The sequence below is a fragment of the Chiloscyllium punctatum genome, chromosome 7 (assembly GCF_047496795.1).
Source record: "Chiloscyllium punctatum isolate Juve2018m chromosome 7, sChiPun1.3, whole genome shotgun sequence".
Lineage (NCBI taxonomy): Eukaryota > Metazoa > Chordata > Chondrichthyes > Orectolobiformes > Hemiscylliidae > Chiloscyllium > Chiloscyllium punctatum.
In genome coordinates, this window is record NC_092745.1 from 23,829,719 (window position 1) to 23,901,807 (window position 72,089).

At 49.2% G+C, this 72,089-nt stretch overlaps 1 gene segment (V, D, J or C); it reads left to right on the forward strand.

Annotated features, from left to right (window-relative positions):
* The first annotated feature begins 28,831 nt into the window (after nucleotides 1-28,831).
* LOC140479420 (Ig kappa chain V region Mem5-like) lies at nucleotides 28,832-41,972 on the forward strand. The segment is given in 4 exon segments: nucleotides 28,832-28,898; nucleotides 29,085-29,383; nucleotides 29,879-29,912; nucleotides 41,132-41,972. Coding segments are annotated over 4 exon segments (711 nt in total).
* The last annotated feature ends 30,117 nt before the right edge of the window (nucleotides 41,973-72,089 follow it).

Below are 72,089 nucleotides of genomic sequence, written 5' to 3' on the forward strand. Positions count from 1 at the left end.
TCCAGGACTAGAAGGAATAGGTTTAAGTTGAGGGGGGAAAGAATTAGAAGGGACCTGAGAGGCAAACTTTTCACACAGAGGTTGGTGTGGATGTGTAATGAGCTGCCAGAGGAAGTGGGAGAGGGGAATACAGTTACTACACTTCAAGGAGGTTTTTACAGCAACATGGATGGGAACGATTCAGAGAGATTTGGGCCAAACACAGGCAAATAGGTTTAGTTCAGTTTTGGAAACTTGGATGAGTTGAGCTGAAGAGCCTGATGCCATGCTGTAAACCTCTATGACTCTATGATGATGTATACATGTGCCACCTTCCCACAAGACCAGTAAACATGGACCTCCTTCCCACTGGAACCTCCAATAGACACCAATAAACATAGACCTCCTTTCCACTGGAACCTCCAATAGACACCAATAAACATAGACCTCCTTCCCACTGGAATCTCCAATAGACAACAATACACATGGAACCTCTGCACGACTTCAGTCCCCGGGCCACAGAAACCCTAATTCCTGCTGGTACCACCTCCTAACTATTGATTCCATTGTCCTCTCCCAGCTTCCTGAAGTCACATTCCATAAACCGCAACTTGTCTGATATGGAGTGGTCCCTTCCTTGTCTGCCATCTGAAGTCGTTCAAGAATGGCCCCCGAACTCACTGCCAGCCAATTGCCTCCATGGCCTCCCTCCTCCCTCAATCTGTGTCATGCTGCAGACTCACACTCCCTCCCTCCCCCTTCCATCTTCTGTCTCTGGTCTCCTGCCCATTGCTACTTCCTCCATCCCACCATTGACAGCAGAACCTTCAGGCCCCTACAGCGAGCTCTCTGACCTCCTGCCCTTCATCCCTCCTCCTGTCAATTGTTGTGCTGTTGAATATATTGTTCAGTCCCACTGCTCTTGGTTTCCTGTTCCCTTGTCATTGATTTGCTGACTTATTCTAGTAAATCTAGTCTGGCCTGTTCCCTGAGTTGGTTCAAGAGTGTTTTGCTTGAGAAAACACTTTTCTCTAAACTGGGTTGTCTGTTTCTCCCAGTCTTTGTGTAAAGGTGAGACTAAGTGTGTGTAAGCTCTTATACAGCACAGACAGAGGTCACTGGGCCTATTGTGACTGTTAGTCAAATGAGTCCAATGAGTCCCATTTACCCAGCCCTTCCTGTATAACCCTGCAATTGTTTCCTTTTCAGCTATTTCTCCAAAGGCCCTTTTGAAAGTTGCTGTTGAATCCACTTCCACTCACCTTGCAGACAGTCATCATGAACTCGCTGGATAAAAATGTTCCTATCTTCTCTCTTGTCCTTCAGACCCTTTCTGAAAAGTGTGCCCTCTGGTTACTGACCCTCCTGCCTGGAGAAACAATTTGTCCTGTATTTACTGCATCCAAACTCTCTAATTGTGAACGCCTCATTGAGTGAGACCTATTTCCAGCACAGGGGGAGAACATTCAGCCTGTCAGGTAAATGGTGTCATTTCATGGAGCAATCCAGTCAGTCCCACCCCCTCCCCTACTCGACCCCCAGGGCCTTGCAGGTTTATTTCCATCAAGAGCCCATCCAATCTGTCATTGTAATCACTGAGTGTCTTCACCTGCCTCACCTGAATGGGCACGAATTTCCAAGTCATTGCCAATTGCTGGTAAAAACAAAGTTCTTCCTGACATCCCGTATCTCTTGCCCAACAAAATGTAAGGTAATCTCAATGTGAAAATGGGATTTTGTCTCCACTCGGACTGTGCGGTGGTCACTCTTACTGATACTGTCATGGACAGATACACCAGCAGCAGGCAGATTGGTGAGGGCGATAGTGAGGATGTTTTTCCCTCTTGTTGGTTCCCTCACCATCTGCCCCAGGTCCAATCTCGCAGCTGAATCTTCTGGAGCTTGAGTCGCTTGCTCAGTAGTGATGCTTCTGGGCAGCTCTTGATGGTGGGCTTTGAAGTCCCTTACTCAGGGTATATCCTTTATCCTTCCCACCCTCAGTGCTCCCTCCAAGTGTTGTTCAACATGGAGGAGGACTGACTGCTCAGTTGAGGTTGGAGGGGAGGGCGGTGCTATGTGGTAATCAGCAAGAGGTTTCCTTCCCCATATTTGACCTGCTGTCATGAGGCTTCATGGGTTCCATAGTTAATGGTGAGGTCTCCCAGGGCAACTCCCTTCTGACTGTACACACCACTGTGTTGCCTCCCCTGCTTGGTCTATCCTGACAGTTAGAAACTGAATGAGGGAACAATTCTGTGCAGGTTTCAAAGCTTGGAGACTGAGCTGCTGCTGGATTCTGTTTCTGATCTCCGAGTGCAGGCGTGTGTGTTTGTGAGAGAGTGACTGACACCTTTTCCATCACTGTGCTGTTTCTGCAAAAATTAAATCCCAATCCAGCCTCCTGTGCTGTCAGATTCCTGGGAGTGCAGACAGTTCACAGTTTTCTCCTGTCTCAGTAACAAACATCCAGCTGTTCCGAGCTCCTTCTTTCACTTCCTCTATTGGTGAAGTTTCAACCTTGCGATCTGACAGTCTTTGCAGTTATTTTAACACTGGGGCTTTCTGCTGTGGTCAGAATCTCTAATAATAAGTGTCCAATCAGTGACAATCACAGCAACTCAGAGCAGTCAGGACTGAGGAGCCTGGACTCACTGTGAAACACATTGCGAAGATCAAAACCATCCTCTTCATCTCCTGGTACAAACTCCATCTCTCTCCCTGGAGGTCTGCTGCACAACCAGACACCTTACAATCATGGCCACATCTCTGAGAATGATCTGAGCCCAATATCCTCCATATTAAACAGACCAGCCACTGAAAATCTCAGTCATGCCGGTGGGACTCTAAACATGACCATTCTAATGTTGTTCTTGCACAAATCACAGCAATCGCCCTCCATACCATTCAGTTCATCCCAAATTCTGATGCCTGTCTCCAAAGTTGCATCAAGTTCTGTTCCCCCAACCTCCGCACCCTATGTCTACATCGGCTCCTCTCCAGCAACACCTTGATTTTCAAGTTCTCACCCTTGTTCGCAAATCCCTCTCTGCCCTTCACCCTCCCGATGTCTGTAACCTCCTCCAAGCTGGCTCAGTCAGTGTGATCAGCCATTTTGGATGTATGGCTCTCAGTTTCTGCATCCAAGTCATTGAGAAATATCATAAAAAGCTGAAATAGTGAAACAGAGAGATCTTGGAGTTCAGGTACACGGTTCTCTGGAAGTTGAGTCACAGTTTGAAAGGGCAGTGAGGAAGGCTTTTGACACGCTGGCCTTCATCAGTCAGGGCATTGACTATAGAAGTTGGGAAGTTAGGTTACAATTGTACAGAACGTTGGTGAGGTCGCACTTGGAGTATTTGGTCACCTTGTTATAGGATGGACATTATTAAACTGGAACGAGTTCAGAGGAAATGTTCAAGAATGTTGCCTGAACTCGACAATCTGAGTTTTTGTGAGAGGTTGGACAAGCTAGGACATTTTTCTGAGAGTATAGTATACAGAGGGCTTTTTTTTAGAAGTGTAAAGATCTTGAGAGACATGGATTGGGTTAGTGCCCTCAGTCCCTTGCCCAGGGTTGGGGAATTGAGGATGAGAGAGCATCAGTTTTCGGTTAGAGGGGAAAGAATAAAATGGAACCTGAGGGGCAACTTGTTTTCACAGTGGGTGGCACACATATGGTGTTAGCGGTGAGTGGAAGTGATTTAGGCGGGTATATTAACTACTTTTAAAAAGGCATGTGGACAAATACATGGATAGGAAAGGCTCCGAAGGATATGGGCCAAGTGCAGGGAAATGGGGTTAGCATGGATGGACAGTTTGGTCAGCATGGACCAGTGTGGACCAAAAAGCCTGTCTCTGTGCTGCAGGACTCAATGACTCTTTGACTCTATAATTCCCTAGGTTTCCATGTTTATGGACATTCACTCAAACACAGAAACAAAGGAACTAGGAGCAGGAGTAGGCCATTCAGCCCTTCGAGTGGACTCTGCCATTCAATATGACCAAGGCTGATCATCCAACTTAGTCCCCTGTTTCCACTTTTTCCCCATAACCTTAATCCCTTTAGTCCTAAGTCCCTTTAGACCTATCTCCTTCTTGAAAACTTTTAATGTTTTGGTCTCAACCGCTTTCTGTGACAGAATATTGCACAAGCTTCCCACTCTCTGGCTAAAGAAATGTCTCCTCGTCTCAGTCTGAAATAACCTTTCCCTTTTGTTTAAACTGTAATTCCTGGTTCTGGATTCTCCAGTGATCAGGAACATACTTCCTGTGTTTTTCCGGTCTTGTCCTGTTAGAATTTTAAAGGTTCCAATGTGATTCCTCTCAACCTTCTAACCTCCAGTGAATATAATCCTAAATGACTCAGTTTCTCATCAGATCTAAGTGCTGCTATCCCAGGAATCAGTCTGGTAAACCTTCACTGCCCTCCCCCCACAGCCAGAACATCCTTCCTCAGATAAGGAGACCAAAACTGCACTTAATACAATCATAAAATCACACAGTACAAAAGAGGCCCTTCAGCCCATTAACTGTGTACCAGCCAAACTACACTAAACCTACACCAGTCCCACTTTCCAACATGAGGCCCATGGCTTGAATGTTATGACATTTCAACTGCTCACCCAAGTAGTTTTTAAAGTTTGTGAGGTTTCCCACATCAACTACTCTCCCAGGCTGTACGTTCCAGACCCCCACCACCCTCTGGGTAAAAAAAACACTTTCCTCAAAGCATCTTGAAACCTCCTATCTTTCATATTTGAATGTAAACCAATTTGTTATTGAGCCTCCCCACAAAAAGGGGAACAGCTGCTTTCTCTCCACCCTGTCCATTCCCCTCATAACCTTATACACCTCGATCAGGTCCCCCCTCCACCTTCTCTGCCCTGAAGAAAACAACTCGAGCTGATCCAATTTCTCTTCATCACTGAGAGGTTCCATCCCACACAACATCCTGGTGATTCCCCTCTGCACCCCATCCAGTGCAATCACATCCTCCCTACAGTGTGGTGACCTGAACTGCACACAGTACTCCAGCTGTGGCCTAAACAATGTTCTGCTTAACTGCAGCATATGCTCCTGCTTTTATAACCAATACCTGAAATGACAAAGCCATATGCCTCCATAACTGCTCTGTTAAGCTGTCTTGCCACATTCAGGGATCAGTGGACAAGTACCCCAATATCACTTCCTTTGAGCTTTCTCAGGTCCAAGAACAAGGGACAAAGAAAATTACAAGACAGGAACAGGCCATTCGGCCCTCCAAGCCTGCTGTGATCCATAGCTTCTATCCAGACCTGTCATCAATTTTCCAAGCATCGGTATCCCTCTGCTCCCTGCCCATTCATGCATCTATCTCGATACATCTTTAATGATGCTATCATGCCCGCCTCTACCACTTCCGCTACCAACCACTTTCTGCGTAGAGAACTTTCCACACATATCTCCCTTAAACCTTTCTCCTCTCACCTTGAACCTATGGTTCCTCGTAATTGAGGCCCTCATTCTGGGAAAAATCTTCTTGCTATCCACCCTGTTTATAGCACTCTAGAAGGTCCTCCCTCAATCTTCAACTTTGTATTAAAAATAATGCTAATCTATGCAACCTCTCTTCAGAGCTCACACCCTCCATATGAGACAATCCTGGTTAACCTCCTCTGCACCCTCTCCAAAGCATCCACATCCTTCTGGTAATGTCGTGACCAGAACTGTATGCAGCATTCCAAATGTGGCCAAGCCAAAGTCCGTTACAATTCTAACATGACCTGCCTACTCTTGTACCCCAACCGATGAAGGAAAGCATGCCATCTGTCTTCTTGACCACTCTATCAACCTGCATTACCACCTTCAGGGTACAATGGACCCGAACATCCAGATCTCTCTGTGCATTAATTTTCCCCAGAGCTTTCCATTCACCATATAGTTTACTCCAGAATTGTATCTACCAAAATCCATCAGATCACATTTGCTCAGATTGAACTCCATCTGTCCCTTTCTCTGCCCAGCTCTCCAATCTATCTATATTCTGCTCCGTTCTCTGATAGTCCCCTGCTACTCCACCAATCTTAGTGTCATCTGCAAACTTGTTAATCAGACCACCTATACCTTCTTCCAGATCATTTATATATACTTATCATAAATAAGAATGGTCTCAGCACGGATTCCTGTTCTTCATTTTGAGAAACTCCCTTCCACTACTACTCTCTGTCTCCTGTTGCCCAGCCTGTTCTCTATCCATCTAGTGAGTACACCCTGAACCCCACGCGACTTTAATTTTTCCATCAGGTTACATGGGGAACGTTATCAAACACCTTACTGAAGTCTCTCTGTATGACATCTTCAGCACTTCCCTAATCTATCAACTTTGTCACTTATTCAAAAAATCCTATGAAGTCGGTAAGACATGACATTCCCTGTACAAAATCATGCTTCCTATCACAGATACATCCATTTTCTTCCAAATCAGTATCTGCTCCAGCAGCTTCCCTTCCACTGACGTCAGGCTCACTGGATGATAATTAACTGGATTATCCTTGCTAGTCTTCTTATACAAGGAGACAACATTAGCTCTTCTCCAGTCCTCTGGGACCTCACCCATGTTCAAGATTGCTATTAAGATAGCTCTTAAGGCCCCAGCTATCTCCTCTCTTGCTTCCCACAGTACCCGGGGATAGATTCCATCCTGACCTGGGGATTTGTCCACCTTAATGCCTTTTAGAATACTCAACACTTTCTCCCTCCTTAAACCAACTTGACCAAGAGTGATCAAACATCTATCCGCAACTTCAACATCCATCTTTTCCCTCTCCTTGGTGAATACCAAAACAAACCACTCATTAAGAAGCTCTCCCATTTTCCCTGACTCCATCCATAACTTTCCTCTGTCCTTGAGTGGGCCAACCCTTTCTCTAGTCACCCTCTTGCCCCTTATATATGAATGAAAGGCTTTGGGACTTTCCATAACCCATTTTGCTAATGATGTTTTTTGACCCCTTTTAGCCCTTTTAATTCCTCATTTCAGATCGGTCCTAGTTTCCCAATATTCTTCCAAAGCTTTGCCTGTTGTCAGCCACCAAGACCTTCTGTATGCTTCCTTTTTCCTCTTAGCTAGTCTCACAATTTCACCTGTCATCTAGGGTTCCCTAATCTTGCCACTTCAATCCCTCATTTTCGCAGGGATATGTCTGTCCTGCATTCTAATCAACCTCTCTTTAAAAGCCTCCCACATATCAAATGTGGATTTACCCTCAAACAGCTGCTCCCAATCCACTTTCCCCAGCTTCTGCCGAATTTTGCTATAGCTGGCCTTCCCCCAGTTTAGCCCACTTCCTTTCGGACCACTGTCGTCTTTGTCCATTAGCATTCTAAAAACTTACAGAATTATGATCACTGTTCTCAAAGTAATCCCCAACTGAGATTTCAACCACCTGGCTGGGCTCATTCCCCAACACCAGGTCCAGAATGGCCCCTTCCTCAGTTGAACGACTTACATACTATGTAAAATCCTCCTGGGTGCTCCTTACAAATTCTGCTCCGTCTAAACCTGTAACTTTAATTGAATTCCCGTCAATGTTGGGAAAATTAAAATCTCCCATCACCACCACCCCGTTGCTCCTACATCTTCCATAATCTGTTCACACATTTGACCGCTATCTCGTGCTCGCCTTTGGGAGGCCTGTAGTACAGCCCCAGCATTGTTGCTGCACCCTTCCTGTTTCTGAGATCTGCCCAAATTGCCCCACTGCTCAAGTCCTCCATTGTGCCTTCATTCAATACAGATGTGATATCCTCTCTGACCAGTAACGCCACTCCTCTACCCCTTTTACCTCCCTCTCAAATCCATCTGATACATCTGTATCCTGGGATATTTAGTTGCTAATCTTGCCTTTCCCTCAGCCAAGTCTCAGGAATAGCAATAACATCATACTACCAGGTACAAATCCAAGCCCTGAATTCCTCTGCCTTACCTACTACACTTTTTGCATTAAAACAAATGCACCTCAGACCACCTGTCCCTTTGCGTTCATCATCTACCTATTCTTACCCTTAGTCACACTGATTTCATTACCGAGATCCTTACAAGCTTTGGTTACTACCTTCCTACTGTCCACTAACCTCCTCATTTGGTTCCCATCCCTCTGCTACATTATTTTGAACCGTCCCCAAGAACGTGAGCAAAAGTAGCCTGGAGGACATTGGTTCCAGTCCTGCCCAGGTGCAGACTGTCTGATTTGTAATAGTCCCACCTCCCCCGGAACCAGCCCCAATGTCCCAAAAATCTGAACCCCCCCCGCCCCCTCACTGCGCCATCTCTCAAGCCACTCATTCGTCCCGCCTATTCTTCCATGTCTATTCTGACTCGTACGCGACACTGGTTGCAATCCTGAAATTACTACCTCTGATGTCCTTATTTTTAATGTGGCTCCTGACTCCCTAAATTCTGCATGTTGGACCTCATCCCATTTATTACGTATATCGTTGTGGCCTACATGCACCATCACAGCTAGTTGTTCACCCTCCCCCTTCAGAGCTATTCAGGAGACTTTTTTTTTATCACAGAACCACCGATCTATTCCCCTTACAAAGTCCAAATAAACCACATACGCTGGCTCGCCCTTATCAAATCTACTCACTACATCCTCAAACAAGTCCAGTCGATTTGTTAAGCATGATTTTTCTTTTGACAATCCATGCTGACTCTGTCCGATTCTGTCACTGTTTTCTCACTGTTAAGCTATAAAATATTTTATAATGAATTTGAGCTTTTTCTCCACTACACATGTCCGGATAATTGGTCTAAAATTCCCTAAAGTTAATGCTCAATGTTTCCCTTCATGGGAAAGTAAGGGCTACACAGAAAACCACTGAGTGACCACTAGGACAGGATCCAGAACACAGGAGGATCGGAAAGCTGAACTGTAGCTATTTTAATGCAAGGAGCTTGATTAGTAGTGTGGTTGAACTGAGAGCATTGAACAGCACTTGCGAATATAGAGTTATCGAGATATAGAGATGTACAGCATGGAAACAAACCCTTTGGTCCAACCTGTCCATGCCGACCAGATGTCCCAATCCAATCTAGTTCCACCTGCCAGCACCCAGCCCACATCCCTCCAAACCCTTTTTATTCATGTGTGCATCCAAATGCCTTTTAAATGTTGCAATTGTAAAAGCCTCCACCACTTCCTCTGGCAGCTCATTCCATGTACGTACCACCCTTTGCGTGAAAAAGTTGCCCCTCACGTCTCTTTTATATCTTTCCCCTCTCACCCTAAACCTATGCCCTCTAGTTCTGGACTCCCCAACCCCAGGGAAAAGACTTTATCTATTTATCCTATCTATGGCCCTCATAATTTTTTAAACCTCTATAAGCCTCCACTGCTCCAGGGAAAACAGCCCCAGCCTTTTCAGCCTCTCCCTTCAGCTCAAATCCTCCAACCCTGGGAACATACTAGTAAATCTTTTTTGAACACTTTCATGTTTCACAACATCTTGCCGATAGGAAGGAGACCAGAATATTTCAATAGTGGCCTAACCAATGTCATATACAGCCGCAACATGACCTCCCAACTCCTGTACTCGATACTCTGACCAATAAAGGAAAGCATAGCAAACACCTTCTTCACTATCCTATCTACCTGTGACTCCACTTTCGAGGAGCTATGAACCTGCACTCCAAGGTCTCTTTGTTCAGCAACACTCTCTAGGGCCTTACAATTTAGTGTATAAGCCCTGCTAAGATTTGCTTTCTCAAAATGCAGCACCTCGCATTTATCTGAACAAAACTCCATCTACCACTTCTCAGCCCATTGGCCCATCTGATCAAGGTCCTGTTGTAATCTTAGGTAACCTTCTTTGCTTAAAATAAATCCCTGAAGAAGGACTTCTGCCTGAAATGTCGATTCTCCTGCTCCTTTGATGCTGCCTGACCTACTGCGCTTTTCCAGCAACACATTTTTAAGCTCTGATCTCCAGCATCTGCAGTCCTCACTTTCTCCTAACCTTTTTTGCTCTCCACTACACCTCCAGTTTTGGTATCATCTGCAAACTTACTAACCATACCTCTTATGCTATTTCATATGCTGTTGCATTGTCTTTTTGGAATATCATATTGTTGCAGTTGCTGAGACATGATTGAATAAAGATAGGACTGGCCGCTCAACATTCCAGGGGAGACAAGTCTCAGATGGGAAAGACAGGGTGCAAGAGAGGTGGGTATGTTGCATTATTGATAAAAGAAACCATGACTGCAGTATTGCTCCTGAAGGAGCATTTCTTGGAAGGGTCTTCAACTGATGCCGTCTGGGTAGAGCTAGAAAAAAGGACAATCACTTTGCTGGGATTATTCTACAGGCTCCCCATTAGTCAGATGGAGAGAGAGGAGCAGATATGTCGGCAAATCACAGAGAGGTGTGGGAGGAATGGGGCTATATTAGCAAGGAATTTCAACTTCTCTAACATAAACTTTATGTTTGACCTCATGTGAATGGAATGTTTAAAGTCCAACCAGGAGAACATTTGGTGCCAGTACGTAGATAGTCCCACTAGACATGGGCAGTGCTGGGCTCAGTCTGAGGTAATGTAAAACTGTTGAAGAGTCAATGGGTGAGCATTTTGGAGATAGTGAACATAACTCCGTACGTTTCCTAATTATTATAGAAAGGAATAAGGGTAGTGCAGAAGTTAAGTGTCTAAAGTGAGGCAAGGCCAATTTCAATTTCATTAGAAAGAATATGGAAAATGCAGACTGGGAGCAATTACTTGGAGGGCAGTCGATATTTGGAAAGTGGGGATCTTTTTAATGTAGTTCAGGGCCAGCTCAGAAAGAAAGGCAAGGACAGCAGCTCCTGCGATCCTGGATGTCAAAGGACATGATAGTTTGAGAAAGAAAAAGGAATGAGCATATGCCAAGTACAGAGCATCAAAAAGAGGGGAGGCCCTTAAGGAGGAGAGAAAATGTGGGGATGTGCTTAAAAAACAGGAGGACAAAGAGGAGCCAGAAAATATCTTTGGCAATCTGATCCGCTCACCCCAGAATACTTAGTAAAGTGGTACTAGAATGAATAGATGCACTTGTCGTCATTTTTCATAATTCTAGACTCAGGAGCAGTTCCTATGGACTGAAAAGTGGTAAACATAACCCGACTATTTAAGAAGGAAGACAGGGAGAACACAGTGGTTTTTGTAGACCGGTTAGCGTGACATCAGCAGTGGGAGAAATACTGGAGTCCATTATAAAAGATGGGCGCAAAGTTTGTTGTAACCTGTACATTATGAACCGTCACTCTTGACAAACCGGCAAAAGTTATATCTCTCAAAAGCTGCAAATTTTAATATATCATTCTGTCCAATTAGTATACATTCATAATTTATTAACTTCAGTGTAAATATACTTGTTTTTCAATTGAATGGCCACATGAAATACCAACAGTTGATTCATTTTCGAATCCAATTTCTACTCAAACACAGTGACCTGCCGCGATGCCCGGGTAATCAGGTGAGAGTGTGAGTGAGAAGGATATGGGGAGAAAGTGGGCTATTCTAGATACAAAGCATTGCTGACCACAATCATCATCCAGTGGCCTGCTGGGTGTAGCTTGTCAGGAGCTGAACAAGAAAGAATGAGCCATTAAGCTGAACAAGAAAGTTTGCAATTAAAGATGCCCAAGTTAAGGACATAAGTCACATACTGAGAGTAAAAGGATTTGCCTGGATTCTGGAAAGGTAGGAGCGGTCGCAGTGATGTGGTGACTGACAGATGGGAAAACAGTGGAAGGGTTTGTTGGATTCATCAAATATGAAGTGCCAATTTCTAATTAGAGTGACAATCATGATGCTAGCCTACTATTCCCATCCCAATTGTTGGTATTATTGGACAACACAGATCTCAGACTGCAACACAAACAGAAACTGCTGAAGAAATGCAGTTGGTCTGCAGCATCTGTAGAGCATAAGTACGCAATGCTGATGATTTAGATTGAATAATAAGACCTCAGTACACAAAGGAAATGAAGATAAAATAAAACATACTGACAGAAAACACAATTTCAATAGATTTCAAAACACGGCAAATAAAATCCTTTCTATTCGAATATTATTGCTTTATTGTACTTAAATAACAGGGAGAAGGGGTTAATTTCTCTAACGATTCTTTCGATTTAACTTAACTGAATTTTTCATTTCATTGTCTTGGAAGTTTGATTGCCTTTTACTTGATTAATACTTCACTGGCCATAGGTAAAGTGCCAGTCTGGAGGATGAGGTTCCGTTTTTCAAGAAGAACAGCAGGGAGAGGCCAGGCAATTCCAGACTAGTTAGTCCGCTGTCAGTGTGAGGGACATAATTAGAAAAAGTCCTGAAGTACAGGATTAAACAATACTTGGAGAGGTAGGGATGCCAGTATTGATTTGTTTGACAAAGGCCTCACATGGAAGGCTGGTCCAGATGGTCAGAGCCCATGGGATCCAAGGCAAGTTGACCAGTTGATGGTGAAGGGTTGTCTTAGTAATTGGAAGCCAGTGACCAGTGGTGTATGGCAGGAATTGGGGCTGCGCCCTTTCTGTTTGGAATGTAGTTTAATGAATTGACTGTGAGTGTATAATTAGAAAGTTTGCAGATGCTACGTAAATTTTTGGTGTTGTTGATAATGGTTTTATTTTATTTTATTGTTACATGGACTCAAGTACAAAAGTATTGGAGTACAGTGAATAGTATATGATGTCAGCTTGGAAGGAGCCACTTAGGTACAAGAACCAAAGTACAGAATCTTAAGAACAAGGTATAAAGAAAGAATAAATTTAAAAGTTACACGTTACAGAGTTCTTTACCTTTTTAGTTGTAAGAAGAAAATAAATAAATAAGTCTGGAAGTTCAATCATTACAGTCTTTCTTAAGTGCTTAGCTACAGTGGGATCATACTTTGAGTCATCACTTTGAGACCAGAGGCAGGCTGAGGCTGTGCTGGGCCGAAAGACCACCTTATTCAGCAAAAGACCACCCTGTGGGCCAAGAGACAACCACGCTGGGCCACTGAGAGAGCACCATGCTAGGTCGAGAGTCCATCACGCTGGAGTGACAATTGAACATACTGAGCCGAGGGCCCACCACATTTAACTGAGAGGCCAACATACCAGACCGAGAGTGCCCCTCACCGAGCTGGGAGGTCTCTCTGCCAGGTCAGCACTCTGCCACACCAAGTCAAGAGGCCGCAACAGTGGGGCTGCACTTGTCAGAGGCCTGGTGAGTGGGGCTGGGAGTCCGTGGCTGGGAGAGAAAAGAAGAGAGAACGACAAAAGAAAAACACAAAAGAAAATAAAAACCAGTAGAAGAAAAAGCAGAAAAGGAAACCGACGGAGCAGATGAATTTGGTCTGAAGTGTCCTACTCTGCTGCCATCTTGGATTACTGGGTCTCAGGTTAAAGTCTGATGTTGATCAGCTGGTAAATGGGCAGAACAATTGCAGATGGAATTTAATCCTGACAAGTGCAATGTGATCCAATTTGGGAGGTCGAATAAGGGAAGGATATACACAATGGAAGTTATGTGCCTTGAGTGTCCTTATGCATGAATCACAGAGGGTTGGTTTGCAGGTACAACAAGCAACTAGGAAGGCAAATGGAATTTTGTTATTCATTGCTGAAGGGATTGAGTTTAAAAAGCAGAGAGGTTATGCTGCAGCTGTACAGGATGCTGGTGAGGCCACACCTGGTGTACTTTGTGCAGTTTTGGTCTCCTTACTTGAGAAAGGATGTACTGGTACTTGAAGGGGTGCAGAGAAGGTTAATTCCAGGATTGAGGGGGTTGGCTTATGAGGAGAGACTGAGTAGACTGGCATATATTTATTGACACTTAGAAGACTGCGGGGGATCTTATAGAAACATATAAAATTATGAAGAGAATAGATAAGACAGAAGTAGAGAGAATATTTCCACTGGCAGGTGAAACTAGGACAAGAGGGCATCGCCTCAAGATTAAGGGGAGCAGATTTAGGATTGAATTGAGAAGGAACTTCTTCACCCAGAGGGTCGTAAATCTATGAAATTCCTTGCCCAGTGAAGTAGTTGACGCTACTTCAGTAAACACTTATAAACATTTAAAGGAATTAAGAGATAAGATGAGAGCACAGGTAAGTGGAGTTGAGTCCAGGAAGTGATCAGCCATGATCTTATTGCACAGTGGAGCAGGTTCGAACGGCCAGACAGCTTACTCCTGCTCCTAGTTCTTATGTTCTCATATTCCTTGGGAGTAGTGAGGAACAAAGGGACCTTGGTGTACAACTCCATCAATCCCGGAACGTATTAGCACAGCCAGACAGGGTCGTGAAGAAGGCACATGGGATGCTTTCCATCATTAGCCAGGGTGCAGAAGAAAGGTGTAAGGAAGTCTTGTTGTTATTTTACAGAGCATTGGTTAGGCCATATCTGGAACACTGTGTACAGTTCTGGTCATGACACTGTTGGAAGAACATTATTGGACTGGAGAGGGTGTAGAGGAGATTCCCCAGGATGTTGCTTGGGATGGAAAGTGATAGTTATGAGGAAAATTGCTGGATCGACTGGGTTTGTTTCCTGTGGAGCAGAGGAAGCATGGCGGGGGTGGGGGTGGGTGGCGTGGTGGAAGGGGGTGGTGAATCTGATTAAGGTATACAAAATTCTGAGAGACACAGACAAAGTCAATCGTGATCATCTTTTCCCAACGGCAGACATGTCTATGATAGGAGGGAATAAGCTTAATGTGATGAAAAAGTGGTTGAGAGGGGAGTTGAGCATTTGTTTTCCTCAGAGGGTGGTAGAAATATAGAATGTGCTGCCTGAGAAGGTGGTGGAGGCAGCTCCTCTCACAATATTTAAGACACATCCAGATGAGCATAAAATGCCAGGGCATGGAAGGCTATGGATCAAGTGCAGGTAAATGTGATTAGTGCAGTTTGGTGTTTAATGATCAGCATCGACATGATGGGCAGAAGGGTCTGCTTGTTTGCTGTATGACTCTATGATTATGAAGAGAAGGAAGTGGAGGCACTTTTGATGTCTTTTGAGAAGATATTTAAACAAGTGAGGTGAGGAAAAGCAATGGAGCTTGCCCATGCAAAATGTACTTGGGAAGTAGAAGAAGTTTCTATATCCCTGCCAGAGGAACATTCTCAGGATCACGAGGAAGTGAAAAGGTGACAGACAGATGTTTCAGAACTTACACAAACAGTCTCCACAAACTTCTTCTGAGTTTGAGAGAATTCAACAAAATAATGTTGACAGGTGGATAAGACCATTAAAGGCTGAGAATACTTACCATGCTGTCAGAGAAATTATTCTTTGAGAAGGATTTAGAACTTCCTTCCCTTCTAGAAACAGAATTCATGTAGAAGACTGAAGAGGAACAACGGTAAGACTAGCAGCTAAAATGGCTAATGATTTTAGACTTCATTAAAGCCAAAACCTTGCAGATGCTGGAATCCAAAGTAGACAAACAGGGCCTTTAAGTGCATAACAAGCCAAGCAGCATCAGGAGGTGGAGAAGTCACCTGATGGGAGACTGATCCAGAAACCTTATTCCCATCAGGCCCAGAAATGGGAGTAAAATAAAAATTGGGAGAGTGTGTGGAAGGCAGGTAGCCAGGGAAGAGAATGGACAGGAGGGACCAGACCGAGAACTCCGCCTCAGATTAAGAAAGAAATTGCTGACGGTGGAAGTGATGCTCAGAAACTGAATGTTTCTCTGGGAATAAGGTGGGCCATGTGCACATGGAATGTTGAAAGCTGTGAGGTAGACCCATGGGATTTATGGGAGTTAATAAAATTGAGTCAGAGGAGGGAACACAAACAGAGAGTCACATGGAGCAGGTTGTAGCTGTAACTATAACAAAAAGGATGGAGGTGAATTCTGTCATTAGTAAAGGAAGTTGGGAGGTCGATGAGAGGTGGACACGACTTTTATCAAAAGGAATGATGACTCCTTTTTCTTCAGCTTAACCCAGAACCAAACTAAGAGATACAGGGGCAACACAATCACAGTAACTGGAGAAAGAATTGATATTCCCTCCACAGAGCTCGATGGGAGCTAAGGTATTAATCAATGGGATTGATGGAGAATTTATTCCACTTCTACTATATAACGTACAACTGGAATGTGATTTGTTATCAGGAGAAGTAATTGATAGAGTGGGGAAAACATTCCCTGTTGAAGGAGTTGATTTCCTTCTGGAGAATGATTTGCCAGGACTAAAGGCAGTAGCTTCCCCAATAATTACAGAATGTCCAAAGGAGAGCCAAGAAACAGAACAATGACAGAAACAGGTTTCTGGTCTCTTTCTCCTTCGTGTGAGGTAACCAGGGCAATCGTTGAACAAAATTCAGCAATAAGGGTTAATGTGACACCATAGCAAGTGAAAGGATTGCTGAAACTTTCCAAAAGGGTGAAGATAATCCAGCTGGAGTGTTTGCTATGATGTCACTAATTACGGCAGATCCAAAAAGCAGATCCTGAGTGAAATAAATGAGCCCAGTCAGCTCATACTGAGGTCAAGGCTGGAGGGGTTTCAGAGTGTTATTACCTTCAGAATGGAGTGCTGATGAGGAAGTGGAGATGCCCCCCTCATGGACTCCCAGATGAAGGATGGTCAGGTAGACATTGGCTAGTGGTCCCACCCAGCTATCATAGGGAGATATTGTGAGGAGCACATCAGAGTTCCATGACAGGACCATGGGGATTTGGAAAACACAGGCATCCAGAATCAGGTGTTTTATTGAGCCAAAATTATATAAAGATGTGGCGCAGGTTTAAAAATGCATCATACTTGAACTCATCTTTACCAATCTGCCGACTGCAGATGCATCTGTCCATGACATTATCAGTAAGGGTGACCACTGCACAGTCCTTGTGAAGACCAACTCCCACCTTCACATTGAGAATAGCCTCCATCGTGTTGTGTGGCACTATCACCGTGCTAACTGGCACAGACTTACAACCGATCTCACAACCCATGACTGAGCATCCATGAAGCACTGTGGGCCATCAACAGCAGCAGAATTGTGCGTCAGCCCCGACTCGACCATTATCATCAAACCAGGGGATCAACACTGGTTCAATGGAGAATTCAGGAGGGCATACCAGGAGCAGCACCAGTCATTCACCAAGATGAGGTATTTACCTGGTGAAACCACCAAACAGAACTACTTGCATGGCAAGCAGCACAATCGGCAAGTGACAGACAGTATTAGACAACCTACAACCAATGGATCAGGTCTAAGCTCTGCAGTCCTGTCACATCCAGTCATGAGTGCTGGTGGACGATTAAACATCTCACTGGATGAGCAGGCTCCACAAATATCCCCATCCTCAATGATGGAAGAGTCCAACACATCAGGGCAAACGATAAGGCTGAAGCTTTTGCAGAAATCTTCAGCCACAAGTCCTGAGTGGATGATCCATCTTGGCCTCCTCCAGTGGTCCTCAGCATTAAAGACAACCATCTTCACTCAATTCGATTCACTTCACGTGTTATCAAGAAATGGGTGGAGGCACTGGGTACTGCCATGGCTATGGGCCCTGACAACATTCTGGTAATAATACTGAAGAGTTGTGCTCCAGAACTTTCCACTTCCCTAGCCAAGCTGTTCCAGAAAAGCTACAACACTAACATCTGCCCAACAATGTGGAAAATTGCCCAACTATGTCCTGTCCATAAAAAGCAGGACAAATCCAAGCCAGCCAGTTACCGCCCCATCAATCTCCTCTCGATCATCAGGAAAGTGATGGAATGTGTCATCAACAGTGCTATCAATCAGCACCTGCTCAGCAATAATCTGCTCAAGTGATGCCCAGTTTGGGTTCCACCAGGGTCACTCAGCTCCTGGCTTCATTACAGATTGGTTCAAACGTGGAAAAAGAGTTGAACTAGGGATGAGCAATAAATGCTGGCCTTGGGCAACTGGGGATAAGCAACAAATGCTGGCCAGCCAGTGATGCTCACTTTACACAAAATGAATAATTTTAAATAAACTTGTCAATTTATAGGTAAACCTCAACATGTGATTGAACCAGCCTTCTTAATTCCTCTCACAGTTTTTGAGGAACCATTCAGTTGTGTAAAACTTTGTCAAATAGTAAGTAAAATGGAGGAGGGGATGAGAAAAGGCGTGAGAGCCAAAGATAATTGGACAATTTCCAAAGTGAACTTCCTCCTATGAGGTGAATAAATTCAGATATATTAGAGAACTCAGACACTGTATTTTTGTATCTGGAAGAAGATCAACAGAGGGACAGAGTGAGATTGCTTAGAGAATACAAAGACGTTTGTGTGAGGAGTGGTTGGGGCTTGTATTCGGTCTGGACTCGATGGAGTTTGGAAGGATGAGGAGGAATCTCAGTGAAACATACAGTATACTGAGAGGCCAGGATAGAGTAGACATGGAGAAGATGTTTCCACTTGGCAGAGAGACTGAGACCTGAGGGCACAGCCTCAGAGTGAAGGGACCATCCTTTGTAACTGAGATGAGGAGGAGATTTTACATCCAGAGACTGGTTAATCTGTGGATTAATCATTGCCCCAGAATGCTGTGGAGGCCAAGTCATTGAGTGTATTTAATACAGAGATAGATGGATCCTTGATTGGTAAAGGGATCAAGAGTAATGGAGAGAAGGCAGGAGAATGGGGTTGACAAACTAATCAACTATGAACGAATGGCAGGGCAGACGTGATGGGCCGAATGTCCTAACTCTGCACTGATACATGGTCTTTAAAAAATACACTTCGGTGTCCCAGATTAATTGAACATGATGTGGATGTAGGTTATTCAGACCCAATAAAACAAAACCCATTTTAGTTAAAACCAGAGAAACAAGCCAAAGTAACAAATGAAGCTCAATATTTGTTGGAGAATCAATTGATTGAACTGTCAGAGTAATTGGAGTTCTCTTGTGGAGGTTTGAACAAAAGTCAGTATCATCTAAAACCCTGGATTTTTTCTTAAAATGGCTGCCTGGAACTATTGTTCTGCCTGGAATTCCAGTTCACACCTCAACTCTGAAAGGGACACTAACCAGAACACATTCTCTTGGCTGAAACTAACTTTTACAACCTCGGCCTACTAACACACACTACCAACAAGCAGCTTCAGAACCAAGAACCACAGAGGCCGAACAGAGAAGCTGAATCCAGACACCAAACCAAGAGCATCATTGAAACAAAGGACACCCGAGAGCGGGAACACCAACCAAACGCTATCTGAACAAGACCTTCCAGACACAGGCCTGTTCTGAGCCAAGAGAACCGACGGTGAGAACCTCAGCAACAGGACACATTTTAAACCTGTACTTTCCTCAGTGGTGAGCTGAAAATACTGAGACCCGAACGTTTCCTTCTGAGCTTGCAGGGAGGGGATGGTGTGTGGTGACAGTGCATTAGGACCCCAAGGGTAGGAAGCCTGATTAAAGTTTCTGTGATTAAAACTGTTTCGCTTCTCATGGGAGAAAGTGAGGACTGCATATGCTGGAGATCAGAGTTGGAAAGTGTGGCACTGGAAAAGCACAGCAGGTCCGACAAACAGGAGAAATGACTTTTTGGGCATAAGCCCTTCTTCGGGAATGTAGTGAGGGGGACAGTGGAGGACATACAGAATGTTTCGGAGAACGTCTCTGGGACACACACACTAAATAACCCCACTGCCCGGTGACCGGCCACTACAACTCCCACTCTCACTCTGCCAAAGACATGCAAAGACATGCTGGACCTCCTCCACTGCCAAATCGGAGCTATCCAATGATTGGAGGACGAATGACTTATCTTTTGCTTTGGACCCTTTAATCACATGGCATCAACATCGACCTCACCAGTCTCCTCATCTCACCTTCCTCCATCTCAACCCACATCCAACCCTCCAATCAGCCTTCACACCTATCCACTCCACTCTCCCCTCTATCACTATCACCTCTCACCTGTATCTGCCTATCGCCTTCCAAGCTACCTTCCCTCCACCCCGATCCCACTCTCCTATTTGTCTCTCAGCACCCATCCCACAGCCTCAACATTACTGATGAAGGGCTTATGCCCAAAACATCAATTCTCATTTTCCTCAAAAGCTGCCTGCCCTGCTGTGCTTTTCCAGCACCACACTTTTTAACTCGAACTTCTAATAGTGTTTAACCAGTGTTTAATTTTATCCTGTATTTAATTACCATCCTGTGTGTAAATTAGTAACACTTCTACAAGTGTTCACTTTGACAGTGTATTTCATTATTGTCTTCAGTATCATTGATCGTGTTAATTTCACTGTTTATTACATTTGCATTTGTTCTTGTATTATACTTATCTTTTGTATCGAATAAACACAGAGCTTCTTTTGCCCTGAACCTGTCTACTGCCTTCTTTATTTCACATTTTTAAATAAGTCCATTTGCAGAACTAGGGATCTGGGGATGATTCAAACCACCTAAAAATCAGCAAATTACTAATCACAAACGAGAAAGGGTCCCCTGATTGAATTGTAAGAGTAATTGGAGTTCTCTTGTTTGGTGACTCAGCCAGATGTTTCAATTCGATTCTGTGTACTTAATAGGAAAGTGAATGTAGTCACAAAGATGGATTTGTATCCTATTGCCAGGTCAGAAGATTGCATTGAAATGGTGGGTAGTGAGTCATTCCTCTCGAAAATTGATTTGATGAAAGAAAACTGACAAGTACCGCTGACAAGAGCCAAGGGAATTTCTGCCTTTGCTGCATTATGGATCTTTGTACACAATGGAAAACTCAACTACCTTTGAAACTTGTTGGGAAGACAGGGTATAGACTGAGAGCAGAACTGAAGAAAATTAGTTGTATTCGGGAAATGGTTTTGGAAAATTTATGGAATTAAAGTTTGATAAATCCGCAGGGACCAATAACCTACATTTCAGATTACTTCAGGAATTGCCCAAAAAGTTTGGAAACATTGGTGTTCAAGATTATATAGATTCTGGAACAGTTCCCAGTGACTTGCGAATGTAACATCACTGTTTAAAATGGGAGGGAGAGAGAAAACTGGGCATCTTAGACCAGTCAGCCTGACATTGGTTTTGGGGAAAATACTCAAGTCCGTTGTGAAAGATTTAATCACTGAGCACATGGAAAATGGTGACAGGATTAGACAGAGTCAACATGGTTTGGGGAAAGGTAAATCATGCTTGACAAATTGACTGGAATTGTTTGAGGATGCAATGAGCGGATTTGACAAGGGGCAGCCAATGGATGTGGTTTATCTGGAACATTCAGAAGGTTTTATTAAGTCCCACAGTAGAAATTAGCATATGAAAGTAAGATTCATCGGACTGGGGGCAGTTTACTGACATGGATAGAGAATTGGTTGGCAGGCAGGAAACAAAGAGTAAAAGAAAAACAGGCCTTTTTCTGAAAGGGTACCACAGGCCTGGATCCAGCTATTCACAATATTTGTTCATGGTTTAGATGAGGGAACTTAAGAGTAATATCTCCAAGTTTGCAGATGATACAAAGCTGGGTGGGAGGGGGAGCTGTGAAGAAGACGCAGAGATGCCTGTGTCCGTGTATACCAGTCACTGAAAGTCAGCGTGCAGGTGCAGCAGGCAGTGCAGAAGGTAAATGATATATTACCTTTATAGTGAGAGGATTTGAGTACAGGATCAGGGATGTCTTGCTGTAATTGTATGGGCCTTAGTAAGACCACACCTGAAATATTCAAACCAAATCTGGTTCAGTGACAGGAGACAGTGAGTGGAGGCAGAACGTCATTTGTGTGACTGGGCCCAGTGTGCAGTGGGATACCACAGGGATAAGTGTTTGGTCCCTTATTGTTCAGGATGTATTGAAACAAGAAAAAAAGAGAATGTGAGAGGTGAGGGGTGGGGGTGAGTGGATGATGACTGAGTTTGTAGATGACGCGAGGTTTGGCAGATGGTTGACAGTGAGGAAGAAGGTCTTAGGTTACAGGAGGATCTAACTGGATTGGTCAGATGGGCAGATCAGAGTCAGATGGAACTAACCCCTGATAAATGTGAGGTGATGAACTTTGGAAGATGTAACAGGTAAATAAAGTATTTATGAAGGTAGACAGAACACTTGCCTATATCATTTCAGGTACAGGTGAGAAGACCAGGTCAGATATGTTGGAGCTGTACAGAACTTTGGTTAGGCCACAGCTGGAGTACTGTGTGCAGTTCAGGTCACCACATGATCAGAGGGATGGGATTGTACTGGAGGGGGTGCAGAGGATAGACACCAGGATGTTGCTTGGGATGAAGTATTTCAGTGATGAAGAGAGGCTGGATAAGCTAGGGTTGTTTTCTTTGAAGCATATAAGGTTGAAGGGGACCTGATAGAGGTATGAGGGAAATGTACAGAATGAATAGAAAGCAGTTGTTCCCCTTACTCAGAGTTGGGACACATTCAATGTGAAAGACAGGAGCTTCAGAGGGGATTTGAAGAGGAGATTTTCACCCAGAGGGTGATGGGGGTCTGGTTTGCATTGTCTGGGCTGGTAGTTGTGGTGACCTTTAAAAATTACTTGGATGAACCCTTGAAATATCATAACGTTTAAAGCTATGACCCTTGTGTTGGAAAGTTATATGATTACAGGTTTAGTGTGGTTTGACTGGTACACCTACAATGGGCCAAAGGGCCTCTTCTGTACTGTGGGATTTTATGATTGTATTGTGTGCAGTTTTGGTCTCCTTATCTGAGGAAGGATGTTCTGGCTGTGGGGGCTGGGCAGTGAAGGTTTACCAGACTGATTCCTGGGATTACAGCACTTAGATCTGATGAGAAACTGGATCATTCAGGATTATATTCACTGGAGGTAAGAAGATTGAGGGGAGTCACACTGAAAACTCTAAAATCCTAACAGGACAAGTCAGGATGTTGCAGATAACGAGGGAGTCCAGAATCAAGGATTCAAGTTTCAGGACATGGGAAAGGACATTTAGGGCTGATATGGAGAGAAATGTTTTCATTCTACAGGAAGCCTGTCGGAGTTTCTGTCACTGAAAGCAGTTCAGCTCAAACCACTGAATGTTTTCCAGAAAGGGCACGATACAGTTCTTAGAATAAAAGGGATCAAAGGGTATGGGGAGGAAGCAGGAACAGGCAACTGAGTTGGATGATCAGCCATGACCATATTGAATGGCAGAACAGGCTCGAAGGGCTGAATGGCCTATTCCTGCTCCGACTTTCACTGTTTGAGAGACTGTTCAACAACGGGGAAACATATTGAATTAGAGAAAAACATTTGCGTTGAGTTAGGAATTAGTTTGGAGATAGGAGACAGAGTGAGGCGATAATGTGTCCTCCAATGAGCAAGAGGTGAATAATGGTGTGCCCAGGGATCTATCCTGGGACTTTCGCATTTCACAATATTTCTCAATGACTTGGATGAAGGAGTAGAGAGCCATATATCCAAGATTGCTGACCACACTGAGTGAGGCAGCTCGGAGGAGGTTACAGAGATGGGGAGGGTGGATGGACAAGGAGGGACTTCAGAACAAGGACGAGAATTTGAAAATCGAGGTGTTGTTGGACCGGAAGCCAGTGTCGGTCATTGAGGACAGTGGGGGATAGAGATGGGATTTGTTGAGAGCTCGGATACGACCAGCAGAGTTTGGGATAAGCTGAAATTTACAGAGGGCAGTGGCTGTGATGTAGCCCAGGACATTGTTATGATCACGTTTGGAGTCGCAAAGAAATGACCAAGATTTTCAGTGAGTGATCTCTGTGATCGGGAGGATTTGGGGCGCAGATCAGCCTCAAAGATGAGGCCAAGATTGTAAGGAATCTGGTACTAAATAAAAGCTGAAAAAGCTGCAGATGCTGCAAATAAGGAAGAAAAACAGAAATTGCTGGAAAAGGTCAGCAGGTCTGGCACCATCTGTGGAGAGAAAGCAGAGTTAACATTTTGGGAAAAGTGAATCTTCTCAGAACTGTTCTGAAGAAGGGTCATTTGAACCAAAATGTTAACTCTGATTTCTTACACCAGATGCGACCGGATCTGCTGAGGTATTCTGTTTTTGTAAAGAGTCTGGTTGAGCAGCAGACAGTGCTCGGGGAGAGGGATGGAGTTTGTACCGGGAGATGAAGAGGATGGCTTTAATCTTCCCAATGTGTTTCCCAGTGAACCTGGTTCCTCAGTCCTGACTGCTCTGAGCTGCTGTGATTGTCACTGATTGGACACTTATTATTAGAGATTCTGACCACAGCAGAAAGCCCCAGTATTAAAATAACTGCAAAGACTGTCAGATCGCAAGGTTGAAACTTCACCAAAAGAGGAAGTGAAAGAAGGAGCTCGGAGCAGCTGGACATTTGTTACTGAGATGGGGAAAAACTGTGAACTGTCTGCACTCTCTGGAATCTGACAGCACATAAGAACATTAAAACTAGGAGCGGGAGCAGGCTCTCTGGCCCCTTGGGCTGCTATGCCATTCAGTGAGATCGTGGCTGATCTTTTCATGGCCTCAGCTCCCCCTTACCCACCTTTTCACCAAAACCCTTGATTCATTTACTGTTCAAAAAATTACCTGCCTTAGCTTGAAAAACATTTACTGAGGAAACCTCAACCACTTCACTGGGCGGTGAATTCCATCGATTCACAACCCTCTGGGTGAAGAAGTTCCTTCTCTATTCAGTCCTAAATCTGCTCCCCCTCGCCCATGAGGAGGCCATTCAGCCCATCGTGTCTGTGAGTGATCCAATTAGTCCCACTGCCCCCCTCTCTCCCCATAACACAGCAAATCTTTCCTTTTCAGCTCGATGTCCAGCTGCCTCTTGTAGACCTGGGTCCACAGCAGAGACTGCCCCGAACCTGGGCTCCAAACTGACACCTCATTCATTCATTGGGAGGCAAACTGCCTGGGCTGGGAAATGGCGCTCAGGACCCTGAACATTCTCTCTCCCCTCCTGAGGGACATCTGATGCTGAGGTTTAGTTCTGTGGAGCTGTACAATATACTCCTACCATACACACTTCTCCATTCTGTCTGCAAAAGGCTCGAGCCTGCCAGCAGGATATTCAACTGCAGGAGCCGTCATCATTTTGACCAATTCTGACCACACCCACTCTCCGTAACCTTGCTACGAATTACTAATATCAACTCTGTCCATCTCCTCCTTGGTGTGAGACAGGGAACGGGCCACCCATTTCAGACAATTTGGAATTTATGGAGCATAGATGGAGTAAGCTGAGAGAGGACATCAGAATGATGGAGTTTGGAGGTGGGATGAACAGGAATAAGAGTTTCTGTGGTCAAGGGGCTGATGCAGAGCAGAGAAGGACAATGTTGTGGAGTTTGAAATAAGAGACCTATGTGATGGAGAGGATGTGGGATTTGAAGCTCCAATACTGAAGGGTCCGGTGGGAAAGAGGCCCAGGCTTATTGATGTCTATTGGACATTCCAGTGGGATGGAAGCACATGTTTCCTGATCTCTGTTAGAGGTTCCAATTGAGTCCCATGGAATTGGAATGTTGGCATTTCTTCAGCAATTGGAATCTTGGTATTTATTATAAAAGGACTGGATTACAGAAATAAAGAAATATTGTTACAATTCTATGAGGCATTGGTGAGACCACATTTGAAGCATTGTGTCCAGTTGTGGTCTCCTTCCTTGGTGAAGGATATGGTGACACTGGATGCAGTTCAGAGGATGTTCACCAGACTGATCCCTGGAATGAAAGGGCTGTCATATGAGGAATGGTTGAATAGCTTGGGCTTTTACTCACTGGAATTCAGTCGTATGAAGATGGAATCTGAGTGAAGTATATAAGATGCTAAAGGGGATTGATTGGGCAGGCATGGAACAGATGTTCCCTCTTGTGGGCCAGTCTTGAACAATAGATATAGAGTGAGAGGAGGTTTGTTTAAAACTGGGATGAGGAGAAACTGCAGGTGGCACAGTGGTGCAGTGGTGAGCACTGCTGCCTCACCGTGCCAGGGCCCCATGTTCGATCCCACCCTCGGGCAACTGTATGGAGTTTGTACATTCTCCCCCTGTCTGTGTGAGTATTATCTGTGTGCTCCGAATTCCTCCCACAGTCTAATGATGTACACATTCGAAGGATTGGTCATGCTAATTTAGCCATAGTGTCCAGGAAAGTGTAGGTTAGATTCATTAGTCATGGGAAATGTAGGGTAACAGGGAACGGGTTCTGGAATGGCTCTGGGTGGAATGCTCTTTGAAGGTTCAGTGTGGACTTGTTGGGCTGAATGGCCTGTTTCCATACTGTATGGAATCTGTTCCATTCCAACTACGTCTCTCAGAGGGTTGTGAATCTGTTGAAGTCAGTGCGCAACACCCACCCCCCAGCTCTCCCATCTCCCTCCCCACTCCCCCTCTTCCTCAAGGACAGTAGAGGCAGAATCAATCAACAGATTCAAGAAAGAAACAGATATCTTTCTGATGAAAAGCAGGCGAGAGGGCAATTGGGAGCAGTCTGGAAAGTGGAGAGGAGGTTAAGATCAGCCATGATCATGTTAAATAGCAAACGGGCTTGAAGTGCTGAATTACCTATTCCTGCTCCTCATTCCGAAGTTCAATCTTGCTAAGGCAATGTGATCCTCCTTGTTTTCTGGTCTGTATTGGAGGATCCAGTCACAAAGAGTCACATGTTGACTGGTCTGTATTGGAGGGTCCAATTTGAAGCTGGTCCATATTTACTGATATGTACTGGAGAGTTCAAAGAAATGGAGGCCTTTATCTCCTGGTTTCTATTGGAGGGCCCAGCAGGAATAAGGTCCATGATAACTGGTCTCTGCTGGAGTATTCAGTGGGAAATAGACCCGTTTTTACTGGTCTCCATTGGACGCTCCAGTGGCAAAGAGGCCTATGTTTAATGGTCTCTACTGGAGAGATCAGTGGGAATAAATTCAATGCTTACTGGTCTCCACTGGACAGTCAAGTGGGACATGAATACCGTAGTGAGTGTGGGGCCCATTTCCTTTCTGTAGTAAATGTGTAATGGTCCAATCCTCATCCCAGTAAAACTGGAGCTTGACCATGGAAGGGGAAGGTGAGGGGAAAGGATTGGAATATATTGTGAATGGACAGGATGGGTCAATGGGTCAGATCCTGTCCTTTCCCTCCAGTTCACACTGTTGGCCTGAGGATCACCTCTCTCTGCTGGGCTTTCATGGAATGAGGTTTGTGTACAAACGAGTCCCCAGTAAGAATAGGCCAACAGCACAGAATTGCCCTTCATTTGACAAGAATCTAACAATCTTCCTGAGAGAGGCCAAACCCTGGTCAATGTGGGAAATGGGGCTTTATTCTCGGAGTAGACATACTCCTGGTGTCAAGGGTTAACATCCATTAGTGGGGTAGATTTGGAGGAGATTTACCCTGTATTTATCTTTTACCATTTGGGAAATTGTTAGAAAGGCAGAGGGAGGGAGAGAGAGTGAGTGAGACGGAGAGAGAGAGAGAGATTGTTGGCGAGAGAGACAGAGAAGGACAGGGTGTGAAAGTGAGAGAGAGGGGAATAAAGAGTCTCAGGCAGTGTAAGATAAGTAAAAGGGGGAGAGAGAGTGGTAGAGAGAGGCAGAAATGGTGGGTTTGAAGAATAGAGACAGAGCAAGATAGAGTATGAGACAGTGAGACTCAGAGAGATGGGACAGAGAGAGAGAGAGACAGAGAGAGAGACAGAGTAGGTGTGAGTCAAAGAGTAAAGGCAATACAGTGAAAGAGAGAGACAGACATGCAGACAGGTCCCGGTCACCACATTATGAGAAGGATATGACTGTACTCGAGAGGGTGCAAAGATTTCCCAGGAGGGTGTGAGCTTTGAGGAAGGATTGGAAAGGCCAGGATTGTTTTTCTTGGAGCAGTGAAGGTTGAGAGGGAACCTGCTAAAGGGCAAAAAGATTATGAGGGGCAGGGATAGAGTGGACAGGAAGGCAACTTGTTCCATGAATAGAGGGATCAATATCCAGGGGCAGAGATTAGAGATTACACAGACATACAGAGATAGAAACAGAGAGCAGGAGTAGGGTTAGGGTTAGGGTTAGGGTTCCGCTTAGGGTTAGGGTTAGGGTTAAGGATTGGCCCTGTGAGTCTGCTCTGTTATTCAATATGACCATGGCTGATCCTCTTCCTCAATGCCAAGCTGGGATTGATATTGCTAGAGCATTGATGACCAGTACAGACTTATTAAATGCTGTTCATGTCATTGAATTTCTGATTGAGAGAGAGAGACAGAAGATATGTAGAGAGAGAGAGAGAGAGAGAGAGAGAGAGAGCAAGTGCACATTGTGAGATTGAGTGAGAGAGGGCGAGGCATTTAATTGCGGCCCAGGACTCACTGTTCCAATGTCCTGGAATAACGCCTGTTATAGAGATCAGTTAGAGAGCGACCGGAGGGAGGGAGACAGACAAAGAGAGAGTGAGGCAATTAGAGATTGAGGGTATAAGGAGAGAATGAGTGAGAAAATAGTTAGTAATATAAGTCAAAGAGAAAAATGAATGATTAGAAAGAGAGAGACAGAGAGAGAGAGACCAACCAACACACAAGGAAAAGGAGATAAACAGAGTGTCAAACATATATGGAAAAAGGGAAAGATATAAATGGTTCTCTAATTGGGATAGGACAGAGTCGGAGACGGAAATAGAAAAAGAGGGCGAAAGTAAACGAATAACAGGAACATATACAAGAGAAAGGTGAGAAAGAGACAAAAGGGAAAAGGGAGAAAGGAAGTATGAAAAGGAAGGACAAGAGAGAGAGAGAGAGAGAAGAGGAAGTGTGAGGGGCTGACGTGGTTCTCTCTGCCTGATGCCATTTACATACTGAGGAACACCCAGTCAGACTCTCACAGGCTGCAGCTTTATAAAGCAGAGCCCAGTGAAGGGAGAGTTTATCAGGAACCAGGCACAGGGACAGGAGCACACACCATGATTTCACACATCCAGCTGATCTGGCCCCTGGCATTCTGTATCGCAGGTACAAATCTCTCTCCTTCCACCTTGAATCTTTAGCTGCTCTCCATTTCACTCCAGTTCCAATGACTTGTGATTGAAGGGAAAATGCTGAAACCAGAGGAATGCTCAGTGTCTCCAACAATCTCTCATTTGACAGGCTCTTTCTGTGACAGTTCTGACTTTACTGTGTTTCTCTCTGACCCCTCAGGTATCAATGGGGACATCATCATGACTCAGTCTCCCCCGGTGCTGTCAGTGGGACTGGGCCAGACCGCAACCATCACTTGTACAGCCAGTCAAGACATTAGCAGCTACCTCAGTTGGTACCAGCAGCGAGAAGGTCAGAAACCCTCTCTCCTGATCTATGATGCAACAACACGATTCACGGGAGTCTCCGACCGATTCACCGGCAGTGGATCAGGGACCAGTTACACCCTGACAATCAATAATGTTCAGAATGAGGATGTCGCTGATTATTATTGTCAGAATAACTATGGCAGCTCCACTCTACACAGTGATACAAAGCCATACAAAAATCTCAAGACACACAGCACCACCTCGTGCCCTGACACATGAATCAGTTATATAAAATGTATAATAATGGACACAGAGTCTGAACTGACACGTCCACAAATAGATACAAATTAAACTGAACAAATTACCCAATGCTGGGATTGTCACTGTCCACTACACACTCCAGTCCCTGTGCTGTACACCACTCACTTGAAGGCCTCAAGTTTCCCTCTTACACTCCATGGCCACGCGTGAAGATCAGCTGCAAGATTTAATATCGAAAAATAAATTTCACAAAGCTCCCAAGCCCAGCTGGAGACAGAGAGAGACAGAGACAGAAAGACACATGAATGAGGGAGAGACAGAGACGGGCAGAAAGAAGCTGAGAGTGAACGAGAGACTGGGAGACAGGGAGAGGTTGAGAGTGTCGGAGGGAAGCAGAGAGTAGAGGTTTTTGTACAGCCTCTGCACTGGGAGCTCTCACTGTGGTTCACGTTCGGTAAAGGAACCAAGCTCAGACTGAGTAAGTGAACCTCAATCCTCCGTTATTAAACCTGTCAAGACTGAAATACATTTTCTAAAATACATTTGCTGAATCGTTGAAGGTGTTAGTGAGAAGCTTCAGTGAATGAAATGTTTGATTGAGGAGCACTGTGTCTCGCAGGGTGTCCAGCTGTATTTCTTTAGTTCCATTACCCCCTTTAAACAGCAAGATATAAGTCAGTCAGTTTTACTCACCGTGTGGAGGAGCTCTGTCCATTTGCAGCCTGTGGTCCCATTCCTGCAGCATGGAGTGAAATCAGTGAGTAGCCTCCTGCCAGTGTCAGTGTGACAGACACGGGCAGAGTTTGATGTGAGCTCTGGCTCCCTGTCCCATTCTCTGATCTCACTGACCATAGCAGCAGCAGCAGCAGCAACAGCAGCAGCACAGTGAGACACCGAGCTCCCACCTCCACCAGCTTTAACTCTGCTCAATCACACAATCACAGAATTGTTACTGTGCACAAGGAGGCCATTCTGCCCATCCTATCTGTACTGATTCTCTGAATGAGCAATTTACAGAGTGTCATTCTCCTGCCTTCTCCCTGTCACCCTGCACATTGTTCCTTTTCAAATAACAGTCTCATTTCCTTCGGAATGTTTCAATTGAGACTGCCCCCACCACACTCTCAGGCAGTGCATTCCACACCTTAACCACTCACTGGCTGAACATGTTGTTCCCCATCTCACTTTTCTTACTTTCACTAATTACTTTCAATCTGCCGTCTCTCAGTCTCAATCCTTTCTCAATTGGAAACATTTTCTCCCTATTTACTCTGTCCAGGCCCCTCCTGGTTTTAATTCCTCAAACAAATCCCCTCTCAGCCTTCTCCTAAGAAGACAGTCCCAAATTCTCCAAACAATCTGTATAACTGATGTTCCTCATCCTTGGAATGTACTTCAGGAATATTTTTTGCCATTCCTACAAAACCTCACCTCCTTACTGAATTATTCACATTTTCTATGGCCCTCATGATTTTATAAACATCTATAAGTGCACTTCTCAGACTCTTATGCGTCAGAATAAAAAGTCTCAGCTGTTCCAGCCCTTTAAAGTCATGGAGTCATACAGCGTGGAAGCAGACCTTTCAGTTTAACTTTTCCATGATAACCAGATATCCAAAACTGACCTCATCCTATTAACCAGCATTTGGCTTCCATCCCTCAAAACCCTTCCTATTCATGTACCCATCCCAATGTGTTTTAAATGCTGTAATAGTATCTGCCTCCAATACTTTCGCTGGCAGCTCGATCCAGACACACACCACTCTCTGTGTGACAAGTTACCCTCAGGTCCCTTTTAAATATTTTGCTTCTCACCTTAAAACTATGCCATCTTGTTTGGACTCCCTTTCCCAAGGAAAAGGCATTGTATATAACCCGTTCCATGACCCTCATGATTGTGTAAACATCGATAAGGTCACCCCGAAGCCTTAGATGCTGCAGGAAAAATAGGCCCAGTTTCTTCAGCCTTTCCCTCTAACTCAAACCCTTCAATTCCTGGCCATGTTCTTGTCAGTATTTTCTGCAGCTTTTTAAGTTTAACAGCATCCTTACTATTGCGAGGTGATCAGGATTGTTCACATTATTCCCAAAGTGGCCTCACTAATGTCCTGTGTAGGTGCAACATGATGTCCCAACTTCTATACTCAAAGCAATGAACAATAAGGGCAAGTGTACCCAACAACTTCTTCATCAACCTGTCTACCTGTGTCCCCACGTTCAAGTAATAACGCACTTGCATCTTCACTCCGAGGTCTGTTTGTTCAGCAACACCCCACAGGGCCCTACCACTGTATCAGTTCTGCCCTGGGTTGCCTTTCCAAAATGCATCATCCCACAGTTATCTAAACTGAACTCCATTTGGCACACCTCTGCCCATTGCCCCATCTGATGAAGGTCCCGCTGTACCCTGAGATGAATTTCTTTACTATCCACTAACTCACCAATTTTGATGTCATCTACAAACTTACTGTAACTCCGATATTCACATCCAAATCATTTCTTTAAATGATAAAAGTAGTGAACCCAGCACCAAAGTTAGTGGCACACAGCTATTCACAGATCTCCAGTCTGAAAAGCAACCTTTTACCACCACTCTCTGTGTCCTCTCTTCGATCTAATTTTTTTATCCCAATGGCTCATTCCCCCTGGATCCCATGTGGTCTAACCTTACTAACCAGTCCATCATGTGGAACCTTGCAAACACTTTGCTAAAGTCCATATAGACTATGTCTACTGTTCTGTCTTCATTAATCTTCTTTGTCACCTCCTCAATCAAATTCAGAAGACATGATTTCCTATGCATGAAACTACATCGATTATCCAAAGAATGTAAATGCTATCCTACAGAATCCATTCCAACATCTTCCCCAGCACTGACATCAGGCTCACTGGTCTATAGTTCCCCTGGAGTTTCCTTACAGTCTTTCTCAAATAATGGCATAACATTAGCCAACCTCTCTGGTTCTCCAGCACCTTACCCATGGTTGTCAGTGATACACATATCTCAGCAAGGGGCCCAGCAATCTCTTCCCTAGTTTCCCACAATGTTTTGGGGTACACATGATCAGGTCCTAGGGTTTATCTACTACGTTTATGTGTTTTCAGATCTTGAGCGTCTCCTCTTTTGTGTGTGATCTCTTTTCAAGACATCACTATTTTTCCAAATTCCCTAGCTTTCTCCACAACAAATACTGACCTGAAATATTTGTTTGGGATCTCACCCATCTCTTGTGTCTTACCAAAATACAGCACTCACATTTATCTGAATTAAACTCCATGTGACATTCCTCAGCCCACTGGTCCAGTTGCTCAAGATTCCATTGTATTCTTAGACAGCCTTCTTCGCTGCCAATAATTAGATTACAGTCTCTACAGTGTGGAAACACGCCCTTCGGCCCAACAAGTCCACACCGATCCTCCGAAGAGTAACCCACCCAGACCCAATTCCCTATTAGTAATACATCTCACACTATGGGCAATTTAACATGGCTAATTCACCTGACCTGCACATCTTTGGACCATGGGAGGAAACCACAACACCCAGAGGAAACCCATGCAGACACAGGGAGAATGTGCAAACTCCACACAGACAGTTATCCAAGGCTGGAATCGAACCTCTGACCCTAGCACTATGAGGCTGCAGTACTCACCACTGAGCCACCGTGCTGCCCCACCTGAGCCACCACTGAGCCACCGATGCCACCTAAAAATTCATCTGAACACACTCTCACAACTCTGGGCTCTTCCTGCCCATTACACTGCTACGATCCCAGTCTATATTCAGAAACTAAAGAACCCCCGCCCATTTATAACAGCTCTATCATATTTGCAGGTCTCTGTAAATCCATGCATTTGTATTTCTCCACATCCTTCCCACTGGGAGGTGACTTGTTGACTGCACTGAGTATTCTGTGTTCCTTTGTGTTCCTCTCTGACATTCCCTCCTGGCTCCCACAGCTCTGCCAAGTTAGTTTAAAGCCACTCTAATAGCACTCGTAAACCACCTCACAAGAGTCTAATGCACTCCCTCAGGGATCCTCTTTCCAGCCCCGCAGTCACCTGTGTTCACCCCCTGATTCTATTCTCACCTGCGTGCGGCACTGGGAGTAATCCGGAGATTCCTACTTTTCAGTTCCTGCTGCTTATTCCTTCCAGAGCTCCCGAACTTCTGACTGCAGGACCATGTTCCTTTTTCTCCATCCATCACTGGGACCAATGTGGTCTACGACTGCTGCCTGTTCCCCCTCTCCCCTCAGGGTGCTCGGCAGCCGCTCAGTGACATCCTTGACCCTGGCACCAGGGAGACAACACACCATCCTGGATTCCCATTTGCAGCTGCAGAAACACCTATCGATTGTCCTCACTCTCGAATTTCATCTCAGTATCGCTCTTCCAGTCTTCCTTGTGCCCTCCTGTACAGCTGAGCTCCCCACCTGAGGTGCCAGGGACTTGGCTCTGGCTGCACTCCCCAGATGAACCATCATTCTCATCAGGATTTTGAACTGAATCCTAGTTGGAGAGTGGGAGGCACTCTGGAGATTCTGGGACGAGCTGCCTGGTCCTTTTGGACTGTCTGCTGCTCCCCCATTCCCTCTCTCCCTGCATACTCTGAAGCTGCAGAGTGACCACATCTAGAAACGTGCTCTCCACGAAGCTCTCAGCCTCACGGACTCTCCGCACTTACACCAGCTGCTGCTCAAGCTCCGAAACCCGGAGCTCCAACTGCGTCACTGACCACACCTCCTGCACTAATGGTATTCCAGGAGCTGGGAAGCATTCTGAAGTTCCCATCTAAATGCACACTCTCTCCACTCTTTGGTTATCTGTTGACAATGTTCTGATGATAAACAGCTCCAGCAGGGCTCACAGTCCAGTGGGTTCAATGTTCCAGGGTTTTGGGGAAACTCTCCAGAAGACTTTAAGAAATAGGAGCAGAAATCAGCCATTCAGCCCATTGAATCTGCTCTGCCATTTGATCTTGGCAGATATGCTTCTCATCCCCATTCTCCTGCCTGCTCCATAGGAACTTTCCATCCCCTTAACAATCACGAACCTATCTATCTCTGTCTTAAATACACTCAGTGACTTGGCCTCCACTGCCCTCTGTAACAATGAGTTCCACAGATTCCCACCCTCTGGCTGAAGAAATTCCTCCTCATCACAGCTCTAAAGGGTTGGCCCTTCATTCTGAGGCTGTGCCTTGGTTACCTAGTGTCTCCTGTTTTTGGAAACATCTTTTCCACAGCAACTCTCTCCAGGCCTATCAGTATTCAGCAAATTTCAATAAGATCCTTTTTCATCCTTCTAAACTCCATCGAGTGCAGACCCAGAGTCCTCAACCACGCCTCAGATGACAAGCCCTTCATCCCCAGGATCATTCTTGTAAACCCCTCCAATGCCAGCACATTGTTTCTTCGAACATGGGTCCCAAATCTGTTCACAATATTCCAAATGCAGTCTGACCAGAGCCTTACTCAGCCTCAGCACTACATCTCTGCTCTTGTATTCTGGCCCTATTGAAATGAATGCTAACATTTCAATTGCCTTCCCAAGCACAAACTGAACCTGCCTGTTAACCTGAAGAGAAACCTGAATGAGGTTTGTGCTTTAGATTTCCAAAGGCTTTCCTCATTTAGCAAACAGTCTCTGCATACTTCTTGTATTCTATCTGCCACTTCTTTGCCCACTCTCCCAGCCTATCCAGGACCTTTACAGCCTTCCCACTTCCTCAACACTCCCTGTCCCTCCACCTATTTCATGTCACCTGCAAACTTCGCAACAATGTCTTCACTTGCTTCATCCAGATTGTTCATGTATAACGTGAATAGTTATGGTCCAACATTGATGCCTGCAGAACTCAACTCGTCACCAGCTGCCATCTTTCCTCACTCTCTGCTTTATACCAACCTGCCAGTCCCAGTCCTCAGTCCAGGACAGTACATTGCCCCTAACACTATGGGTGCTTATCTTACGTCAAATACCTTCTGGAAATCCAAATACATTACTTCCTCGGACTTTCCTTTGACTGGCCCATTGCCTCGTCAAAGAATTCGAACAGATTTGCCAGGCATGACCTCCCCTTGATGAAACCGTGTTGTCTCAGCCTTACTTTACCATTGCACTTCCAAGTCCTCTGCAATTTCATTAGAAATTGAATTGTAAAATCTTACTAACAACCGAGTCCAGGCTAACTGGCCTATAATGTACCATCTTCTACCTCCCTGCATTCTTTAACAGGGTTGGTATGTGAGCCATTTTTTTTTATTCCTTACCGCCACCAAATCTCCACCTCCACACCCTGACTCAATTGATTCCTTAAAGATCATCACCAATGCCTCCACATTCTCCTCAGTGATCTCCTTCAGAACACACGGGTGCAGTTCATCCAGTCTGGGTGAGTTATTCATATTCAGACCTTTCAGCTTACCCAGTACCTCCTCCTTAGTAATGGACACTACACTCCCCTCTGCCCCCTGACAGTCTTGAAGTACTGGAATGCTGCTGGTGTTTTTCATGGTGCAGACTGATGCAAAGTACCGATTCAATTCCTTGGCTATTCCATCATTTCCTACTATTCTTTCTCCAAACTCACTTTCCAGTGATCCAATGTCTATTTTTGCCTCCCTCTTCCTTTTTATATATCTGCTAAAACTCTTGCAATCTTCTTTTGTATTACTGGCGAGCATACCCCCACATTTCATCTTCTCCACCCTTAATGCTTTTTTAGTGAACCTCTATGGGTTTTTAAAGACTTCCTAATTCTCTGACTTACCACTATTCTCCACCACATTGGATGCCTTTTCTTTTGCTTTTATGCTGTCCTCGACCTCCCCCATCAGCCGTGGTTGCCTTGTCCTCCCCTGAGTATGTTTTTTTTTCCTTTTTTGGGATGTATTCCTACTCTACTTCCTGAATTACTCCCAGAAACTCTGCTGTTTGCTGCCCCACCATCTTACATGCTCGGGTCCCCTTCCAATCAACTCTGGCCAGCTCCTTCCTCATGTCTCTGTAGTTCCCTTTACTCAACTGAAATACTGTTCCATCTGATTGTAGCTTCTCCCTCTCAAGCTACAGGGGTAATTCCATCATATTATGGTCACTTATCCACAGGGATACTTTCACCTTAAACTCACTAATCAGGTTTGCCTCAATACACATCACTGAATCCAGACCTGCCTGTTCCAGAGTGGCTCAACCACAAGCTGCTCCAAAAACCATCTCGTGGATATTCCTTGAAATCCTTTTCTTTAGACGCACTACCCAGTCCATCTATCCATTGAGGTCTACCCTGACATTTAGTTTATGCCTTTTCTGTATCCTGATTGATTTTATTCCCCACACCCTGATGACTGCTTGGATAACTGAACATAACCTGCATCAGATTCTTTATTGCGATTCCTCAACTGTTCCCACAGATTCTACACCTTCTGACTCTCTATCACTTCTTGCTATTGATTGAATTTTATTTCACACTAACAAGGCAACTCTTCCCCGTCTGACCATCTGCCTGAGCTTTTGATAGGACATGTATCCTTGGATATTTATTTCCCAGCCGGGATCCCCTTACAGCCATTTCTCTGTGATACCCACAACATTGTACCTGCCAGTTTCAATCTGCACGACAAGCTCATTGTGTACACTGTGTGGGTTTAAGTTTGTCCTCTTATTTGCTGTGCTTGACGTTCGACTCTTGTTCCTTTCTGTCCTCTCTGTCCTTGTACATCTTCTAGAAACTTGAATAAACTCTCCTGAGCCCTCCGCCATTTTAACTAGTTTAAATTCCTTGGACAGTGAATTTACCTTGATTTAAGGCGTCACTTTGTCTACCTTACTCGGAATGCTTCGTGCATTTAGATACAAACGCTTTAAGTTTGTTCTGTTATTGATTTTCCCTGCACTTCTTTAGTTCCTTTGATATTGAAAAAATCCATCCCTATCTTTTATTTTCTGGTAACAATCAATCCCATCACTAACCAGCAATCGTACCTTCTCCTTCACCTTCTGTGTTCTCATTTTCCATCCAAGTGAACCAAATTACTTTATCGTTGTGATGACTTCAGGCATGGTGGCTCAGTGGGTAGCACTACTCCCTCATAGCACCAAGGACCCGGGTTTAATTCCTGCCTTGGGAAACTGTCTGTGTGGTGTTTGCACATTCTCCCTGTGGCTGTGTGGGTATCCCCCAGGTACTCTGGTTTACTCCCACTGTCCAAAGATGTGCAGGTCAGGTGAATTGGCCGTTCTAAATTGCCTGCAGTGTTCGGTGAAATAGTCAGGAGGAAATGTACGGAAGGTTTCTCATTGGGCTGCTGTTCGGAGGGTTAATGTGGACTTGTCAGGCTGAACTACTATTTCCACACTGTAGGGAATCTAATCAGGCCAATATTTATCATAATCCAACATCATTCATGCTCTTTGATCTCATTGCATCTTGTTGGATCTTGCTGTGTAGAAACTGGCTGCCACGTTCCTGACATTGCAACTGTGACTGCTTGTCAAACAAAACTGTCTGGAAATGTCTTTGGAAGAGCCTGAAATATTAAGGGCTGGATTGATGCCCATATCCCTCTGAACACTACCTAATTACATATGCATGCCTTTTAAAATGTTGTAATTGTACCAGCCTTCACCACTTCTTCTGGCAGCTCATTCCATACATTTAACACCCTCTGAATGAAACCGTTGCCCCTTATGTCCCTTTTAAATCTTTCCCCTGTCACCTTCAGCTTATGCACTCCAGTTCTGGACTCCCCCACTCTGGAGAAAAGATCTTCTCTATTCACACTTTCTATGCCCCTCATGATTTTATAAACCTCGATACGGTCACCCATCAACCTGCAATGATCCAGGGAAAACAGCCTCAGCCTATTCAGCCTCTCCCGATAGCTCAAACCCTCCAACCTTGGCAGCATCCTTGTAAATCTTTTCTGAACCATTTTAAGATTCACAACATTTTCCCTCGAGCAGGGAGACCAGTATTCCAAAAGTGCCCGAACCAACGTCCTGGACAACCGCAACAGCTCCCAACTCCAATACTCAACGCACTGACCAATAAAGGAAAGCAAACCAAATGACTTTGTCACTCCCCCCCACCTCCCCCACCCCCCACCCCCACCGACCTGCAACTTCACCTTCAGTGAACTATTCTTCTTTTTTTTGGATGAACTGGGAGTCTTTCAGTTGTGAAAGATGCCATTCCATGGCACTGTTGGATGAAGAGCAGGCAGACCCCCCGGTGTCCCTGATCAATATTTATCCCCCAATCAAAATCACAGAAAATCTATTTCTCTGCTATTTATCATACTGTGTTTGGGATCTGGCTCTGCACAGTCTGCTGGAAAGATCCACTGGGACATCTTGAGTTGGGGACAGGTGCTACACAAATGCAAGTCTTTCTTTAAGATTGAACTCCCCTGATCCGGACATTCACCCATTGTCTGTGCACTCTCACCTTCCGGGGGCATGGGGTCATTAGGAGCAGTGACCCAAAGGACACTGAGACTCTTTGCAGTCTCACCCTTGACCTCAGCCCAGCAGTGTGCAGCAAGGTTTGAAATGTAATCTAGAAACTTCTCCACAGACACGCCAAAGTGACTCTTTCCCGAAGTGTGTGGATCCGATTCTGCTCAAATGTTCTCGGATACATGACTCCTGATCTCTGGGTGATCGGAGGTTTGTTAAAGAGGTATCGAGCTCCATCCCACTTTCCAGCTCTTGCTCCATAACTCTGGAGGTTTCGCTGTTTGAAGTGAATATCCAAGTGTTTTTTCAATGTGATGATTGTTTCTGCCTCTCCCACCCTTTCAGACAATGAGTCCCACATCCCACCAGCCTCTGGGTGAAAACAAATACCCTCAACTCCCCTCTAATCCTGCCCCCAACTGATTTCAATCTCTCCCCATGGTTGTTGCCCTCTGTGCTGGTGGAAATCAGTCCTTCCCACCCACTCTGTCCAGGCCCCTCATCATTTTACACACCACAATCAAATCTCCCCTCAGCCGCCTCTGTTCCAAAGAAAACACTCCCAACTAAACCAATCATTCCTCAAAGCTCAAAGTCCCCATTCCAGACAAACTCCTCGTCTGTCCCCATCTCTAATGGAATCCCATCCTTCCTGTAATGTGGTGACCTGAACCATACACTGTTCCCTCACTGTGCTCTAACTGGGGTTTTATACAGTTCCAGAATAAACAAACTTCTTGCTTTTGCTGTCAATCAATAATGAGGTAAGGGAGGTGATGGTCTAATGGTGTTATTGCTGAGCAGTTAATCCAGAGATCCAGATAATGTTCTGGGCAACAGGTTTAGAATCCAGCAGATGGTGGCATTCAAATTCAATCATAGAAAATCTGGAATTAAGAGTCTAATGACGACCATGAAACCATCGTTGATTTTCAGGAAAAAGCCATCTGATTCCCTAATGTCCTTTAGGGAAGGAAACTGCCATCCTTCCCATGTGACCCCAGACCCACAGCAATGTGTTTGACTCTAAACTGCCCTCTGGGTGATTAGCGATGGGTAATACATGCTGCTGATCCAGCAATGCCCTCATTCCATCAAGGGAAAATGAAGAACAGTTTATCCCATGTGTCTTCTTACCACCTTACTGACCTGCATTAATCACCATGGCCACATCTTCCACCTCCACAAACATTTGACTTGCAGCTTCAAATAGACAAGAGACATTCCTTCATTATCTGAGAAAGAGATAGAAACATCCAAACTAGGAGCAGCAGTAGGCCATTCGGCCCCCAAACCTGCTCCACCATTCAATATGATCATGGCTGATCATCTAACACTGTCCCGTGTTCCTGCTTTCTCCCCAAATTCTTTGATCCCTTTAATCCGAAAAACTATATCTATTTCTTTATTGAACACATACTGCATCTCATTCCCTGATACTAGTAAAATGGATGAGAATTATTGGGTTGTTGTTTTATGACCAACATGGACACAATGGGCTGATGGGCCTTTTGGGTCTCTCTGACTCGATGATTGTATTATTCTAATTTATGAATAACTGAGTACCAAGGGCTGACCCGTGTGGCATCCTAAGTTGTAATTACCTGTCATTCAGAAAAAGACTCGTTCTTCCTGTCCTGTCTGCCAACCAGTTCCCAATCCATGTCAGTACATGACCCCAAATCCTCTTGTTCATTTGGTCTAGATCTCGGAGTCCCACCCTTACTCTTTGTGGGAACAGATTCTGAACAATCCCTGTCTCGTCCTTCGAGGGCTCCCATTGTCTTGACACTGATTTCCCACAATGCCGCTTGTTCCGATCCACTTTTACCAAAACACCACACAGTTGAGTAAAATGAAAACTTTTACACTTGCACCATGGTTCTCCATTTGCATTCCTACTCTCAATCTCACTGAGTTCTGAGCACTGTCACGAAAATGCTCCCCCATTGACAGCCCTTCCAGCTGCCCACATTCATTTTATAAACAATGGTCCAAAACTGTCCCTTCTCTCTCTGCTGCTTCACCATCACTTTCTCTGGAGCATTAGGGATGGGTAATAAATGCTGGCCCTGCCAGTGACACTCACATCCCAAGAAGCAATTTGAACAATGCCTGGTCGTTTGTTGGGTTTATTCTGTATTGACTACAAATGTTCAAAAATATTGTATGGACAGTGAAAGGTTGAATTCCCTTCAAGTGATAGGAATTAAGATTGTTTCTCTTGTCTTTCAGGCCGTGACAACGCTCAGCCCAAGCTGACCCTGCTGCCCCCCTCCCCAGAGCAGGTCAATGCCAAGGGCACTGCCACACTGGTGTGCCTTGCCAATCACTTCTATCCCGATGAGCTGGAGGTGCAGTGGAAGAAGGACGGTGCAGTCATTTCGGACGGGGTTCAGACCAGCAACTACCTGCGAGCTTCAGACAGCACCTACAGTGTCAGCAGCCTGCTGACCCTCTCTGGGTCTGACTGGGAGTCCAACGCTCGCTTCTCCTGTGCCCTCACCCACGTGACCCTCCCCTCTCCCCTCAGCAAGAGTATCAGGAGATCAGAATGTGTGTAGAGTGTTTGAGACAGTCCACAGAGGAGACACAACTTTAAATAGAACAGGGCTGAGCTGGCAGGACAAAGGTCATTGTCACTACTGAATTTCAACTCACTTCCTTCTCAGGATTGCTCAGAGAAACTTCTGAGGTTTGGATGTTAAAGCAGGTCATTGGGGTAACGGCGAGAGAGCTTTACACTGAACCAAACCTCATACTGTCCTTGTCCTGGGAGTGTTTGATGGGGACAGGATTGCCTTGTGATGTCAGCTGTACAAAACAATGTGAACCTCAGAAGTCTCTGCTTCAGGAAACCAGATCTCCTTCCTGCTCAGCCTCCAGTTCCAATTTAAGGTTTTATCACTGTTTAAAGGGACAGGATTCTCATGTTGTTGAGAAAATCTCTCCAAGTGTTTTCCTCAAGCTGCATTGTGGCTGTGAATTTCAGCAGCTTCCTCTGTCTGGGCTATTAATTCCAGTTTCTTTTTTCTGTCAATGTGAATGTGGAAAAGGGAATAAAGGTTCAGATTCAGTCTCTGTCTCTGTTTGCTTTGGAAATAGTTGACTTCCACCCCAGTTGATTGGCTGAATTTCAGCAGGTCATTGTCACAATTGGTAACTTGGCCTGTCAATCAAATACAATCATCAATCATTTTCAAATGAACCCTTTGGTCAGGAATTTATGTAGATTCCAAAAAAAGAGAAAATTGTTAGGAATCAATAAGTACAATCTGATATATTCCCTCTTCACTTTGTTGGTCCATGCCCAGCGGATGGGATCGCACTGTGCATTCTCTGCTGCATGTCGGATAGCCCCTGAAATAATCTTCGGCCAATCACAGACATTGTTGGCTGTGTGCTCTCTCTGAGTGTGAGTGTTTAACCGAATACTGCCTGTAGACATCTCTCTGAGTGTGGGTGTGTTACTCAGAGACACACCACAGACAGCGCACAGTAACACACCCACATTCAGTGAGACACCTATCCGCAGCATGAAGTGTGAGTGTGTAACTCAGTGCTGCCTGTCTCACAGAGTGTGTGTATTACTGAGTGCAGCCTGTAGGTGTCTCTCTGAGGTATATGTCTCCGAGCGATGGATTGAAAACAGGCTTTGTGCTGGGGATTGAAGATCAGGCTTTCATCTTCTCAAATCATGAATGAAAAACAGTTCAGCTGATTCAGTCTGAGATGGCAGCTCCTTCAGATGGTCAAAGTTAAAACTCATACAACACCAGGTTAAAGTCAAATAGGTTTATTTGGAAGTGGAAGCTTTCGGAGTGCTGCTCCTTCATTGGGTAGCTGGAGGGGCAGGATAATTGGACACAGAATTTAGAGTAAATTGAGATGACAGCTGAGAAAGGTGAATACTGAGAGTGTAGTCTCGGTAAGTGAGGGATTTCAGAGGCAGTGGGCACTGTGATCCTGAATGTGTTGATCAATTCCGAGGAGATTTTTTGAATCCGGGATCAGAGCAGTCGTGGCTGCCTGCCCGCCCAGCCAATGCTGATTTCCCATTGTCATATTTCAGTGGTAAGTTAAGCCAAAACTAGCTGCAGCAATACTACCTTCCAGGGAGGGGAGCTGTCTGTGGGAGGGAGGTTGAATTCTTGCAGCCCCAAGAGAGGTTGCGGTGGATTAATGACAGGTATGACCACCACGAAGGTTCCACCTTCTCTCCCCCTGCCTCAGCTGTAATGACCCTCAGGTTAAAAATGTGACTGCTCTGGGATGATGACCACATTCCTGGGTGATGGAGGGAAGGCCAACCTCTCCCAAAGGCAGCACAAGCTGGATCGAAGGGGAAACAAGAGTAAGCAAGGGGAGATTGAGAGTGACAGAAGTAGGGGGTTGGTTGGAAGGTTGTTATTCAGAGTCAGGTACCTGACTCATCAGTCCTTCTGACACTCCTCTTTATTTTTTCTTACTTACATGTGGAGAGTCCATGACACTGATCCAGCTCTCTTAGAGCCAGCTCTCAGAATGATCAGAACCCCGGACGCGCCTGTTTTTTTTAACCTCACACTACCACCTAACTGCGGTTGTGCTTATCTTTTCTCCAGCCCCCATGTTGTGTGTGTGCAGGTGTGAGACACAATGAAAGACACAAGGTGTACAAATCTTTATTCAATTTCCACCACCAGGAAGAAAGGAAAACACCCGAGTGGCCTGTGACAAGCACTGCCCTTCAAACCAAAGGGCAATGCTGTGTGATCAAACAGTGAAGGGGAGGGCAGGGATGAAATCAAAATAGAGTTGGAGGGGGAAATAATGCACTCCACTCCCTGTGGCGCACCCGTGTCCCTGAACGACTCCAGAGTGGTGCTGGACACCGCGTGCTCCTTCTCCAAGGACACTCGGGCTCTAACGTAACCCCGGAGGAGGGGCAGGCAGTCGGCCCTAACGACCCCCTACACGGCCCGCTGCCTGGACCTGTTGATGGCCAGTTTGGCCAGGCCCAGGAGCAGACCCACGAGGTGGTCTTCGGCCCTGCCCTCCCTCCTCCGTACCGGGTGCCCGAAGATCAGGAGCGTGGGACTGAAGTGCAATCAAAAGCAGAGGAGGAGGTTTTTCAGAAAATCAAAAAGGGAGTGCAAACGCCCACACCCAATATATACATGGCCCACGGACTCCACAGCGCCACAGAACAAGCAGTTGTGCTGGGAGTCCGTGAACCACCGCAACCTGCGGTTGCAGGGGACTGCTGCGTGCAGCACCCTCCACCCCAGATCCCCGAGAGAAAGGGGGAGGACTCCCGCGTAGAGAACCCTCCACTGGGGATCTCCACCGCCCGGTGGCAAATGGGCACGCCAAGGCGTGTCCGGACGGTGGATGAGGGAGAAGAGGTGGACGGTGTGCAGCAGCAGTCGATACAGGGCCTTCCTTTTCATATCCCTTAAGGGGACAAAATTAAAATTCTGGAGGCGGCTCAGGTTGTGGGGCACAGGCTCCCGCGGGAAGTACGGGACCTTGGGGCCAATGTGAAATTCCGTCTGGGCCGGGGTGAGCGCGGACGGGATCCCACCGCACACTTGAGCGTCCTCCAACTGGTGCACTACGTCGGGTCCGAGCACCGCCGCTTTAAGACGTTTGATGGCGGTGGCCACGGACCGGATGTCTACCGCTGCCCTGCTCGCTATGTCCTGCGGCAGCGTCCAGCCCAGGCCCCCGGCACCAACACGTCCCCGACCCTGGTCGCCCTCGCCGTCACGGCCCTCCCCTCCGAAAGCCACTCGAACCCGCGAGTACGAAGGTGCGGATTCCTGAGCAACGGCTCCCTGACGACAGCCGCTACTCCAGCCGGAGGGTAGGCGCGACGCGATTCGACCATGTTCCAAACAGTGATCAGGTTCTGGTAAAAGACAGGCAGCACCTTGAGGGCAACCTCCAAACCGTCACAGTCGATGAACAAGAGCTGCGTCATGTAGTTGAGGTTACGCACCTGGCGGAAAAAATACGTCGCAAGGGCACACAACCGAGGAGGAGGCTCGACGTAAAGGTATCGCCGCAAGGTCTGAAGGCGGAACGTCGCGACCTGGGTGCGGACGCACACCAGCGACTGACCGCCCTCCTCAATAGGGAGACTCAGAACCTCAGCGGCGACACAGTGCATCTTTTTGTCCCAGAAGAAGTCGACCAACGTTCTCTGGATGTCAGCGACAAAGCCAGGAGGAGGGACCAAAGTGACCGGCCGGTACCACAGCATGGCGGCCACCAGCTGGTTTATGACCAGCACTCGACTCCTGTAAGATAACACTCGGAGCAGTCCTGTCCAGCGGCCTAGGCGAGCCGAGACTCTGGCCTCCAGCTCCTGCCAGTTGGCCGGCCAGGATTCCTCAGCCGGGCTGAGGTAGACCCCCAGGTAGAGGAGATGGGTGGTACTCCAGCTGAACACCCGTAACTCCTCCGGCAGAGAGTCCACCCGCCACGGACCGACCAGTAGTCCGGAACACTTGGCCCAGTTGATCCTGGCGGAAGACGCCGCCGAGTACACGGCCTGGCACTCGCGCATCCTCCCCAGGTCAGCCGGGTCGGTGAAAGTGAGGAGCACGTCGTCGGCGTAGGCCGAGAGGACCACCCCCGTGCCCGCGCCACGCAGAACCAGCCCCGACAACCTCCTCTGCAAGAGGTGCAGGAAAGGCTCCACGCGCAGGGAATACAGCTGGCCGGACAGGGGGCAGCCTTGACGCACTCCTCTCCCGAAGCGAAGGGGCGCCGTCAGGGACCCGTTAACCTTAACCAGACACTCTGCGTACAAAAGTCAGATCCGGGCGACGAACCGCGTCCCGAACCCGAATGCCCGCAGAGTCCCGAGCAGGTACTCGTGATCGACCCTGTCGAATGCCTTCTCCTGGTCGAGAGACAGGAAGGCGCTCGGCAGACCAGCCCGTTGACAGAAATGGATCAGGTCCCGGACCAGGTGGACGTTGTCGTGTATCCTCCGGCCCGGGACCGTGTAGGACTGGTCCGGGTGAATCATGTGGGCCAGCACGGAAGCCAGGCGAGAAGATAACACCCTGGCGAAGATTTTGTAGTCCGTGCTGAGGAGGGAGACCGGACGCCAGTTCTTCAAAGAACGAAGGTCCCCCTTCTTTGGCAGCAGGATGATGACCGCCCTGCGCCAAGAAAGAGCAGCTGTCCGGCATTTAGACACTCCCCCAGGACCTGTGCGTAGTCGTTCCCCAGGACGTCCCAGAACGCCCTGAAGAACTCCACAGTCAGCCCGTCCAGCCCCGGGGTTTTGCCCCTCGAGGGCCGGTCGAGGGCGCCAGTCAGCTCCTCTAAAGTGACGGGAGCGTTGAGCCTTCCGGCGTCCTCCGGGCTGAGCTGCGGCAGGTCCTCCCACAGAACTCTGTGAGCATCTTCGCTGGACGGATCCGGAGAGAACAGAGCCGTGTAATAGTTTCGGACGTGGGCCCTGACGCCCTCCGGATCTGAGACGAGGGACCCGTCGTCGGCCAGCAGCACAAGGAGCTGCTGACGGGTGCCACGACTTTTTTCCAGCGAGTAGAAGAAGGGGGAGCCGCGGTCCAGGTCCTGCAGGAGCTGGATCCGCGACCTCACGTACGCGCCCCGAGCCCCGACAAGCTTCAGGTCCCAGAGCGCGGCCTTCTTCTCTTCGTACACCCCGCACAGGGCCGGGTCAGCGTCGGGCTGACCGAGGCGTGACTCCAGGTCGAGCATCTCCCTCTCCAACTCCACGATCCTGGATTTCTGCCTCTTTGTCGACCCCCTCGCGTACTCCTGACAGAAGACGCGGACGTGAGCCTTGCCTACGTCCCACCATAGCCTCAGGTAGGGGAATCTTCCCCGCTTCCTTCTCCAGCCGGCCCAGAAATGATGAAACGAGTCCCGGAACCGCTCGTCCTCCAGCAGCAGGTTGTTAAAGCGGCAGAACGCGGAGCCGAGCCTGGCGCCGAACGGAAGGAGTTCCGCCCACACCAGGTGATGGTCCGTGCACGACACCTGCCGCATGGAGGCCTTCGGAAAACAGGAGGCGTACGCCCGCGAAACGTACAGGCGGTCGATTCTGGACGCTCCGACCCCAGGCCTCACGAAGGTGAAGGCGATGGAGTCGGGATGAAGATTCCGCCAGACGTCCACCAGGTCGAAGGACTTGACCAAGTCCCCCAACCTCTTCCCCGACGCACAGCCAGTGCGGGCACCACCGTGGTCCCTACCCTCGAAGACGCAGTTAAAATCTCCCCCGAGGACGACGCACTGGTTCTCGGCGATGGAAGCGAGATGAGCGGACAGTTCTTCAAAGAAGCTCGCTTGCCTCGGCCCGACCAGGGGAGCGTACACGTTCACCAAGTGAAGCACCGCGCCCCCCAGCCGAACCGTCAGGTGAAGCAAACGGCCTGGCACCGGCTCCCTGACCCCCAAGATCTCCGGCTGAAAATGCAGGGCCAACAGGATAGCCACCCCGCCAGATCTGCGGGTGAGGTGACTCATGTAGACCCCCCCCTCGCCACTCCAGGAGCCAGGTGGCTTCGTCTCCCGGGGTAGTGTGGGTTTCTTGCAGGAAGCACACTGCATACCTCCTGTCCCGAAGGTGCCGGGGCCTGCGGTGTTGACTGTGGGGGAGGGGGAGTGGGTGCGGCGGCACCACCGTCAGCCGTTGGCGAGGGCTGGGTGGCCTTCTGTGTGGGGCATTTTTTTCTGATGTGCCCCACCTCGCGGCACAGGTGGCACCGCACGCCGTCCGCCGTCCAGAAGGTGCAGGAGGCCGCGCCCTCGTGGAGGAGGGTAAAGGAGCCCTCGGTGACCTCCTCCCGGGCCAGGCAAATAAACACCTGGCGTAGGAAGGAGTAGATGTGCCGGAGGGCGGGGTCCTTCAGACCGAGCAGGAGCGGTTGGATCCCCGACCGGATCTCCCCCAAGGTGGTAAGGTGGGGGAGAAGGATCTCGCTGGCAATGAAGGGCTCGACGTTGGAGATCACGACCCTCTGGGCCGTAACCTCCAGAGGGTCGACGGGCAAATGTGTCCCGCCCACAGTGAGCCCCCTCTCTACGGCCAGGTGGACCGACTGCTCGGTCCTAAGGAAAAATACGGCCTTCCCATACATTCGGGCCGCAGCGACGATTGCCAGTGGGCCGACCAAACTAGCCATGGCCTTGCTGCAGGCCTCGATGCTCATATTGGGGTGGGGATAGGCCTTGACCCCCAGGCGTTTAGTGAGGTGCCTGAAGGGGGTGTGGTTTACAGCCGGGGCTGGGACAGCTGAGCCTAAGGCAGCGGCTACACCGGCGTAGGTGCGGCTGGGCCCCGCGACCTTCGAGCCCGCCATATTCTGCTGCTGGATGTTAGGCCCCAGGCAGCAGTGGTGGAGGTGGGCCTCTGGCAGCAGCAGTGGTGGAAATCCTGGGGATGTGCCCAAGGCCAGTCAATCAAGGGGAGTCCCAGGCAGTGACGGTAGAGACTGGCGTCAGGCAACAGCAGCAATGGAAACAGGCCTCAGGCGAGTCCAAGGTGGGCCCTCGGTCGTAGTGGTGGGGGGCAGACCTGTTGGGGAAGGCCCCCAAGGCAAGTCCCACGCAGCCCCCAAAATTGTGTCCCAGGCAGCAGATGTGGAGGCGGGCCTCAGGCAGCAGCAGCAGTGGAGGCAGGCCTCTAGCAATTCCTGGGCAGTCCCTCGGTAGTAGCAGTGGGGGGCAGGCCTGTTGGGGAGGGTCCCCGAGGCAAGTCCCAGGCAGCGGCGGTGGAAGGCAGGCCTCCGACAAGTCCCGGGCAGTTCCTCCGGTCACAGCAGTGGTGGGGGGGGCAGGCCTGTTGGGGAGGGTCCCCAAGGAAAGACCCAGGCAGCCCCAAAATCGAGCCCAAGGCAGCAGCAGTGGTGGTGGACGTCCTGGGGAGGGGCCCCAAGGCGATTCCCAGGCAGCGATGGTGGAGGCAGGCCTCGGGCAGCAGCAGTGGAGGCAGGCCTCTCCTCAGGCAACAGCAGCAGCAGCAGTGGTGGAGGTCCTGGGGAGGGGCCCCAAGGCAAGTCCCAGGCAGCAGCAGGGGAGCAGGCTCCAAGCAGCAACAGGAACAGTCCTTGCACGTACACAGAGTCACAATCACAAAATGGTCCAATTTCTCCGGAAGGGAAGGAAACACTCGAGTGGCCAGTCACAACTCCAGGGTGTTGGTGGACACCGCGTGCTCCTTCTCCAAGGACACGCGGGCTCTAATGTAACCCCGGAAGAGGGGCAGGCAGTCGGCCCTAACGACCCCCTCCACGGCCCGCTGCCTGGACCTGTTGATAAAATGGAGCACCGGGAGGAAACCCATGCAGACGCGGGGAGAATGTGCAAACTCCACACAGTCAGTCGACTGAGGCTGGAATTTAACCCGGGTCTCTGGCGCTGTGAGGCAACAGTGCAAACCACTATGCCACCACACTCCCCTTTTTTTTTCTTTTTTTTCTTTCTCTTCTTTTATATTTAACCCCCACACTACCGCCTAAGTGCGGTAGTGCTTATTTTTTTCCCCAGCACCCATGGTGTGTGTGTGTGTAGATGTGAGACACAGTGAAAGACACAAAGTGCACAAATCTTTATTCAATTTCCACCACCAGGAAGATAGGAAAAACACCCAAGTGGCCAGTGACAAGCACTGCCCTTCAAACCACAGGGCAATGCTGTGTGATCAAAACAGTGAAGAGGAGGGTAGGGACTAAATCAAAATAGAGTTGGAGGGAGAAATGATGCACTCCACTCCCTGCGGCGCCCACCTCTCCCTGAACGACTCCAGGGTGTTGGTGGACACCGCGTGCTCCTTCTCCAAGGACACCCGGGCTCTAACGTCACCCCGGAAGAGGGGCAGGCAGTCGGCCCTAACGACCCCCTCCACGGCCCGCTGCCTGGACCTGTTGATAAAATGGAGCACCGGGAGGAAACCCATGCAGACGCGGGGAGAATGTGCAAACTCCACACAGTCAGTCGACTGAGGCTGGAATTTAACCCGGGTCTCTGGCGCTGTGAGGCAACAGTGCAAACCACTATGCCACCACACTCCCCTTTTTTTTTTTTCTTTTTAACCCCCACACTACCGCCTAACTGCGGTAGTGCTTATTTTCTTTCCCCAGCACCCATGGTGTGTGTGCGTGTGCAGGTGTGAGACACAGTGAAAAGACACAAAGTGCACAAATCTTTATTCAATTTCCACCACCAGGAAGATAGGAAAAACACCCAAGTGGCCAGTGACAAGCACTGCCCTTCAAACCACAGGGCAATGCTGTGTGAGCAAAACAGTGAAAGGAAGGGTAGGGACTAAATCAAAATAGAGTTGGACGGGGAAATAATACACTCCACTCCCTGCGGCGCCCACCTCTCCCTGAACGACTCCAGGGTGTTGGTGGACACCGCGTGCTCCTTCTCCAAGGACACCCGGGCTCTAACGTCACCCCGGAAGAGGGGCAGGCAGTCGGCCCTAACGACCCCCTCCACGGCCCGCTGCCTGGACCTGTTGATAAAATGGAGCACCGGGAGGAAACCCATGCAGACGCGGGGAGAATGTGCAAACTCCACACAGTCAGTCGACTGAGGCTGGAATTTAACCCGGGTCTCTGGCGCTGTGAGGCAACAGTGCAAACCACTATGCCACCACACTCCCCTTTTTGTCTGGCAGCCAGGATTCCCTGATTGGACAAAGTGAACTGTCCCTGTCAAGGAACTCAAAAATAATAAAACATTTACTGAACAAGGAGCTCAAAAGCTAAATGACACTAGACAAAATGAATAGTTTGAAAGGTTTCCTCATGGACACCGCAAATCAGATTTGGGGAAGACTGTTTTCACTCAGCTGGTGGTGGGAATCTGGAATGGACTGTCATCGAATCCCTACTGTGAGGAGACAGGCCATTTGGCCCAAAAGGTCCACACTGATCCTTGGAAGAGTAACCCACCCAAGACCCACTCCCCTATCCCATTACTCTACTTTATCCCTGACTAATGAATCTAATCTACACATCGCTGATCACTCTGAGCAACTTAGCACAGCCAATTCACCCAACCTGCATGACTTTAGACTGTGGGAGGAAACCAGAGCACCCAGAGGAAACCTACGCAGACACTCGGAGAATATGCAAACTCTCCACAGACAGTTGCCTGAGGCTGGAATTGAACCTGGGTCAAAACACTGAGACTAGCCTTGACTTCGCTCCAGCATCTGCCTCCACTTCTGCCCCCACCCACTCTGCAACCAAGACTCCGACTACATTTCCCAGAGTCACCGTGAGTCCAAATGCCTACCTGCAGCCAGCCAACACACCCGCCCTCCCTTCTCACCCATCCACCCCCATAGTGCACCCGATCCCTCCACTTTGCCCTCTTCACCTCATCCCCACCTTTCCACTCCCCCACCTCACTCCACAACCCACCTCCGTCCCAATCTCCTTTCTCTTCCACACCCATTCCCCCATGCAAGATCACAACCAACCCTCACCCACCACATTCCATCACCATTCTCTCCTCCCCTCCTTCAGCAAAATTGGGTCCCCCCCTGAGCCTTGCCCCATATTTACTATCCCCCCGACCTCGAACTTTCTGAGGCCAAATGATCTAGCCTCAGGAAAAGGCTCACAGACATTCCCGCCTGATCCCACCTCAAGAAGTCCCACACCCACCACGACACGGAGCTCTTCTTCCACAGCGTCGACTTCCGTGTCTTCTTCTTTCCTAAAAACTCCCAAAATCCTTCTGTACACACCTGAGACCTCATCATTGTTGACTATTCATGTGCCATCAGTCACCTCAATTTCTCCCCTCACCCACTCCAACTGCACTCCCTCCGATTGCGCACTCCACTCTCTCTCTGCGCCAGCCCCTGGTTCACCATCAAACCCCACTGACAAAGTTGTGATGGTGTTAGTCTGGAGAACTGACCTAAATGTCACAGAGGCCGAACTTTCTCCGACACCAAGCCCTACCTCCCCTTGCCCATAACCCAGCAGTGTCCCATCAGGCCAAAATCACTCGCACTGTCAGTGCCCCCATTGCCTCCAGTGATCTCCCCTCCACTGTCTCCAACCTCATAGTTCCCCAGCCCTGCATTGCCCAGTTCTACTTGCTCCCCAAGATCCACAAGCACAACTATCCAGCTGACCCATCGTCTCAGCATGCCCCTTCCCCACCGAAGTCCTCTTGTCCTACCTCAACTCTCTTCCTTGGTTTAGGCACTTCCCACCTACATCCGCAACACCAAATATGCCCTCCATCTTTTCAGAAACTTCCAGTTCCCCAGCCCTAAGTGCTTTATCTCCACTGTGGGTGTGCAGTCCTTATATATGTCCATACCCCACAAGGATGGCCTCCAGGCCCAACATCTTTACCTCTGCAACAGACCCACCCAGTCCAACTCCACCAATACATTCCTCCGCCTTGCAAAACTGGTCCAGGGGGTGGCCATGGGCACCCGGTTGAGCTATGTCGACCAGTCCCTCTTCAGTGACTATAAAGGCACTGTGCCCCAACTCTTCTGCCATTACATACGTGATTACATCAATGCTGGGCATCCTGCAGCTAGGCTGAACTGGAGCAGTTCATTGACTTTCCCCACAACTTCCACCCTGTCCTCAAATTCTCTTCATCCATCTCAGACACCTCCCTGTCCTTTCTTCACCTCTCCATTTCCAATTCTGGTGATAATCGTCAGACAGACATTTATTACAAACCCACAGACTCCCATTACTACCTGGGCTACACCTCATCCCAACCAGTATCCTGCAAGAACTCCATCCCATTCTCCCAATTCCTCTGCTTCCGCTCCATCTGCTCGGATGAGGAGATATTCCACTGATCACAAATGTCCACCTGTTACGAACAACGTGCTTTTCCTCCTTCTGTCATTCACTGCACCACCTCCATTTCCCGTTCCATTGCTCTAAAACCACACCCCTCTCCAAACGCAATAAAGTCCTCAACTATTACCAATCTTCATATGCAACGCATCATCCTTAAACGCTTCAACCAACTCCAACTAGACCACACCACCAAGAACATCTTCCTCTCCCCACCGCTGGCTGCCTTCCACAAGGACTGTTCCCTTTGACAATTCTTGGTTTGTGCCAATTGCCCACCTACCCTCCCGAACCCACAGGAACCTTCCCCTGCAACACCAAAAGATAAAAAGCCTGCTGGTACACCAACCCCTCCCCTACATCCAGGGCCCCAAACAGTCCTTCCAGATGAGACAGAGGTTCACCTGCTTCTCCTCCAAACTTTTTCACTGCATCAGGTGTCCCCGATGTGGTCTTCTCTACATTGGGAAGACCAAATATAATCTAAGGGAACGTTTCAACGAGCATCTCAGCCAGGCCTGCAGGGGCCGACCAGACCTCTCAGTCACCGCCCATTTTAATTCCCCCTCCCATTCCATTTCCGACATGACCATCATCAGCCTCCTCCATTGCCACTATGAACGAAACCACAAATTGGAGGAACAATACCTCATCTTCCGCCTCGGCAGCCTACAGCATAGATGACTCAACATAAAGTTCTCCAATTTCAAATAACTACTCTTCCCTTCCCCCGATTCCCTTCACAGCCCTAACCCTCCCTTCCACTCCTCCCTGCCAACTACCGAATTCATTCCTCCCATTGACCAATCAAGTTGTACCATCTCCCTGTCATCACCAATCCCCACTTCATCATCCTGTCCCCACTATCCCCTTTATCTGCAGCTTCCTCTTCATCCCACCCCATTCCTGAAGAAGGGCTACACCTGAAACATCAAATTCTCCACCTCCTGATGCTGCCTGGCTTGCTGTGTTCTTCCAACCTCCTGCCTGTCACTGAATGGAACCAGCAGGAAAGGGTGAGATCATCAAGTGTCAGGGCCATCAACAAATGGGAATGGGGCATACTACAGACAGATGCATTGAGATGGTTAATCACAAAGAGAAGACCAAACTGGAAATGAAACACTAATAGACAGTGGACGGAATTTAATGTCAGAAAGTGTGAGACCATGCACTTGGGACGGAATAATCTAATGGCCAACTATTATTTAAATGTGAAAGATTCCAACAAAGTGCATTACAGAGTGATCCGGATAGTATTGTGCATGAAACACAGAAAGTTAGTGCAGGTACAGCAAGTAATTGAGAAGGCAAATTGAATTTTCACCTTTATTGCTGGGGGTTGGATTTTCAAAGTAGAGAAATCCTGTTAAAACTATAGAGGGTGTTAGTGAGCCTGCATTTGGAGTATTGTATGCAATTTTGGTCCCTGTATTTAAGAAAGGATGCACAGCTATTGGAAGCTTCCTCCTGCTCCTATTTCCCATGTCCTTGTGTTCTCCTGTGTCCTTCCCTCACAGTGGAGCTGGTTGGAGCCTGCCTGCAGTAGCAGCCTCCAGTCTCTGGGTGGTGCTGCCAAATGATCTGCCTTGCCCAGGATGTCACAATTCCCACATTGCAACAATGTCTGGACTTTAGAAGTATCCCATTGTCTGTAAAATACTTACAAACATCCTAAGTTCAAGGAACGTATAACACATATATAATTTTCTCTCCTTTTATATTTTATCTCCATGTCTTCCCATCTGTTGCCTGACAACTTCACACACTTGTGTAAAATCTAGAATGAATCATGAATCTCTGGGAGAACTTAATCTATGACAACACTGGAACTAATGACCACCTCCTCAGTGGGCTTTGATGGTGAAGGTCAACAGCAGTCTCACTGGGACTTGATCTGGGTTATCTTGATCGTGATCCAGTCAGTCAGTGTTTTTATCTGGGTCCAGATAGTACAGACCAACCTCGGACCCTGTGATCTGATTGAAGTGAAGGGCTAGCTGTGCTGGGTTTTCACAAATGGCTCACACACATAGTGAAGCAAGGATTACACATTTCATGAGGGTAAATGACACCCACACCCTGTCCCCAATAGAGTGGGGACAGTAACAGTAATATTCTCAGACAGAAAGGATGGTAAAAATAATATCGCGCAAAGAGAGAGGAGACAGGAAAAGTGACGCTCCCCAGAGACAGGCGAACAGTAACTGTCTGCTCCCCACTTTCCTGTTGTGACATATGTCCTTGGGAAATAGGTTTGGTTTATATTTTCTCAATTGTATTTAGGTTTGACGAGGTGATTCGGGAACAAGGTTTCCAATTCCATATTTTGTGTAGCAGCAGATCTACTGAAGGACATGTTTTCATTTGGATTTGCCCAGGTTTCTGTCCAGACTGATACAGTATGATCTCCCAGTGCTGCTCCTATTGGGCTAAACCATCACACACCAGGGAGTGTGATGGGCACTTTCTCTTTGTGCTGGCAAAGGGAGAGATTTGCTTTTACTGCAATGGTGGCCAAAGAAATGGGTCAGTGGATGTTGTTCCAGCTGAATATAATGTTCTGATGTTCGTGATGGGATTAACCTCGACAGTTCCCACTTGCCTTTACCCGGACAGTGCAATGTTGTGAAGTGATCAGTCATGGAGAGGGAGATTGCTGTGTTGGGTAGGGATCAGTCAGGGAGGGGGAGATTGCAGTGTTGGGTAGGGATCAGTCAGGGAGGGGTGATTGAAGTGTTGGGTAGGGATCTGTCAGGGAGGGGGAGACTGCAGTGTTGGGTAGGGATCAGTCAGGGAGGGGTAGTTTGCAGTGTTGATTAGGGATCAGTCAGGGAGGGTGACATTGTAATGTTGTGAAGGGATCAGTCAGGGAGGGGGAGATTGCTGTGTTGGGGTGGGATCAGTCAGGGAGGGGGAGATTGCAGTGTTGGGGAGGGATCAGTCAGGGAATGGGGTGAGTGCAGTGTTGGGTTGGGATCAGACATGGAGGGCGTTAGTGCAGTGTTGGGCAGGGATCAGTCAGGGAGGGGTAGATTGCCGTGTTGATTAGGGATCAGTCAGGGAGGGTGGCATTGCAATGTTGTGAAGGGATCAGTCAGGGAGGGTGTGATTGCAGTTTTGGGTAGGGATCAGTCAGGGAGGGGTGAGTGCATTGTTGGGTAGGGATCAGTCAGGGACGGGGGATTGCAGTGTTGGATAGGGATCAGTCAGGGAGGGGGTGAGTGCATTGTTGTGTCGGGATCAGTCAGGGAGGGGGTGTTGTAGTGTTGGGTAGGGATCAGTCAGGGAGGGGGCGATTGCAGTGTTGGGTAGGGAACAGTCAGGGAGGGGGGATTGCAGTGTTGGATAGGGATCACTCTGGGAGGGGGTGAGTGCAGTGTTGTGTCCGCATCAGTCAGGGAGGGTGAGATCGGATTGTTGGGAAGGGATCAGTCAGTGAGGGGGGAGATTGCAGTGTTGGGTAGGGAAATGTCAGGGAGGGCGTGAGTGCAGTGTTGTGTGGGGATCAGTCAAGGAGAGGGAGATTGCAGTGTTCGGTTGGGATCAGTCAGGGAGTGGGAGATTGCTGTGTTGGGTGGGGATCACTCAGGGACGGGGTGATTGCATTGTTGGGTAGGGATCAGTCTGGGGGTTTTTGAGTGCAGGGTTGGGTAGGGTTCAGTCAGAGAGGGAGAGATTGCAATTTTGGGTAGGGATCAGTCAGGGAGGTGGGATTGCAGTGTTGGATAGGGATCAGTCAGGGAAGGGCGAATGCAGTGTTCAGTAGGGATCAGACTTGGAGGGGGTGTGTGCAGTATTGTGTCCGGGTCAGTCAGGGAGTGTGAGATTGGATTGGTGGGTAGGGATCAGTCAGTGAGGGGGGAGATTGCAATGTTACGGATTTATCAGTCAGGGAGGGGGTGAGTGCATTGTTGGGTAGAGAACTGTCAGGGAGGGGGCGATTGCAGTTGATGGTTCGGGATCAGTCAGGGAGGAAGTGATTGCACTGATGAGTAGGTATCATCCAGGGAGGGGGTGAGTGCAGTGTTGGATTGGGGTCAGTCAGGGAGGGGGAGATTGCAATGTTGGGTAGGGATCAGTCAGGGAGGGGGAGATTGCAGTGTTGGGTAGGGATCAGTTTGGGAGAGGGTGAGTGCAGTGTTTGATGGGATTATTCAGGGAGGGAGAGATTGCAGTGTTGGGGAGGGATCAGTCAGGGAGGGGGAGATTGTCGTGCTGGGTAGGGATCAGTCAGTGAGTGGCTTTATTTAGTGTGGGGTAGGTATCAGTCAGGGAGGGGGAAATGGCAGTGTTGGATAGCGATCAGTCAGGGAGGGCGAGATTGGAGTGTTGGATAGGGGTCAGTCAGGGAATGGGGTATATTGCAGTGTTGTGTAGGGATCACTCAGGGAGGAGGAGATTGCAGTGTTGGATTGGGATCACACAGGGTGGGGGAGAATTCAGTGTTGGGTAGGGTTCAGTCAGGGAGGGGGAGATTGCAGTGTTGTGTAGGGATCAGTCAGAGAGTGGCTTTATTTAGTGTGGGGTAGGTATCAGTCAGGGAGGGGGAAATGGCAGTGTTGGATAGCGATCAGTCAGGGAGGGGGAGATTGGAGTGTTGGATAGGGGTCAGTCAGGGAATGGGGTATATTGCAGTGTTGTGTAGGGATCACTCAGGGAGGAGGAGATTGCAGTGTTGGATTGGGATCACACAGGGAGGGGGAGAATTCAGTGTTGGGTAGGGTTCAGTCAGGGAGGGGGAGATTGCAGTGTTGGTTAGGGGTCAGTCAGGGAATGGGGTATATTGCAGTGTTGTGTAGACATCAGTCAGGGAGGGGGAGATTGCAGTGTTGGGTAGAGATCAGTCAGGGAGGGGGAGATTGGAGTGTTGGATAGGGGTCAGTCAGGGAATGGGTATATTGCAGTGTTGTGTAGGGATCACTCAGGGAGGAGGAGATTGCAGTGTTGGGTTGGGATCACACAGGGAGGGGGAGAATTCAGTGTTGGGTAGGGTTCCGTCAGGGAGGGGGAGATTGCAGTGTTGGTTAGGGGTCAGTCAGGGAATGGGGTATATTGCAGTGTTGTGTAGGCATCAGTCAGGGAGGGGGTGATTTCAGTGTTGGGTAGGGATCCGTCAGGGAATGGGGTGAGTGCAGTGTTGTGTAGGGATAGAGGGAAATCAGGAGGGCAAAAAGGGGACATGAGATTGCTTTGGCAAATAGATTTAAGGAGAATCCAAAACGTTTTTATAAATCCACAAAGGTCTAAAGGGTCACTGGGGAGAGTTAGAGCCCTCAAAGATCATGGCAGCCTGCACGTGGAGTTGCAGGAGATGGGTTAGAAACTGAACAAGTATTTCCTGTAGAGAAGGACATGGATGATGTAGACTTGAATGATGGTTTGCGAAATAGCATTGGGAAATTGATGATGTCATCTTGCAAAATGTCCGTATTACAGAGGAGGAGGTGCTGGATGTCTTGAAATGGTTAAAGGTGGATAAATCCCCAGGACCTGATCAGATATACTCTCGATCTGTGGGAAGCTAGAGAAGTGATTGCTCTGCCCCGTGCTGAAATATTTGTATCATCGATAGACACAGGTGAGGTACCAGAAGACTGGATGTTGGGCTAACGTGGTGCCACTGTTTTGGAAGGGTGGTAAGGACAAGCCAGGGAACTACAGACTGGTTTGCCCGACGTCAGTCGTGGACACGTGGAAAGATGGTTACATGAGGGACAGGAATTACATGTGTTTAGAAAGGCAATGTCTAATTGGGGATAGTCAGCATTGCTTAGTGCGTGGGAAATCATGTCTCATGATAGTGAGTTTTTTGAAGAAGTACCAAAAGGATTGATGAGGGCAGAGCGGTGGATGTGAGTGATATGGACTTCAGTAAGGTATTCGAAAAGATACCACATGGGAGATTGGAGAGCAAGGATAGATCTCATGGAATACAGGGAAAACCAGCCATTTGGATACAGAACTGGCACGAAGGTCGAAGACAGAGGGTGGCTGTGGGGGGTGTTTTTTTCAGACTGATGACCTGTGACCAGTGGAGTGCCACAAGGATCCGTGCTGCGTCCACTACTTTCCATTAATTATATAAATGATTTGAATGTGAACATAGCAGGTATTGTTAGTAAGTTTGCAGATGACACCAAAATTGGAGGTGTAGTGGACAGTGAAGAATGTTACTTCACATTACAACGGGATGGTGAACTGATGGGCCAATGGGCTGAGGGGTGGGAGATGGAGCTTCATTTAGATAAATGGGAGGTGCTGAATTTTGGAGAAGCAACTCTTCGCAGGACTGATACACATAATGTTAATGTCCCATGGAGTGTTACTGAACAAAGAGACCTTGGAGTGTAGGTTCTTTGTTCCTTGAAAGGAGAATTGTGGGTCGATAGGATAGTGAAGAAGGTGTTTGGTATGCTTGTGTTTACTGATCAGTGCATTGAGTAGAGAAGTTGGGAGGTCATGTTGTGGCTATACAGGATATTGGATAAGTCACTTTTGGAATATTGTCTGCAATTCTTGTCTCCTCCCTATCGGAAGGATGTTGTATAAATTGAAAGGGTTCAGAAAAGATTTACAAAGATGCTGACAGGATTGGAAGATTTGAGCTACATGGAGAGGTGAAATGGACTGGGCCTGTTTTCCATTGAATGTCTGAGCCTGAGGGGCACCCATATGGAGGTTTATAAAACCATGAGACAAATCAATAGGTATAACAGACATGTTCTTTTCCCTAGGGTGGGGTAGTCCAGAACTGGAGGGCCCAGGTTGAGGGTGAGAGGGGAAAGATATAAAAGGAACGTAAGGGACAACGTTTTGATGTGGAGGGCGTTGTGTGTATGGAATCTGCCAGATGAAGTGGTGGAGACTGGTACAATTCCTGCATTTAAAAGGCATTTGGATGGGTCTACGAACAGGAAGGGTTGAGACGGATTTGGGCCAAGTGCTGGCAAATAAAACGAGATTATGATAGGCTATGTTGGTGGCGTGGATGATTTGTTTCTGTGCTGTACATCTCTATGACTGTGAATGTTTTCCACTGTCCATTTCCAGCCATACACTTCACTGTTTCCCCTGTTTACCTTGGTCAGTTCCCCTCTCAAACACATGTCAATGGCTTTGGTTATGATTGTACTGTGTGCTTTATGGTCACTTTAACCTTCCATCATCTCACTGAATTTCACTACACTACAATTTCCCAGAGGATATCTCAGTGAGACATTACTCCTTCACTCAGCGTCATCACCCAACGGTCGATCTGAGATAGCCACCTCCCTAGCCATTTGCACAACGTCTTATTCAAAGAAATACTGACACAACCATTCAAAGAGGAGTTCGGAGAACATCACTTTTGCCGATGTGACTGTCCCAGATTATACGAAGACTGAAGTCTCCCAGAATTATCACAGTGCTTTTGTATTACACAGGAATGTGTAACAGGGTTGAGCATTGAAATGCTGTTAGGTCACCTAAAAACTGTTCTCCTGCTTGTGTTTTTGACACGTGTTACCTAGAATCTGCATTCAGACTGATTCAGCTGCATCATCTGAGGCCAAATGCTTTCTCTGTAATGTCTTTGTTACCCATTACTGTCTGGGTTACCCATCCTGCACTCCCTGACACCCCTCAAGGAAGTGGACAATAGAATATTCATGTTCCACCTTTTGTTCACCCTGTCACCACTAAATCTCATTTATCTCTGTGCCACAATCCATCCACCTTATTGCAGAGACATTATCCAGTACAAAAAAAGAACATTACGAATGACTCTTTCCACAATTTCTTGTCACAGTCCAATTCACTGATGTACAGTTTCAGTGAAACTCTGTCTCTCCCTGTTCCTTTCTGCTTGACTTCAGCTTCATCACCATTTTCTCTTTGGATTTGGAAAGGTCCTTTCACCTGAAACCTGGCCCTGCATCATCTCCGTCAGTTTAAAGTCCTGACCATAGGCTTACCGATATGGTTGGCCAGGACACTGCTCCCAGCAGTGTTATGTTTAATTCACTCATGGGATGTTGCTGTCTCTGGCTGGCCAGCATCGCATGCCCACCCCAAGCTGCCCTTGAGCTGAGTGCCTTGCTGGATCATTTCAGGGGGCAGTTGAGAGTCAACCCCACTGCTCTGGGTCTGGATTCATATGTAGGCCAGACCCACTGCCCATAACAGATTTCCTTCCTGAAAGGATATGAGGCAGTTAGATGGGTATACTGCACTCCGGTATTAAAGTTTGGATGAACAGTCGGGTGAGAATAGCACGAGGCCATCACCTGTCCCACTCGTAGTTCAACGGTCAGTGAGTACTGATCCCCGTGCACCATGAATCAAACCCCTTTCACCATGACCATTGTGTGATCCTGATACCTTCCTGCACTCTGGTGATATCACTCAGTCTCTCACCATGTGGTATCCCTCACTGTGTGGGTCTAATTGCTGCCTCTGTCAGTGTCTCTCACTCTTGCAGCTACTCCAGATCCTGAGCCAACAGAATTCCCCATTCCAGAGAGACGCAACAGCACAGGCCAGAGATGGAGACTGGGATTTTCCAGATCTCTGTGGGACTCAGGGCCATTCTCCATGTGTAAACCTCACTGCATCAGTCTAATTTCCCATTCTGTCTGTTTCTCTGTCTCCTGTAGGTCATCAGGATGTTCCTGTCTTAGCCGAATTCCTAACTCCTGTCTCATCCATAACCACATCAAAGACACTTGGTCAGCCAGAGAGAGACGGAGAGGGAGATCTGGAGCCTTCAGTAAATCCTGCAGCCGGTAACTTCACTCACAATAAACAGCACAGGGAGGGGTGAGTGACATTCTGTATTCAGACCTGGAAGACAGGACATAGACACAGAGCTGGGTAAGGAACAGCAACATTCTAGGCTTCATTCACATCATCTTGTGAGGAACCTGCTTTCACCTCTGCTGTACTGGTCCTCCCTGGGACATCTCTCTCTGACTTTCTGTCTCTTTTTCTCTATCCCCTCTCTCACCCACCCACTCTCATTCTCTCTCTCACCCCCTCTCACCCTCTCTCTCCAAATCTCTTCCTCTCACTCATTCTCTCTCTCTCACCCTCTGACTCACTCTTGCTCCAACCCCCTCACTCACTCTCCACCTCATCCCTGTCTGTCACCGAACTCTCTCTCTCTCCCTCGCGTGCCTCTTCCTCACATCCCTCTCTCTCTCTGGCTCACCCTGTATCTCTCCCTTGCTCGCTCTCCCCCTCTTCCTATCTTACTCTCTTTCTCTTTCTCTCTCTTGTCCCCTTATCATGCTCTCTCTCGATCTCTCAGTCTGTCTCTCATTTTCGTCCCCTCGCTCACTCACACTTGCACCTCTCTCTCTCTCCCTCGTGTGCCTCTCCCTCATGTCCCTCTCTCACTGGCTCGCCCTGTATCTCTCCCTATTTCGCTCTCCCCTCTTTCTATCTTACTCTCTTTCTCTTTCTCTCTCACATCCCCTTATCGTTCTCGCTCTCTCGATCTCCCAGACTCTCTCTTGCATTCCGTCCCCTCACTCACTCTCTCTCTTTCTCGCTCGCCCCATCTCTCGCCCGTCTCTCTTGCTCACACCTCGCTCTCTCCTTCTTTCTCCCTTCACCCTCTCCCTTCTCTATCAATTTCTCCCCCCTCTCTCTGCCCCCTCTCTCTCTCCGCCCTCTTTCCCCACTTTCTCCCCTCTCTCTCCCGCCTTACCCCATTCTCTCACCCCGCCTTACCCCATTCTCTCACCCCTCTCTCACACCTCTCTCTCACCCCCTCTGTGACACCCTCTGTGACACCCTCTGTCACACCGTCTCTCGATCCCCTCACTTGACCTCCCTCTCTCGACCGCTTCTCTCGACCTCCCTCTCTTTCCTCTCTCTCTCCCCACCTCACCCGTCTCTCTCAACCCTCTCTCCCTCTCTCTCCCCCACTTTCTCGATCCACTCTCTCGACCCCCTCACTTGACCCCTTCACTCGACCCCCTCTCTCGACTCCATCTCTCGACCCGCGCTCTCAACCCTTCTCTCTCTACCCACCTTTCTCCACCCCCTCTCCCCCCACTCTCTCGCCCCCCTCTCCCCATCCCTCCCCCTCTCAAACCCCTCACTCGACCCCCTCTCTCAACTCCCTCTCTGGACACCCTCTCTCGACTCCCTCTCGCTCTCCCAAACCCTCTATCCCCCCTCCACCCCCGTTCCCCCTCCTCCCTCTCTCCCCCTCTCTCAACCCCCTCACTCTACCCCCTGTCTCGACTCCCTCTCTCTCATCCCTCTCTCCCCATCTCTCCATCTCCCCCCTCTCTCAACCCCCTCACTCGACCCCCTCACTCGACCCCCTCACTCGATCCCCTCACTCCACCCCGTCTCTCGACTCCCCCTCTCTCGACTCCCTCTCTCACCCCTCTCTCCCCTTCTCTCTTCCCCCTCTCAGAACGCACACTCTCTCCCCACTCACCCCCTTTCTGTTCCCCTCTCTCCATACTCCATCTCCCCTTCCTCACCCTCCCCCTCTCACAAAGCCTGTCTCTCCCTCTCTCACCCCGTCGCTCTCCTGGTCTCTATCCTCCCCTCTCTCCCCCTTTCTCGCCCCCTACCTCTCCCCTTCTCTCTCCCTCTCACTTGACATCCCCCTCTCTTGACACCCCTCTCTCGACCTCCCCTCTTTCAAACCCCCTCACGTTACACTATCTCTCGACACCCTCTCACGACCCGCCTCTTTCGACCCCTCCTCAAGACCCATTCACTCGAAACGCATCACTTGAACGCCTTCTCTCTCACCCGCCCTCCACCTCTCTCTCACTCGATCCTCTCTCTCCCCCCTCTCTTTCCCCCTCTCTCAAACCCCCCTCTTGACCCCCTCTCTCAGTTCACTCACTCGACCCCCCTCACTCGACCCGCTTCACTAGAGCCCTTCACTAGAAACCCTCACTCAACCCCGCCTCACTTGGCCCCCCTCACTCGACCCACTCTCTCGACATCCCATTGTGTATACCCTCTCTCTCCCGCGTATCTCCCCGACTCTCCCCCTCCCCATTCTCTCCCTCCTCTACCCTACTCTCTCCCCCAATCTACCCTACTCTCCGCCTCTCTCTCCCCTCTCTCTCTCCCCTCTCTCCCCCTCTCTCCCCCTCCCCTCTCTCACTCCTCTCTCCCCCTCTCTCCCCGTCTCTCTCCTCCTCTCTCTCCTCCTCTCTCTCCTCCTCTCTCTCCTCCTCTCTGTCCCCCTCTTGAACCCCCTCATTCAAACACCCTCAATCTATCCCCCTCACTGTACCCCCTCACTTGCCCCCCGCTCTCCCTCTCTCTTCCCGCTCCCTTTCCCTCACCCCTTTTCCCCCCTCTCCCCACACCGTCTCCCCCTTCCTCACCCTCCCCTCTCACTCCCCGTCTCCCCCTCTCTCTCCCACTCTCTCTCACCCCTTCCCTCTCTCCACCTCTCTCTCCCCCTCTCTCTGTCCCCTCTCTCTCCCCCCTCTCTCTCCCCCTCTCTTTCTCCCCCCTCTCTCTCCCCTCTCTCTCTCTCCCTCACTCTCTTCCCCTCTCTCTCTCCCCTTCTCTCTCCCCCTCTCTCTCCACCCTCTCTCTCCCCCCCTCCCCCTCACTCTCTCCCCCTCTTTCTCGCCCCGTTCTCTGCCCCCTCTCCCACTCTATCTCCCCCCTCTCTCCCTCTCTTTCTCCAAGTCTGTATCCCCCTCTCTCTCCCCACTCTCTTTCCCCCCTCTGTCTCCCCCCCTCCCTCTCTCTCTACCTCTCTCTTTCCTCACTCCCCTTCTCTCTTGCCTCCTCTCCCTCCTCTCTTTCGCCTCTCTCTCTGACCATCTCTGTGCCCCTCTCTCTCACCTCACTGTCACCTCACTCTCCTTCCCTCTCTCACTCCAGCCCTCTCTCCCTTCCTCCCTCTCTCACCCTGTTATTCACTATCCTTCCGCTCCCCCCACTCACTGCCCCCCTCTCTCCCCTTTCTCAAACACACACTCCCCCGTCTCTTTACTTCTGTCCCTGTACCCTCTCTCTCTCCTCTCTCTCCCCTTCAATCTCCCCATCACTCTCCCCCTCTGTCCCCACTCTACCCCTCTCTTCCCCTCTCCTTCTCTCACCACCTCTTTCCCCATCTCTCTATACTGTCTCTCTCACCCCGTCTCTCCACACCTCAATCTCTGTCCCCCTCTCTCTTTCTCTTCACTAACTCTCTCCCACACCCTGTCACCTAACTGTCTCCCCTCTCTCTCTCTCTCACTCCCTCCCTAACCCTCTCCCTCCCCACTCTCCCCCCCACTCTCACCAGCCACACTCTCCCCCACTCTCTCTCCACAATCTCTCTCCCCCCACTTTCTCCCCCCACTTTCTCTCCACACTTTCTCTCCCCACTCTCTCTCCCCATTCTCTCTCCCCACTCTCTCCCACTCTCTCCCACTCTCTCCCCAACTCTCTCCCCATCTCTCCCCATCTCTCTCCCCATCTCTCTCCCCATCTCTCTCCCCATCTCTCTCCCCATCTCTCTCCCCATCTCTCTCCCCATCTCTCTCCCCATCTCTCTCCCCATCTCTCTCCCCATCTCTCTCCCCATCTCTCTCCCCATCTATCTCCCCATCTATCTCCCCATCTATCTCCCCATCTCTCTCCCACCTCTCTCCCCACCTCTCTCCCCTTCCCTCTCTCCCCATCCCTCTCTCCCCATCCCTCTCCCCCTTCACTCTCTTCCCCTCACTCTCTCCCCCTCTTTCTCATCCCGTTCTCTGCCCCCTGTCCCACTCTATCTCCCCTCTCTCTCCCCCTCTTTCTCCCAGTCTGTCTCCCCACTCTCTCCCCCTCTCTCCCCCTCTCTCTCTCACACCCCTCACTCTCCCCCTCACTCTCCCCATTTCTCTTCCCCCTCTTTCTCGCCCGCTCTCTGACCACCTCTCCCCCTCTCACTCTCTACTGCCTCTCTATCTCCCCATCTCTCTCTCCCCCTCCCCTCTCCCCTCTCCCCTCTCTCTCCCCCTCCCTTGCCCCCTCTCTGGCGTCTGTCTCTCTCCCCCTCTCCGTTTGACTCTCTTTCCCCTCTCCCTTGCCCCTTCTCCCTTGCCTCAACTCCATCCAGTCTTTCACCCTCCCTCTCTCGCCCCTTTCTCTCTGCACCTCTCTCTGCCTTCTCGCTCTCCTCTCACTCTGTCACCTCACTCTGCCTCCCTCTCTCACTCCCACCCTCTCTTTCTCCCTCTCTCTCTCTCACCCTGTCACTCACGATCCTCTATTTCCCCCAATTCACTCCCCTCTCTCTCCCCCTCTCTCACACCCACACTCCCCCTCTCCACTTCCTTCCCTCCACCCCCTCTCTTTCTTCCCCTCTCTCCCCCTCTCTCTTCACCCTCTCTCCTCTCTCCCCCCTTCCCTCTCCCTATCTCTCTTCCCCAGTCTCTGTCTCGCTCTACCGCCTCTCTCTTCCCCCTCTCTCCACGACTCTCTCTCTCACTCCCCGCTCTCACCTCACCCCTCTCTCGCCCCCTCTCTCACCATCTTTCCCCTCCTCTCTCCCACTCTCTCCCTACCTCTCTCCCCTCTCTCCCTACCGTCTGTCTCTTTCAACCCCTCTCTCTACACCTCTCTCTCTCAACCCCTCTCTACCTCACACTCTCTCTCTCCCCCCTCGCTCACACCCACACTCCCCCTCTCCACTTCCCTCCTTCCACCCCCTCTCTTTCTCCCCCTCTCTCCCCCTCTCTCCCATTCTCTCTCCCTATCTCTCTTCCCCAGTCTCTATCTAGGTCTGCCTCCTCTCTCTTCCCCCTCTCTCCATGACTCGTTCTCGCTCCACCCTCTCTCCACACCCCTCTCTCGCCCTCTCTCTCACCATCTCTCCCCTCCTCTCTCCCACTCTCTCTTGCCCACCTCTCTCCCCCTCTTTCTCCCCTATCTCTCCCCTCTCTCTCTACCGTCTCTCTCTCAACCCCTCTCTCTACACTTTTCTCTCACCCCAATCTCTAACCTCTCTCTCTCCCCTCTCTCTTCACTAACTCCCTCCCCCAATCTGTCACCTAACTCGCTCCCTCTTTCTCCCTCCCTCCCTAACACTCTCCCTCGCCCACTCTCTCCCCCCACTCTCTTCCAACTCTGTCCCCCACTCTGTCTCCCCACTCTGTCTCCCCACTCTGTCCCCCCACTCTGTCCCCCCACTCTGTCCCCCCACTCTGTCCCCCCACTCTGTCCCCCCACTCTGTCCCCCCACTCTGTCTCCGCACTCTGTCTCCCCATTCTGTCTCCCCACTCTCCCCACACTCTCCCTCTCCCCCAGTCTCACCCCCACTTTTCCCCCCACTCTCTCTGCCCCCACTCTCTCTGCACTCACTCTCTCTCACCCTCTCTCTCTCCCCCTCTCCCCTCCTCTCTGTCCCCAAACTCTCTCTCCTTCTTTCTCTACCCCTTTCTCACCCCTTCTCTCCCTTTCTCTCCCCATCTAGCCTCCTTTCTCTCGCCTCTCTCTCTCACCCTCTCTCTCCTCCCACATTCTCCCCCTCTCTCCCCTCTCTCTGCCCCCTCTCCCCCTCTCTACCCCCCTCTCTCCCCCTACCCAACTCTCTACCCCTCCCCCTCTCTATCCCCACACTCTCCCCCTCTTTCTCCCCTCTCTCTCCCCCTCTCTCCCCCTCTCACCTCCTCTCTCCCTCTCTTCCCCCTCTCTACCCAATCTCTCTCGCACCCTCTCTCTAGCCCCCTCTTTCTTGCCCTCTCTGATCTCCGTCTCCTCTCTATCTTGCCCCACTCTAACTCCCCTCTCCCGCCCCTCCTTCACTCACCCCCTCTCTCTACCCCTCTCTCTCCCCATCTCTCTCTCTTCACGACATCTCTCCCCTTACACTGTCACCTCTTCTCCCTCCCTCTCTCACACCGTCCCTCTCTCTCCCTTCCTCCCTCTCATTGTCCCCCACTCACTCCCCTCTCTCCCCCTCTCTCTTCACCCTCTCTCCTCTCTCCCCCCTCTCCCCTCTCCCTATCGCTCTTCCCCAGTCTCTATCTCGCTCTACTGCCTCTCTCTTCCCCCTCTCTCCACGACTCTCTCTCTCATTCCCCGCTCTCTCCTCACCCCTGTCTCGCTCTCTCCCCCTCTCTCTCCCCCTCTCTCTCCCCCTCTCTCCACCCCTCTTTTGCCCTCTCTTGCCTCATCTCTGTTGCCCATCACTCTCACACCTCTCTCTAGCCCCCTCTCCCTCACCCTCTCTCTCCACCCATCTCTCTCCACACATCTCTCTCTCCACATCACTCTCCATCCATCTCTCTCCCCCCTCTCTCCCCTTCTCTCCCCCCACTCTCACCCCCTTCCCGCTCTCTCTCTCCCCATCCCACACCTATTACCTCCCCCTCTGTCTCCGCCCCTCTCTCCCCCTCCCCGTCTCCCTTCCGTCTCTCTCTCCCCGACTCTCTCCCCATCTCTCTCCCCATCTCTCTCCCCATAATTTCCTTCCTCGCCCCCTTTCTAGCTCCATACTCTCTCGCCACTCTCTCCCCACTCACTCTCCTCTCTTTCTCTTCCTCTCTCTCCCCACTCACTCTCCTTTCTCTCCCCGATCTCTCCCCCCTCTCTCCCCCATCTCTCCCACCTCTTTCCCCCTCTCTCTCCCCCCTCTCCCCCCTCTCTCCCACCTCTCTTCCCCTCTTTCCCCCCTCTCCCCCATTCTTCCCCCCTCTCTCCCCCCTCTCTCTCCCCCCTCTACCCCCTCTCCCCCCTCTTCCCCCCTCTCCACCTCTCTCTCCTCCCTCTCTCCCCCTCTCCCTCCCTCCCCCTCCTTCTCTCTTCCCGCTCTTTCTCTCCCCTGCCTCACCCCCATTCTATCCTTCTCTGTCTCCCTCTCCCTGCCTCTTTCTCTCTCCCCCTCTTCCCCCCACTCTCCTGTCTCTCTCCCCCCTCCTGTCTCTCTACCGTCTCTCTCTCCCACTTCTCTCTCCCCCTCTCTCCCACCCTCTCTCTCCCCTTCTATCTCCCCCTCTCTCCACCCCACTCTCTCCACCCCACTGTCTCCACCCTCTCTCCTCCTCTCCCCCTCTCTCTCTCCCCACACTCTCTATCCCCGCTCCCTCACCCCCGCTCCCTCAACCCCGCTCCCTCACCCCCGCTGTCTCACTCCGCTCTCTCACCCCGCTCTATCAACCCCCCTCTCCCTCTCTCTACCTCTCTCTCTCACCCCCTCACTCTCCCCCTCACTCTCCACACTCTCTCTTCCCCTTTTTATCCCTCCGCTCTCTGCACCCTCTCTCTACTCCCTCTCTCTCTATTGCCTCTCTCTCTACCCCCTCTCTCCCCACGATTCTCTATCTATCTCCACCCACTCTCCCCACACCCCCTCTCTCCCCCTCCCTCTCTCTCCCCCTTGCCTCCTCTCTCTCTTCCTCTTTCCCCCTCTCCCTTTCCTCCTCTCCCTCCCTTCTTTCGCCCTCCCTCTCCACCCCCTCTCTCTACCCCTCACTCTGCCCTCTCTCTCTCTCTCTTTTCACTGTGTCACCTCACTCTCCCTCCCTCTCTCACTCCCTCCCACTCTCCCTCCCTCCGTCTCTCACCCTATCACTCACTATAGTCTCTGTCCCCCACTCCCCCCCTCCTCTCCCCCCACTCTCCCCCTCTCTCTACGCCCCTCTCTCACCCCTCTCTCTACCCTCTCTCACTCTCCCGCCTACCCCCTCTCTGTACCCCTCAATCTCTCTCCCCCCTCTCTGTTCACTAACTCTCTCCCCACTCTGTCACCTAAATCTCTCGTCTCCCTCTCTCACTTCATCCCTCTCTCCCCCTCTCACTCTCTCCTCTCTCCAACACTGTCTTTTCCCACTCTCCCCCACACTCTCTTCCTACACTCTCATCCACAGCTTTCTCCCCACTCTCTCCCTCCCACTCTCTCCCCACTCTATCCCACAATCTCACTCACCATCTTTCTGTCCCCCTTTCTCTCCCCCCTTTTTCTGCCCCTCTCTCTCCCCCAAGCCCCAAAATTCCGCCGACCCCTCTCTCTCACCCCCTCTCTCTCACCCCCCGCTCTTTCACCCTCTCTCACACCCTTTGTCTCAACCATCTCCCTCCCCTCTCTCTCCCGTTACTCCAACCTCTCTCTCCCCCACTCTCCCAAATACTCTCCCCCACTCTACCCGCGCTCTCCCCTCTCTCTCTCTCACCCCCTCTCTTTGCAACCTCTCTCCACCCCCTCTCTCTCGCCCACTCTTTCTTGTCCCCCTCTTTCACACCCTTTGTCTCGCCCCCTCTGTCCCCCGTCTCACCCTCTCTCTTGCCTTTTACTCTCTCTCCCCTTTCCCTGCCCTCTCTTTCTCACCTCCTCTCTCTACCCCTTTCTCTTCTTCTCTCTCGCTTCACTAGCTTCCTCCCCTTACTCTGTCACCTCAGTCTCCCTCCGTCTCTCACTCCCTCCCTCTCTCCCTCCCTCCCTCTCTCCCTCCCTCCCTCTCACTCTCCCCTCTCTCACCCCCACTCACTCCCCTGTCTCATCCCCACTCACTCCCCTCTCTCTCTCACTCACTCCACTCTCTCTCTCCCCCTCTCTCTAAACGCCTCCATCACTCCCTCTCTCTACCCTCTCTCTCCACCCCGCTCACTCCCTCTCTCTACACCTCAATCTCTTTCTCCCCTCTATCTCTTCACTAACTCTCTCCCCCACTCTGTCACCTAAATCTCTCCCATCTCTTAACCTCCTTGTCTCACTCCCTCCCTCTCTCCCCTCTTACTCTCCCCTCTCTCCCCGCTGTCTTTCCCCAATCTCTCCCCAATCTCTCCCCAATATCTTCCCCCACTCTCACCGCCATCTCACTCCCCTCTCTCCCTCTCCCTCTCCCTCTTTCTCTCTCCCCCTCTTTTTCCCCTCTCTCCACCCTCTTTCTCCCCCCTCACCCTATCACTCTCCCTTTCTCTCTCTCTCAATTGCTCCCCACTCTCTCCCCCAATCTCACTCCCCCACTTTCTCTCCCCTATCTCTGCCCCTTTCTGTCCCCCTTTCTCTGCTCCCATCTCTCCCCCCCACACCCCACTTTTCCCTCCCTCTCTGTCCCCCACGATCTCTTTCCCCCCTCTGCCCCCTCTCGCTCTGTCCCCCCTCGCTCTGCTCCCCTCCTCTCTGTCCCCCTTCCTCTCTGTTTCCCCCTCTATCTGTCCCCCTCTCTCTCTCCCCTTCTCTCTGTCTCCCTCTCTCTCTGCCTCCCTCTCTTGGTCCCCCTCTTTCTGTCCCACTCTGTCCCCCCAGTCTCCCTCTCTCTGTTCCGCTCTCTCTGTCCCCTCTCTCTATCCCCCAATCTCTCTGTCCCTCTCTCTCTGACCCCCCTCACTTTGCTACATCCCTCTTAGTCCCCACCCTCCCTGTCCCACTCCCTCTGTCCCCAATCTTTGACTCCCCCTCTCTCTGTCACTCTCTCCCTGTCCCCCGTCCCCCTCTCTCTTCTCCCCTTCTGTCCCCCCTCTCTCTCTCCTGCCCCTCTCTCTGTCCCCACTCTCTCTGTCCTCCCTCTCTCTGTCCCCACCTCTCTCTGTACCCCACTCTCTGTCCCCCTTCTCTCTGCCCCCCTCTCTGTCTCCCTCTGTCTGCCCTCCCTCTCTCTGCCCCCTGTCTCTCAGTGTCCCCCTCGCTCTGACCCCCCCTCGCTCTGTCACCTCCTCGCTCTGTCGCCCCCTCGGTCTGTCCTTCTGCTCTTTTCCCCCCTCCTCTCTGTCCCCCAATTCCTCTCTGTTTCCCCCTCTCTGTGTCCTCCCTCTTCCTGAACCCCTATGACCCACTCTCTCTGTCCCCATCTCTGTCCCCCTCTTTCTGACCTCCCTCTCTCTGTCACCTCCTCGCTCTGTCGCCCCCTCGGTCTGTCCTTCTGCTCTTTTCCCCCCTCCTCTCTGTCCCCCAATTCCTCTCTGTTTCCCCCTCTCTGTATCCTCCCTTTTCCTGAACCCATATGACCCACTCTCTCTGTCCCCATCTCTGTCCCCCTCTTTCTGACCTCCCTCTCTCTGTCCCCCACTCTCTGTCCCTGTCTCTCTCTGTCCCCCCTCTCTGTCCCCCTCTCTCTATCTCCCCTCTGTCCCCCACACTGTCGCCCCCACTCTGTGCCCCGCTCTCTGTCCCCCCTCTGTCCCCACTTTCTGTTCCCCTCTGTCTGCCCTCCACTCTGTCCGCAATCTCTCTCTCTGCCCTCTTTCTCCGCCCTCTCTCTCTGTCCCGTCCCGCCTCTTTCTGTTCCTCTCTTTCTGCCCCCGTCTCTGTCCGCCCTCTCTCTGTCCGCGCTCTCTCTCTGTTCCCCCTCTCTCTGCCCCCCTCTTACGGTCCACCTCTCTCTGCCCGCCTCTATGTTTCCCCCTCTCGGTGTCCCCCGACTCTGTGTCCCCCCTTGCTCTGTGCCCCCCTCTCTGCACCCCTTGCCCACTTCTCTCTGTC